At 38.1% G+C, this 72025-nt stretch overlaps 1 protein-coding gene across 2 annotated transcripts; it reads right to left on the bottom strand.

The window, feature by feature from the left end:
• Positions 1 to 11770: 11770 nt before the first annotated feature.
• Positions 11771 to 64549, bottom strand: RNF145 (ring finger protein 145). Of its 2 annotated transcripts, none has more exons than XM_017847619.1 (11): positions 64207 to 64549; positions 58420 to 58631; positions 48518 to 48626; positions 36498 to 36589; positions 31224 to 31459; positions 28629 to 28804; positions 24354 to 24494; positions 23556 to 23738; positions 16988 to 17135; positions 15637 to 15993; positions 11771 to 13395 (listed from the first exon to the last, which is right to left on the bottom strand). In XM_017847619.1, exons 2-11 carry the CDS (start codon positions 58601 to 58603, stop codon positions 13030 to 13032), a joined length of 1992 nt encoding a protein of 663 aa, XP_017703108.1. In that variant the 5' UTR covers positions 58604 to 58631; positions 64207 to 64549; the 3' UTR covers positions 11771 to 13029. The 2 variants fall into 2 exon arrangements, with proteins under 2 accessions (XP_017703108.1, XP_017703109.1); XM_017847620.1 differs by lacking the exon at positions 64207 to 64549 and adding an exon at positions 62862 to 63222.
• Positions 64550 to 72025: the final 7476 nt, after the last annotated feature.

Below are 72025 nucleotides of genomic sequence, written 5' to 3'. Positions count from 1 at the left end.
CGCCTGTTAAAGGGCAGAAGCCTCTGGGCTCCTGCTGAATATTATGGTGGAAATGGGCTGAGACTTTCTAATTTTCCAGAGAATCCAGGAATCCATACTTTTTGTATGAAATCTCACCTTTTTAATTTTTTCAAGACAGGGTCTTGCTGTGTCACCCAGTCTGGAATGCACTGGTGTAATCACTGCTCACTGCAGCCTCCCTCAACCTCGTGGGCTCAAGCAATCCCCTTAGCCTCCCAAGTAGATGGGACCACAGGTGTGCAATACCACACCAGCTAATTTTTGCACTTCTTGCAGAGACCAGGTCTCCCTGTGTTGCCCAGCCTGGTCTTGAACTTCTGGCCTCAAGCAATCCTCCCACCTCACCCTCCCAAAGTGCTGGGATTACAAGCATGAACCACCATACCCAGCCTGATTTTTAAATGTTCAATTTTTTAAGAATCACCATCCAAGCAAAACAAAAGAAGTTTGCCAGTCAAATTCAGCTCACAGATGCCAGTTCGCCAGGTCTGAGCCCCAAAATGAGCCGCGGCATAAAAGTCAATGAACTTGCCTGATGCTGATTTAAGAGAAGATTGGGTGTTGAGAATACTAAGGCTCAGAGTGGAGGAAATCATGCTACAAACCAGGGACACTGTTGGGAGAAGATCTATCTCAGGTGTCAATGGCAACAGAACAGCAAAGTGCTGATCTCTTGGGACACTGTGATTCCCAAGCTTTGGCGCACACTGGAATCACTAAGGGAGCGTCTAAGAATTCCAGTCCCTAGCCCAACAAAATTATAATGTCTGGGTGTAGGACCCCAGGTGATCTCAATGTGCAGCAAAGTTTGAGAACCACTATGCTAAGGGACTCTCTCTTGAGTCTGAGAACCTGTCTCCGCAGTTTTGATAAAGCTGGTTTTGGGGGAGCAGGGGGTATGCCTCACAGAAGACAAGGAAGTATACTCAGTTGTAAAGATTTGAAGTTTTCCCACATCTGGTGAAAAGGAATCTGAGAGCGATAAGCTTAAATCCATCCTTAGTGACTGAACTTATGAACAGCGGACTTTGCCAACAGCCATGGAGAGGTAGAGAAGTTGGTGCTCCCTTAAAAAAATAATCACTCTTTATTGTTATCATTTAACTGTAAGTCTTCCAAGTGCCCCATGAGAGCTCTGTGAGGGCAGGGGTGATGTCTGGTGTTAGTCTGTATCTGGTTCCTAAGGGCTACTTACAAATATGTATTGGTGAGATGCCATGGAGAAGTAGGGAAAGCAAGCTACTAGTTGGGGACAGGGAGGACTTGGGGGTGGGACTCTGGAGAAAATGTCAGGTGTCCATATCAAAGAACAGGGGTGGGAGGTCTTCGGCGGGGGGGGGTCATCTTGTGGCAGCTACTGAATGAATGAAACCGGTAAAGTCCCCAGCACATAAAAGTATCCAGGAATTACTTCCTAAGATGCTTTCCCTACTATCTCCCCCAATTTTAAGTGCAAGAATGAAAAATTTGAAAAATACGTGTCTGTGAATAAACACTGTAATGTATTGGTTAAGTGGACTCTGACGCCAGGCTGCATAGGTGCAAGAACTTACTACTGTGGACTTTGAGCAAGACATCGAACTCATCTCTGCCTCAGCTTCCTCGTCTGGATATGTAGATGATAATGCCTACAGGTGGTTCTAAGGAGTTCATGAGTTATTCATAAAGGGATTAGAAGGCCACAGAGTGTGAGCTATTGTTTTCTTGGAGAATATCAGTAAAAAGGATATAGTTTGCTAATTATCAGATAAACGAAAATCAAAACCACAGTGAGATATCGTCTCACACCTGTTATAACAGAATCTCTATTGTCAAAAAGTCAGAGACTGGGCATGATGGCTCATGTCTGTAATCCCAGCATTTTAGGAGGCCAAGGCAGGCAGATCACCTGAAGTCAAGAGTTCGAGACCAGCCTGGCCAACATGGTGAAACCCCATCTCTACTAAAAATACAAATATTAACTGGGTGTGGTGGCTCGTGCCTGTAATTCCAGCTACTGGGGAAGCTTAGGGGAGAGAATCACTTGAACCTGGAAGGCAGAGGTTGCAGTGAGCCAAGATGGCGCCACTGCACTCCAGCCTACGCAACAAGAGTGAGACTCCATCTCAAAATAAATAAATTAATTAATTAATTAATTAAAAAGTCAGAAGATAACAAGACTTAGCAAGAATGTGGAGAAAACGGAGTTCTTGTAACCCATTGGTGGAAATGTAAACTTGCACAGCCATGAGAAAATCAGTATGGAGATTCCTCAAAAAATTAAAAATAGAACTATCATATGATCCAGCAATCCTATCTGGGTGTATATGCAAAGGAAATGAAATCAGTAGCTCAAAGAGGTATCTGCATTCCTGTGTTTATTGCAGCATCATTCACAATAGCTAAGATATGGAAATAACTTGTCTGTTGATAAATGATTTGATTTTTAAAATGTAGTATGTGTGCACACACATATACACATGACGGAATATTATTCAGCATAAAAAGGAAGGAAATCTTGCCATTTGCAACAACATGGAGGAATCTGAAGGACATTATGCTAAGTGAAATAAGACACATAAAGACAAATACCACATGATCTCACTTATATATAAAATGCAAAAACGTCAAACCCACAGAAACAGAGAGTAGAAGGGATTGGGGCTGCGGAAAATGGGGAGATATTGGTCAAAGGTACAGACTTTCAGTTATGAGATGAATAAATTCTGGAGACCCAATGTACAGCATGGTGACTATAGTTAATAATACTGTATAGTACACTTGATATTTGCTTAGAGTGGACCTTAAGTGTTCTCACCACATAAGGGAAAAAAAGGGAAACTATGTGAGGTGATGGATATGTAAATTAGCTTGATTGTGGTGATATTTTACAATATATATGCATATCAAACATCATGTACACCTTAAATATATACAATTGTCATTCATCAATTATGCCTTAATAAAACTAGAATAAATAACTAAATAAATATAAATATTACGGTTTTAACAAAGAAAGTAAAAGGGACATAGTGTTTCTTTTGGGTGTACATGTCAGATGTTTGGATAACATGGACCATTAGCTCAGTTGACCAGAATGGAGGATAAATAAGGCCTGGGGGTCAAAGCCTAAGGAGGAAAGGAAAGGGAAATAGTTCTCTAGCTTTCAGACTATTTCTCTCTTTAAGTACATGGTAGTAGTCCCAGCAAGAATTGGTTCATTCAGTGAGAATGACTAGGCACACACTGATCTCCTCATCCCCATGCTGGTAGGGGGCAGTTGGTGGGGGATCCTTGATGTGTTACTAATTGTCCTTTTTTTTTTTTTTTTTCCAAGACAGGGTCTCACTCCATCATCCAGTCTGAAGTGCAGTAAAACAATCACGGCTCACTGCAGCCCCAATCTCCAAGGCTCAGGTGATCCTCCTGCCTCAGCCTCCCAAGTAGCTGGGACCATAGCTGGGAGTACAACTGTGCCTCCACACCCAGCTAATTTTTCATATTTTTTTGTAGAGACAGGGTTTCGCCATGTTGCCCAGGCTGGTCTCAAATTCCTCAAGAGATCTGCCCGCCTCCCAAAGTGCTGGGGTTACAGGCGTGAGCCACCGTGCCTGGCCAAATGGTACTTTAATACTAGATTCTGAATGTATCACATTGCATCTGAGTTTATTGAATTCCATCCACCCATCTTTTTATAATTTTTATTTTATTTCAATGGTTTTGGGGATACAGGTGTTTTTTAGTTACATAGATAAGTTCTTTAGTGGTGACTTCTGATATTTCATTGCACCCATCACCTGCGCACTATACACTGTACTCAATATGCAGTCTTTTATTTCTCATCCCCTTCCCCCTTCCACCCTTTCCCCCAAGTCCCCAACATACATTGTATTGTTCTTATGCCTTTGCATGCTCATAGATTTGCCCTCACTTATAAGGGAGAACAAATTATATTTGGTTTTCCATTCCTGAGTTACTTTACTTAGAATAATCACCTCCAGCTCCATGCAAGTTGCTGCAAAGGCCATTATTTTGTTCCATTTTATGGCTGAGTAGTATTCCTTGATATATATATATGCCACACTTGCTTTATCCATTCGTTGGTTAATGGGTTTTTGGGTTGATTCCATATTTTTGGAATTGTGAATTGTGCTGCTATAAACATGAGTGTACATGTGTCATTTTCATATAATGACTTCTTTTCCCTTGGGTAGATACCCAGTAGTGGGATTGCTGGATCTAATGATAGTTCTACCTTTAGTTCTTTAAGGAGTCTCCATAATATTTTCCATAGTGATTGTATTAGTTTACATTCCTTAATAATTTCTCCCATTCTACGGGTTATCTATCTACTCTGCTAATTATTATTATTATTATTATTATTATTATTATTTTGAGATGGAGTCTCACTCTGTCACCCAGGCTGGAGTGCAGTGACACTATCTCTGCTCACTACAAGCTCCACCTCCCAGGTTCACGCCATTCTCCTGCCTCAGCCTCCCAAGTAGCTGGGACTACAGGTGCCCCCCACCACGCCTGGCTAATTTTTTGTATTTTTAGTAGAGACAGGGTTTCACCATGCTAGCCAGGATGGTCTCGATCTCCTGGCAGAAGCTTTTTAGCTTAATTAGGTCCCATTTATTTATTTTGTTTTGTTGAATTTGCTTTTGGGTTCTTGGTCATGAACTCTTCGCCTAGGCCAATGTCTAGAAGAGTTCTTCCAATATTATCTTCTAGAATTTTCATGGTCTCAGGTCTTAGATTTAATCCATCTTGAGTTGATTTTTGTATAAGGTGAGAGATAAGGATCCAGTTTCACTCTTCTACATGTGGTTTGCCAGTTTTTCCAGCACCATTTATTGAATAGGGTGTCCTTTCCCCAGTTGACATTTTTGTATGTTTTGTTGAAAATCAGTTGGCTGTATTCGGCTTTATTTCTGGGTTTTCTATTCTGTTCCACTGGTCTACATGCCTATTTTTATACCAGTACCATGGTTTGGATAATAGTATAATTTGAAGTCGGGTGATGTGATGCCTCCAGATTTGTTCTTTTTGCTTAGTACTGCTTTGGCTATGTGGGCTCTCTTTTGGTTCCACAAGAATTTTAGGATTGTTTTTTCTAGTTCTGTGAAGAATGATATGGCATTTAGATGGGAATTGCATTGAATCCGTAGATTTCTTTGGGTAGTTTGGTCATTTTCACAACACTGATTCTACCCATCCATGAGCATGGGATGTGTTTCCATTTGTTTGTGTTCTCTGATTTCTTTCAGCAGTGTTTGGTAGTTTTCTTTGTAGAGATCTTTCACCTCCTTGGTTATGTATATTCCTAAGTATACATATTTTATTTTTGTAGCTGTTGTAAAAGGGGTTGGATTCTTGATTTGATTCTCAGCTTGGTTGTTGTTGATGTATAGCGGTGCCCCTGATTTTTGTACATTGATTTTGTATCCTGAGACCTTTACTGAATTAATTTATCAGATGTAGGAGCTTTTCCAATGAGTCTTTAGGGTTTTCTAGGTATATGATCATATCATTGGTGAACAGTGACAGTTTGACTTCCTTTTTTCCAATTTTGATGCCCTTTCTTTCTTTCTCTTGCCTGATTGCCTTGGCTGGAAATTACAGTACTATATTGAATAGAAGTGGTAAAAATGGGCATCCTTGTCTTGTTCCATTTCTCAGGGAAAATGCTTTCAACTTTTCCCAATTCGGTAAGATGTTGGCTTTGGGTTTGTCATAGATGGCTTTTATTACTTTGAGGTATATCCTGTCTGTGCCAACTTTGTTGAGGGTTTTTATCATAAAGGGATCCTGGATTTTATAAAATGTTCTTTCTGCGTCTATTGAGATGATCATATGATTTTTGCTTTTAGTTCTGTTTATTTGATGTATCACATTTATTGACTTGCATATGTTAAAGCATCCCTGCATCCCTGGTAATGAAACCTACTTGATCATAATGTGTTATCTTTTTGATATGCTGTTGGATTGGGTTAGCTAGCATTTTGTTGAGGATTTTTGCATCTATGTTTATCAGGGATATTGGGCTACAGTTTTCTTTTTTTGTTGCATCCACACATCTTCTAAGCAGAATGTAATCTATATATGCATACATTTGACTAAGCAAAATGTTTGTTTTTATTTGCATTTGCGATGTAAGGTATGTGTTGGCCCCATATTACATTAAAAATATTCAAGTTCTGGCTGGGCACGGTGGCTCGCCTGCAAGTGAGGTGGGATTACGCCTGTAATCCCAACACTTTGGGAGGCTGAGGTGGGCAGATCAGTCCCAGCTACTAAGGAGGCTGAGGCAGGACAATCGCTTAAACCCACGAGGCAGAGGTTGCAGTGAGCCAAGATCACACCACTGCACTACAGCCTGGGCAACAGAGCAAGACTCCATCTTAAAAATAAATAAATTAAATTAAATTAAATATTCAAGTTCTTTTCCTAAGTAGTTAATATTGCTTCTCATCTTTTTAAAAAGATGTTTTTTCCTTCCCCTTGAAACAACAAGTACACTTTGGTGGCAAGCATTTCTTTTCTTTTTGTTGTTATTATTATTATATTATTATTATTATTTTTTGAGACAGGGTCTTGCTCTGTCACCCTGGCTGGAGTGCGGTGGCATGATCACAGCCACTGCAGCCTTGATCTCCCCAGCTTGGCAATCCTCCCGCCTCAGCCTCCCGAGGAGCTGGAATTACAGGCACATGCCACCATGCCTGGCTAATTTTTAATTTTTTGTAGAGACAGGTTCTCCCTATGTTTCCCAGGCTGATCTCAATCTCCTGGGCTCAAAACACTTCCCTCCTCAGCCTCCCAAAGTGCTGGGATTACAGATGTGAACCACCTCACCCAGCTGAGCATATTCATTTATCGGGTATTATTTGTTCAAGCTATATTTGCTTTTTTTCCTCTTAAATGTAGAAGAAACTACAAAAACCTAAGCCCGTAACAAAAGACAAATGGCAGTGGCATGGAGGCAGGCTGTGAGATACAGGTTGAAAGTCTAAAATGTTATGATACAAGTTAGCTCAGCTAATTGGCTTCCCTCCCTTGTGCACACACTTTTCTAATATACATGGCCTTTCCAATATCAGTCCCCCACCAGCACCAGCACCAAAACACACAGAGGTGACCATATCTCAAGTTTATTCGTTTGAGTTGCACAATATAGCTCATAATAACAAAAATAAACATAATTGCCCCCCTTAAAATTTGGGCTTTATTTATAGGGGTAGGGGAGGAGTTTCAAGGTAATTTTGAGAAGATGACTTCAGAAAAGATTAATCAACTAGAGAAAAAAATGGGAATTTACAGTGTTTATGTCTATCTATCCCCCACATGTGTTTCTTAGGATGATTTAATACTTATCTTTGGAAGGAAGCAGTTTTATATTTTAAAATTCTCTAAACCAAGGCTTGACTCCCCAGTTTTAAACACAGCCCATCTGTTCCTGCAAATAGTGTGATTATATGGTCTGCACAGATCTGTGGCTCTAACTAATATGCAGAAGGTCTTTTGTATTAAATGGTACAAGGGTATTTTGTAGCCAACAGTTTCCAACTCCAAATCTTGATGGATTGTGGCTTGCCATATATTAAGATTTATTCTACATCCCATATTTTTTCACTGCTTTCCCTTTTTACATAATTTGCCAGACATTTGAATCTCAAATTGATAATTTTAAATATTATATCTCAGAAATTGTTTCAGATTTTCACCAAATCTCCCGTGTAACATCTTTAAAATTAATATACGTTTTGTTGAATGCAACAAAATACACATGGGTGTTTGGATCTTTTTTGAGGTGAGAAAGTGTAACAGAAAGAGCATTGGACTGGATTCAGGAGACCCGAGCACCCTTCCCTGCTTTGCCATCAATTGTGTGGCCTTGGGCACATTGATAATTGGCTCTCTTGTAAAGTAGGACCACTGATCTAGATCTCTGAAGGCTGGTTTGCTTCCAAAATTCTGGGATTCTTTAATGTTTTATGCTTGGGAAAGCGGAGGTGGAAGGGGTGCTAACAGCATTTTACCTTCAAATATAAATAGCTTAAGACACTTCTGGGTGGTCAGCCAACCCAAAGGTTGGTAGAGTCAGCCAGATGGCACATGCGCACTTGCATAATGCGTCGGCCAGGCTTTGCTGCTTCACTGTAGAAACCCTATCGGTTGTAATGTTTGCTAAAATCCTTAACCACCAATGTTTCCCACAGGCAAAACTCACGTGTATTTCTTCTCTAAGAATCTTCTTCCATAAAAACGGTAGATTCAAGAACAAAGAGCCCCCTCTCACTGAAGTAGCAGGAATATTTAAATAAAAGGTACTCTCATTTCCATACAATCAGAATCATCTGAAAAATTGGAAAAAGGTAAGATACCAGGCTCCATCCCAAACCTACCCAGTCAGAATCTATGGGACTGGGTCTAGGCGTCGTATTCTTTTTTTTTTTTAGATGGAGTCCCACTCTGTTACCCAGGTTGGAGTGCAGTGGCAGGATCTCGGCTCACTGCAACCTCCGCCTCCCAGGTTCAAGTGATTCTCCTGCCTCAGCCTCCCAAGCAACTGGGATTACAAACATGTGTCACCACGCCTGGCTAATTTTTGTATTTTTAGTAGAGATGGGGTTTCACCATGTTGGTCAGGCTGGTCTTGAACTCCTGACTTCAAGAGATCCACCTGCCTCAGCCTCCCAAAGTGCTGGGATTACAGGCATGAGGCACTGTGCCTGGCTGGCATTGTATTTTTCACAAGCTTCCCAACCTGCTTCCAACACCCATCAAAGGTTGAGAAACACTGGTCAAGAAACAACTTGGTGATATCAAAATGCAAAATTCTAGCACAGATCGAAATTTAAAATGTCTTCGAATGAAACACTTGCTCATTGATTTTTTTTCTTTTACTGCACTCCTGTCATTAAAGAAAAACAAACACGTTCTATACTTCCATAAATGAATGTCAAATTTATACACATTGCTTCTGGTTTTTAATCTCGTTTTTCACTTTAATCAATACCGAATATCTGCACTATACATATTCATATAGGATCTGTTATTAAATGAGATGTTGAACTTGCCCAGTGTTCACTTACAGCATCTTCTAAGCAAACAGAGGAGTCTGATGAGAGCGATCTAATTTGCTACAGTAAGCTGTGGTGGAGAGAACAGGGGTGAATTAGAAACTCAGTCCACCCCAGCCTATGCTGTTGCCAAGCAAGAATGAGTGGCCTATGCAGCCAGCACTTCCAATTTTTCACAAGAAGACAGAAACTGAGTTTGTCATGTACAATCTTGCAGTTCTTAAATGGCTGGCAACTGATTCAAATATTTTTAAAAATATCATTAAAAAATGTACAATTGAGGCCAGGCATGGTGGCTCATGCCTGTAATTCCAGCACTTTGGGAAGCCAAGGCGGGTGGATCACTTGAGACCAGGAGTTCGAGGCCAGTCTGGCCAACCTGGTGAAACCATCTCTATTAAAATACAAAAATTAGCCGGGTGTGGTGGTGCATGTCTGTAATCCCAGCTACTCGGGAGACTGAGGCAGGAGAATCACTTGAACCCGGGAAATGGAGGTTGCAGTGAGCTGAGATTGTGACACTGCACTCCAGCCTGGGTAAGAGCAAGACTCCATCTCAAAAAAATAAATAAAATAAATGTATCATGAGGCCAAACAACAAAGCAAAATTTATCAGCCCAGATTTCTCCAGAAGGCCCCAAATTTGTAATTTCTGCTCTAGAAACTGAGTTCAGATCTGATCAGTTAAGAAGGTCAAAACCCACTCACAGAAATGACTTCATTTAGTTGCCATGCAATATTATGCTCTCTACCTCTGGAAAGAATAGAATTCTCTGCCATTTTTACACTACAGGGTTGATATGAGGAGCCGCCTGCTAAGTTTATTTTCTTCATTCTGTAGATATTTAGAGTGCTCCTGCCATATACCAGAGACTGGGAATATAGTGCTGAACTGAATCTTAGATAAGTTGAATATGTAGCACAGCACATTAAAAAAAAAAAAAAAAAATGAAGCATCTGTCTCTAGTTTAAAACTGTTAAAAAATATGAAGCTCATTACTCAGTCAGTGGTGAGGATTAAAAATACAGATGGGCAAAACCTGAAACAGAATGACACTTTAGTAATTTTTTTTCAGATGAGGCTGATACCCAGAAAAACAAAGGCTAACCAAAGATCATAGAGGACTTAAAATTATAATCCAGAGCTCCTGTCCTTAGTGCAAGCCCCTTTTATCCCTCTGTGCTGCCCATTTCCCTAAATCCAAGAGGACTGATAAAGGATTGTCACAGTACTAATTTTGATGGCAAAGTTCATAAGATGACAGACCTTATTACAAAGTTTTTGAGGGAATATTGATGCGTGAAAATAGGTATGCATATCTGAAAACACTGGAAACCATTAAGTAGACAAGAAAAGTGACCTAAAAAGGACTCATAAGGGAACTATGATTCCATTTGATCAAGCAAAATACAAGGGGAACTGAATCTAATTTTCTCATTTTCTCTTCAGTGGAACAAACCAGGTGGTTAAACCTTGTCTTCTTCCTAAGTCAAAAACTCTGCAGTGAGTTGGAAGCTATTAAAAAATGACTAGATTTTGTTTATGGATGACATTATACAATGCTACTCTCCAGTACGTAAGGACAAAACAAATTAAGTCAGAAGTTCCCAACTGGTACACTTTGAACCATTCACAGGTGTGCTCCCAAATTTTGAATAATCTGTAAAATGAAGTCTTGCTCTACCCGAGTGCTGGTCACTGATATGCTCTCTTTCTAGGACACGGAAGACAGCTTCTGTGCTGTTGTGGCTAGTGGGGCCATACTAGTAGTTCTGGCCAAGGGAGTGAGTGGAAGTGACATGTCCATACCAGGGAGGAGCATGTAATTGCTAGTGTACAGCCTTGCAGTCTTCCCCCTGGCATGACCATCCAGAAAGTTCAATAGTGGCTGTTCCACCAGCCTACATCTCTGAGTGTCTGCACCAAACGGTATTCTTGTAGTGTACGTGCATGACATAAATCTTTGTGGTTTTAAAGCCACTGTAATTTTGAGGTTTTCTGTTACAACCACATAATATATTCCTCCTGAAATACACACAGTGACATTTGTCCAAAAGGCTACCAACAGACTCATCTGATTTGGTATGTACAGCTGGGATCTATTTGCTCTTAAGAAGTAAAAAGTGTATTATAATGTGAAAGTGATTCAGAAGAACTCTATTTTTATTAAAATCCCAGATAATTACTGCTAGGTCTTTGGATAGTAGCCTTCTTACCACGAGAGGGAGCTATCTGCTTTGTCTTCTGCCTAACACCGAGCACCAAAAAGATGATAAACCTTCAGCTACACCTGGGGTGGAATGAATTCTAGCCCAGATACTTTTTTTTCCCCCCCAAAAAGTCATATTGCCTTAGTGCTAGGCTAGCTGGATAGAAGCTCTGAAATGCTCAGGCACCCCAAAAGGTTGATTCAATCTGAATCAGAAGTAAGGTTCAGAAATGTATACTTTTTTAAAATAAAAAGCTCCCCAAACACCTCTGAAGCAGAGCTAGGTTTGCTAACAGTGGGTGTAGAAGATTTCAAAGAAATGGTCCTTTTCAATCAAAGAGTTTTGCCATCTACAGGGCAATTCTAACAAGGATCAACACATAAGTCCAACTAAATTAAAAACAACCTCCTAAGAACAAAATTCAAAAAAAGCATTTTATAATGACAACAAACCACAGAAACAAAACATAATTATCTTCAAATTTAAATTTATTAAGACATTCAGCTATGTCTGTCAGTCTACATCCAAATATGCTACTAAAAATAAAATAAAGTCACATCCCACATTAGGAATACCGAGGTCTGAAAAACACTTTTTGAGCCAAGCCTATTGTATAAATAAATGACTAGTTTCTTTTCATATCAAAATTCCCATAAAAAATTACATTCCCCCCTCCCCAGTTCTACCTGTAGCCATGATGAATGTAAAAATTTAAATATGACACATCCTTGTCAAAGAAAAGGTGCAAAGTCTATTAACAGCTTTAAAAGTGGCATTTGCAGAGTGTGATCATACAGTTATGTACTCATTCCCAAGGTGCAAATATTGCCATAATTTAACACTGTTTTGATTCAGTTGCAAGAATTAAACATCACACAGGATTGAAAAGTACACCCAGGGCCTCTATCAGTGCCCTAAAGCCCTTCCCACTTTGGTCTCCTTCACTAAAGCGGACTCCAAAGTGTTCATTAGAGTTTTAGTTTACTTCACACAGCCAGCGAAGTATACAACATATTAACAAAAGTTTCATATACATCAAAATATTGAAGACTCCGTCATAAAGTTCAAGAGTCTCAGATTACATGAATGCACCCGCAAGGCCCAAGTGCCCACCCACCCCTTCCCTAAAGCACATACAAAGTATGAGCGTGCTTCAATCTTTGAATACAATCAATGCTTCCTCATCTTTGATTTCATTTCAGTGCTGTACAAGACTCAATCATCACCTGACTGAGTTCCAATTAACTGAGGAGAAAGGGGGTAGAGGAGAGGGCTGGTCGCTATTCAGAGTTGATGATGAGATTGATCTGTCCCACAGAGAGTGAAAGTTCAGTTCCACTTCTGCCTGCTTCTTCCCATGCTGTCTTCATGCTCTTTATCCTCACTTCCTTAGTCCTTTCAATACTCAAATCTGATTTTATTTCTCTCTCACACATATCAGGGGCAGTTTCTGAAGTTGCTGAGGTTGAATTTTCTTCACAAACCTCTATAAAACATCAGCATAGAACATAGAAATACATTTTGATTAGCATACATTGCAAAATTTCTCCCACAATGTCAGGGGATGAAAGCAGGTGGTCCCCAGTGAGAGGACTTCCTGGATTAGATCCTTGGAATGTCAGTTTCCTGCCTGATCATCTCATTTTCATTCCTCAAATCAGAGCATGAATTCCATCTTGAGTTAACTTCTCCTCCAGAGTATCAAAGCATCATTCCTGCTTCTTTTCTTCTAGGCTGATTCAACAGGATGTGCTTCATCTTTTGCACTGTGAGGATATTCTCTGGGGTCAAAAACCCCTTCCTGGTTATCTGGTTGTCTGGCGATGCGCTCATTATTGTCCCTAGAACCTTCCTGTATCCTGGTCCCTGGAGTATGCTCTTGGCCTGGGGGTTCAGTACCTTCCTGAAACATGACATTTTGCTCAGCTCCAGCATGAGGCTGCAGAACTGGCTCAGTTCCTAATCCTGGAAGCTGGGAGGAGTTTTTCAGGTGGCAGTGGCACAGAGGGCAGGTCTCCTGGACATACAGCCATTTCTTAAGACACCCTGCATGGAAAAAATGACTGCAAGGCGTGATCACAGCAGATTTCATGTCCTAGAAGAGGGGGAAATAGATACCTTATAAATGTCCGTTTTCTAGAATCTTTGGTGCTATCCCCGAAGTTCTGGTTCTAACATTTCTTTCCCACAATAGAAAATTTGTAACATAGGTCTTAGCATAAAACTTACTTTATGTATCAGTAATAATCCTGCTGCCACCACAGATCCCCCTTATACAAATAATGCAAGAACCACTGGCTAAGTACTTTCTAAAAGTGAAGGAAAAACCAAAAATGAGGAAGAAGCTACCTTTATAACTGGGTTTTGCCTTAATATGAAATGCAAGTGTTACACAACTGTTGCAGTATGATTACTGGGTCTCCACTGGTATGACAAGAGTATAATTACAACCTCAGAAAATCTGATGAAGACAGGACTTTTTCTACAGTTTTGCTTCAACACAGCTGAACACATTACTCTATGATGAAATTATTGGCAAGGAGACAAAATCAGCCATATAATACCAGGGTACTGGCAAGGAAGTGGCAATCTCTCATTAGGGACAATGTATATACCCAGTTTCCAAGATCTGGTCTATATAAGCCAGTGTTTCTCAACTTGCATTAAGAATCACTTGTTAACACATAGTCTTGGGCCACCCAAGACCTACTGAATATATCATGATGTACAACAAGTCACCTATGTGACTTTTATACACTCACATTTGATAACCACTAGAACAAGGAGTGGTGTACTTTGCATTGATATTTCTTGCATAAGATATATATGAAGAGGGAAGCCTGGAGACATGAAGTTATAAAGACATACATTTGGCAAATCAATCATTAATTTTGTTTAAAGTCCCAAAACAAGGAGGTGTGGATATCCCAGAAATTCCTTGCCAAGAACTGGTAACACCTGGGAGTCAACTTTTAAGCAGAAAGCCATCCAAGGAAAAGCAGCCAGCTGGGAAGCTAAGCAGTTGTACTCTCATTTTCCATATGATATCAGCAGGTAGTTCTAGCACCTCAAAAAAAGTGATGTGACAACAGGAAATACAAACAGGACTCTTGAATCCCCGAGATGGAATATTCAGACATCAGCTGCTGAAGCTGAGGTGCTCCGACTCTGTTTTGATGTGCTTTGTCCTGAGTACAATGAGGCTACCTAGCACAAAAGAGCTAGGGTTCACTTTAATAATAAACACAACTAAGAGAATGGCTACTCTGAAGGGAGGCAGGAACCCTATATTACTCCTCAGTCCCCTCAAATGCAAAAACAACCTGGAAACCATTGTTTAGCTAGGATCAAAAAGTATGTTCTAATCACAGTAAAAAATTGGTAGTTGTATTTTACTATTAGAAAAAAATTCTTAAATACGCACAAATTTAAATATGCACAAATACATACATCCCCCACCTAAACTACAAAAGCAATCCTGAAGTAAGAATATCCCCTGTATACTGATGACACTGTCTATAGTCTACCAGCCTACATTCCTAGAGAGTGATTTTAAAAATGGGACATAGTTTCTGCTGCCGGTCATCATCTCACATAGTTTCTGCTGTTGGCCATTATCTCTGTCCATATTTCCAACAGTGCAGCCTCTTGCACAGGTGACTGATGATTAAACTCTAGATCTTTTTGTTATTGTTTTATTTCCGAAGTGATTTAAGTACTACCTTTAATTTGTAATAGAAGGCAATCATCAGGCTCTTTATGGTGCATGTGCCAAAGACTGTAAGTAGGCCAACTTCAATTGTACATCAATTGGCACTTTGCCACATCCACCCACTTCCACCAAATGTTTGTACCCTCGGATACTCAGCAACCCACAGGTGGGCACATATTCTCTCTACCTATGTTAGATACATGAATAGTTCTTCCCCACTCTGGGAATACTAGAGGGAAAAGAGTCAGAATTTTGGCACACCACTTTTCAGGAGTTGCTGACCCCTCGTTGATAGTCTATTTGATAGTCCGTGTGAGTGTGTATTCAGGAGTAAATATAAAATGCACCTAACCTGTTTTTCCTTTATTTATGGGTGAGCAATAATGTTGAAAACAACAATACATTAGAACCCAAGGGACTAAATTTAAAACTTAATTTAGAAATAAAATGGAAATATTTTATCAGGTCTTTAATACTTGAGGTCCACTTTTTTTTTAATCCAGAAGATAATTCTGCCTAGAAATTTAAGTTGAATTTGGTTAATATGGTTACAGTCCCTATGGTTACAGTCCCAAGGGATACACTATATGACTTACCCAAACAGATTCTTATTGAAGGAGTTACCTGATAACAGATGGCACAAATATCATTGTGTTTCTCAAGCTGCTCTTTCGTAGCAATGGGTAATGATTTAATCTTATTCACAGCATCCCTGCGGAGAAGAAAGCTCTTCCACCCCAGCTGGGCCCGAAGCCACACGTTATAGTAGGAATGAATGAAGATGATCATTGAGCCCATCACTGTCCATTCTCCAAAGATGGTCTCTGAGACGCCATAGGCCACCACACAGAGGGCCACAAGAAACTCCAGCAGGCGGTAAGTGCCATTCACATAGTAAATGACATCATCCATGTTTTCCACTGGCTCTTTTCTGAATTCCTCAACCATAAATAAGACATAAATAAAAAGTGTTCCCAGAACCTGAAAAAAACAATGTACGTATCTTGAAATATGATAAGAGACTTTTTTCATAGGCTTTAAACAATAACACATTCCTGGTGTTTTTAGGATGCAATATTTCAAATCTACAGAAGAGTATCCAGGTAAAAAAACATTTTAAATAAATAAAAAATCAACTCTGAAGAGAAGACACTGATGTAACTAAAATGTGGGTGATCTTAGTAATCCAGGCATAGATAACAAAAAGCCACACCGTCAGACATGACTTTCCTAAAATGATTCTGATGAGTAATCAATTTTCTGATTCATCTTTTTCCCTTATTCCTTAGGTCACCAAAACTCATCAACTCCATCTTAATTTTCCTCATACCATAGTCATTCCTGTTCACAACTCTCAAAGAACTTTTACTTCTACAAAAAACAATGAATAACTCTTCACTGTCAGTGTTACATTTTCTTTTACTTCTTAACTTAGGTAGCAAAGATCTTCCTTTAAGTTACAATAAGCTTATTATTTCTAGGGCAATATTTTGTGTGTGCCTGTCTGCGAAACATGTATCATGTCTGTATATGTGTAATACACACACATCAGATATATATATATTTATATACATCATGAAACTATTGGTATTTTTTAGTGGAATTTAATTTAAAAAAACACACTCCAAATAAGCTCTGACAGAAGCTCTAAAAATGTTTATTGTTTTAGTTACTTATCAATTTCAGATTTATGTGACATCTCTGTATCATACCATTTTGAAAAAGAGAAACTGAAAGGCTTAATTACCTTCATAAAAAATACAGTGACATCAATAGGTTTATCTAATATTTTAATAACCTGCCATCTACCTCCTGTGCTCAAATAAATATAATGTGTTCTAGTAAAGAGAGAGAGAGAAGTTATCACCTCAATAGTACACTTATAATCATTCATCTTGAAAAAATGTAATTCCTTTTCTGGGAGCAAAAATAACAAAATCAGTTATTATACAGAGTCAATTAATCATAGGCTTACCTGAAGAGAGGTAAGGATGCTGCTGGAAATAATGATAAGAAGCCAAAAATCCATGTGGAAAAACTGGCAAATCATATAAGCCATATAAGCAGGGAATACCAATAAAAACAAACAAAGGCTTACAGCACGGAAGTGTTTCCACAAGCTCCTGGAGAAAGAAAAAATTATTCTTTTTAAGTGCCTGCCACCTAGTAGCACAACCACTCACATCAGCAGCTAACATCTCTGGTGCCATGATTAAATTTCACAAATTCCTCACTGAACACCCTTCTCCATGCCAGTCACTGCACTAGAGTTCAGGCCATGTCACACAGGCTTGGCATGTCAAAGTCACCACATTCAGTCAACTGCAAAGTACCACTGATTTTCTTTTGTTCCTCAATAGTTTGCTTTCAATTGCTACTCCTAGCAATTTCAAATTACTTCAGGCTTTTGTAGCCTTAAACCTTAACAATTTCAATAATTTGTCCTGGTTAAGACAGGGAGGGAGTATTAGAATAATTTGTGGTCTTTTTCATAACATATGTTATTTTTCAAATAACAAATCTTATGACACCCTCTCCCCACTCATTCCACTTGTGATGAGAATCTCTGCTATAGTGAGTGCAGTGTCACTAATAGGAATGACTCTCCAATGAGCAAGTACATTCATCCTCACATCTGTTGTGGTCAGGGGAAGTGGGAGACGTGACTGAGAGCAACTGTATTGTAAGATCTTCTAGCTGGTTTTCCTCCCTCCTCCAGTCCTGATCTATCCAGGACACTGTCAGCCAGACTAATCTTCCTAAAGCTCTACTATCATAATATTTTCAACACTGTCTCTAAATTTTTGAGTCTGGCATTTGAGGTCCTCCACTCCTAATTTTTCCATCCAAGCTTGTCAAATTTGTTCCTCATAAACCGAGCTGGTTAACTAACTGCCCTCTCAGCAAAACACAAGCACTCGTACATCCCACTAGAAATTCCTCCATCCTGCTCTCCATTTCTTTAAACCCTTTAGGCTAGTTCAAGCTAAACAAATTTGGCTTTCAAGTGAAATAGTTTAAAGTTCATGGCTACAAAAAAAATTAAGCTGTTTTAATTAAATATCAACATCTGTGATATGTTCTCAAATCCAGGTAAAGCATCTCAAAGAGACACAAATAACAGAAATCATCTTTCCTACCTTTAATTATAATATAGGCAGGAAGTAAAAATTACCACACAAGGTCAAATGCTATACGGTGTGGTCCTAACATAATCAGTAGTTCAGAGAAGACAGTTAATTATTATGGTGAAAATTAAAGCTGCATACTTTGGATAGTGTTTTACATTTTTTCTTGCCAAAAACTAACAACAATAATAATAATAATCAGAAATTAAGGAACAAATGTAAACTTGTCAGTAGCTTTACTTTCAGATTCAGCAATTTTAACTTTTTAAAGAAAGGCAGGCAAGAAGGAATTACCATCATAGTAGCTGTACTGTGTTAGATGATGAATTATAGTTCTAATAGGGCAATCTGCCTTAAAATCTTAAATATATTTTTTTAAAATCAATGAAATATGTACATATTTATAAACACACATACATATATTTAAGCACACACACAGAAATGTATATACAACGTTACATCAAGAGTTTTACATTTATGTCTAATTTTAATACAGGTGGATATATACACACAAACATATACATAGACACACATATATGTCCTTATCTAAATAGTTAAAATAAAATCAAATTTCAAATAAAATATAAAAAGAATAAGGGAAAATTACATTGAAACCTTGAGAAATTAATAGGTTAAGCGCTATAAAATGACAACCCATTTCCTAAAATGTTTGCCTTTTGAAAATTTGCTATATAATTTGAATAAGTAGACTATAGTTCTAATATTCCTTATTAAAAACAATAAAATTTACAGATAAATTAACCAATTGTTTCTATGGCTAAAGCTAACTCACACACCCTCCCCTAAGCTAAACATGGAAATTACCTATAGTTCAAGCAACTCCAAAGATATATTTATGAAGATTTTCCCCTTAATATTTCATTAATAATAATAATAATTGTTTCATAGACTATCAGTATCATCTCTTAATTGTCCTCTAACTTGAGAATTAGGATGCTTTTCCTTTCCTTTTTTAATCCCCAGTACACGGAATTGAATTCATCACAATCCTTGACTGACGATGTACTATGATCATTGGTCTCTGCATGTCCCTCTTTTTATTTAGTCAGTAATCTAATTAACTATTGTAAATAATGTAACAAGCATTTATGAACCCACTTCCCACATACAGGTGAAAGCCTGGACAATAAGCCACATCTAACGACAGGGGCAGGCCTGACTGTATGTACCATGTCCTCGCTCGCCCCTCCGCCCCACGAAACCACTATCTTGAATCCTGTGTGCTTCATGCTCTTGCCTGCTTCCCTTTTTATAGTTTGGTTTTATCTATACGTATTCCTAAGTATTACACATTTTAAAGTTTTGTTTTTAATATAAAAATAATATTCCACATTGTCATTTTTTTGGATTTACTTTTTTACCTCGTGCTGCTATGATCATTCATACTGTTTTGTGGGTCACTATTTTTAACATAGCACTGTCACTATTATCACATGTTATCATCTACTTTCTTGTTGCATTGGCGTCTGGGTTGTTTCCAGGCTTCTGGTGAGGTGAACTGTTCTACGAACATTCTTCTACATGTCTCCTACTGTATACGTGCAACAGTCTTTGAATATATACCTATAAGGAGATCATGCCAAACTCTCTTCCAAAGTGACTACACCACTTTACACTCTCATCAGTACCTGGGATATCCTGTAGAGCTGCAACTTCCCCCATCATAGGTACTGGTAGATTTTTCCCTCCCCTTTCTCTCTCCTTCTTCCATTTGACTGCGTGTAAGACAGTATCTCGCTGTGGCCTTCACAATTCCTTTGTCATGAATGATGCTGAACTTCTCTTCATGTTTGCCTGTCTTCTCTTTTCCTAAATGCCTCATCATGTTTTGTGTCCATTTCTCTTACTGATGTGTAGGAGCGATTCTTGATAAGGAGTACATACTAGAAATATTTTATTCCAGTTTGTAATGACCATTTCTAACTTATCTGTAGGTTTAAAAACTGCTATTAATTCGAATATTAATAGTTAAATGTATTAATCTTTTCTTTCACAGTTATAGTCAATCTCGGTCTTCCATAGTCAGTTCTGTCAGTTTAAGAAATCTTTTCCTACTCAAACATCCAAAATACACTAATCTCAGTGGAATTTTAACTTTGTTTTTGACATTTAAGTCCCTAACATACTGGAGTTATTTTGTTTGTAGTGCGAGATAGGAATCCAGTGTTTTTCTAGCTTCATTATAGACTAGCACCTGTCTCCACTCATCTGGCATGCCATTTCTGTCATATACCAGAGTTCCACCCATATATGGGTCAGTCTGGGGTCTCTATTCCACTAGTCTACCTTAAGCCAACATTACAAATGCCTCGTAATATCTCCTGCTATGAGTGAAATACTTTATTTTTCTCAAATTGCCTGATTTATTTCAATACTGGGATTGCAATGGCTTCACGGAGTGAACTGGGAGGTATTTCTCTTATAGTTTGAAAGTATTTGTTTTAAATAATCTGCCAAGTGTGGTGGTGTGCACATGTGTCCCAGCTCCACAGAAGGCTGAGGCAGGAGCACTGCTTGAGCCCAGGAGTCCAGCCTGGGCAACACAGCGAGATTCCATCTCTAAAAATAAATAAATAAATAAAATAGGGATAACTGTTCCTTGAAATTTGGTAGAACTTGCCTGTAATATCATCTGGCTCAAGAAGTTTGCCAACTGCTTTAATTTATTTAACTGTTATAGAACTATTCAACTTTTTATTTATTATTTTTTTTAATTCCTTTTTTTTTTTTTTTTCCTTTAAGCATTTCTAGGGTACATGTGCATAACGTGCCCAGTTTGCTTATCAGTGATGTATACTTGTCCACCGTTGGTGTGCGCCCACCATCAACCTGCGTCAGCCACCCATCAACTCGGGGTCAGTGTTACACAGTATAAACTCCCAATGCAATCCTTTCCCCCTCCCCCCTCCCCGCTATAGGCCCCGGTGCTGCTGAATGTTTCCCCTTCCCGGTCCAAGTGATCTCATTGTTCAGCTGTCCCAACCTATGAGTGAGAACATGCCCGGTGTTTGCTGTTTTCTGCTTCTTGTGATCAGTTTGCTGAGTATGATGTGTTTCCAGTGCATCAATGTCCCTAACAAAGGACACAAACTCATCCTTTTTTATTGTGGCTGCATAGTATTCCATGGTGGTATATGTGCCACATTTTCTTAATCCCAGTCTGGTCCACTGATGGACATGACATCTTGGGTTCGATGTCCAAGTCTTTGCCTAATTGTAGAATGAGTGCTGTCGCGAATAAACCGGCATATGTGTTGCATGTGTCTTTATAGCAGCATGATTTATAATCCTATTGCGGGTATAGTATACCCAGTAATGCGCGCATGCTGGCGTCAGTATGGTACTTATAGTTCTAGATCCTGAGGAATTGCCATACTGTTTTCCATAATGGCGGTTGGGAACTTAGTGTTACAATCCCACCAACAGTGTAAAAGTGTTCCTATTTCTTCGCGACATCCTTCTCCAACATCTGTGGTGTTTCCTGACTTTTAATGATTGCCATGTGCGTGAGAAGCGTGGGTGGGTGAGGATGTATCTCATTGTGGTTGTTGGATTTGCCGATTTCTCTGATGGCAGAGTGGGATTTGAGTGTAGCATTTGTTTCGATGTGTCTGTTGGCTGCTGTATGAATGTCTTCTTTTGAGAAATGTCTGTTCATATTCTTGAGGCAGTTGTGGTAAGTGGCATTTTTCTCTTAACTTTATTTCATTTGTTTTAAAAAGTACTAGCATGTAGCTGGCGGTTATTCTCTTATTACTGTAGGCAATGGTGGGAGGGAAGAACAGAACAGAACAGTTCATGTCTGCTTTTCCTCCCACAGCCAAGGGGGCAGCCTCTCCTGCCTCAGGTTAATGCAGCTGCAGCCAGAAGGAATAGCACAGACACCAATTCGAAGTACCCCAAATCCACATACAACACTTCTCAGGTTGCTCCTTTCTCTCTACATCTCCTCTGCATCTAATTTTGGAGAAAGCCAGTAGTGAGGATAGTTCAGTATCCTGGGAAGACCCACAACAGCATCTACTGATACTTACAGTAGTGGAAAACATAATTTTCTCTTTTCCAAACATTAGTTTTATCAATATATACTAATTAGTGTGATTAATAACAAATGATATTGACAGAGATGACAAAATACTAATTACACTTAGGTCAAAGAAATCTACTTTTCAGATCTACTAAGTGGCTATTTAATTGCACTCACCCTTGAGTTCAACATTTTAAATGCCTCAGTTGAGAAACCTTAAACCTCATAAACAAATGTGAAATAACTACAATCAATTATGATGATTAAGAAGATCTAAAACATGTCTAAGAGTCTGAGCTTATTTAAATTGATTTTTCAGCCATCCTACCACTTGAGAAAATTTTATTGAATGTTTGGCAGTGTGTGTTATGGGGATACAAAGATGAATCGGATGTACTATAATTCAAATGCTAATTTGGAATGTTTTAGAAACCAGCTGATACAATTCTACCTCCCAAGATATTAGCAGTTCCCTCACTCATAAAAGGCTACGAAAGAAGCAATAAATTCAGATGTATTTCTATAATCAATAATCAGAATGTGGATAGAGCACTAGAAAAAAACAGTGACACTGAATTTTCAGAAATTCCTTACAGAATTTCCTTGTATAAACTACAATAAAAAGACTGTATCTTTAAGGAACTAAATAACAGTTTGGCTTTTATCCCTCACAAAAATTTCTGGATACCTCAATTATCCTGATTTAATCGTTATACAATGTATACAGCTCTCAAAACATCACATGTACCTCTATGTATCAATAAAATATACAGAGTTTAAAATTTTACTGTAATGCAAGATGTACATGAATCCAACTATTAATTTCATTTGGTCCTATAAGTTGTCAAGAATCCCTATAATCCAGTCAGTTGAAACTGTCTAAAACTATCAAATGAGGCTGTTTTTCCATAAATGTCTATTTTATGATTACCTGAGAGCCTCTATTTTCCTCTCCTTCATTTGCATTTCACTTGATGCTTTCTCTCCTTTAATTTACACAGAATAAAATTACATATTATTTGTTACATTGATTATGCTAGACTAAATTTTATGCTCTATATTCTTAATTTTAAAACTGGACAAATATAAAAGTATTAAATTCATCTGAAGCAGAAAAGTTAACTTATAATTACATGGCCTTTGATGTGATTTTAACTAAAAAATCTTGAGAGAAGAAACAACAGTCAAATAAGTCAAACATCTCATACAGGAAAAATAAAAACATCAACTTGTTGAATTAACCTAAGCTAATACCAATTACCCATATCCATTTTTCTGTCTCTAAATATTCCCTAAATATTTAGACAACAAATGCATGTAAAAAATATTACATGAGTTAATTTAAAGAATATTAAGAGGCCTCTTACTTGTCTCTAGATGCTCCCAGTGCCAAAACAATAGGATCTGCAATTTCTAACATGGACTGTAGGATAGAAGCTACAACAATGAAAAGGATAATACTGAGCAGGAATGCCCGATGAACAACCTGTAGTTCTATCAGCCCAGTTTGCACTGCCAGGATTAACAGCGTTACGCCTTCTGTCATACCCCTAAAAAAAGCATACATTTTCAGAAAACATAAAATAATCTGAATCTCATTTAATTCAAAGAGAAAATAATCCAAAGTCTTAGACTCTTGTTACATATTTTAAATCTATTCTGACTTAATTCAGACTAAAAACCTGATCAGTATATTAACTTTATAACATTAATGAACTAGTCATATATATCACTACACGTGCAAAGGCATAATAGCTATTATTTTACCACACAATGAGGGCAAAAATAATAACTTCTAAGACAAATAGAAGTTTTCCAACCCGAGTTTGTTAATAAGCCAGATATTAATATCAAAACTGTATAGAAATCAGATTTTAACAGGGTTAAACTTCAAATGGGAGAAAGCAAGCTTCTGAAAATCTCTTAAAGAAATCTAGGAAAGGAAGGTGTCCAACATTCATAATGTATTAATACATACAATAAAAATACATCTTTCTTTAACATGGAAATGTATTTTTTCATAGTACTTTAACCCAAATGTTGCAACCATTAAAAACAAACTCTCCAATTCCATTTCTTCTAAAATTCATCAGCCAAAGAAATTCATCATTACTTCCTTATCTATAGTATTTACATTTCTAGATGTATTCAAGGAAAGAACTTACCGATTCATGGCAGGATCATTCATGAAAGCTCGATAACCCTGCAAGTAAAACTTGCAGAGTGTGAGAACACCCAAGGCAACAAAAGAAACTGTGAAGACTAAACCCAAAAGAGAGTAAGGAGTGCTGCAGCATTCCGCAATACTGGAAAAAAAGAGGGGGATATTAACAGACATAAACTTTCCATTTGGAGTAAAAACATCTGAGGCCTTTAAATAACCACCAAGCTTGATCTGATCCTCATTAACTAAAACATCCTAAACCAAAAGTTGAGGTGAAATCACCCAATTACTCCACTAATAATTTAACCATCTTATTCATCTTCAAACCCACATTTTTCTATCTCATTGGCAAACATGCAGTACATAGCACCAGATCTGAAACAAAGTCTTATTTTTAATAATCTATCATCTTCAAATACAGTAAAATTCAAAGAGCCTAAATCTTCACATCTAAGAAATATATAATTAGCATGCTGACAAGTATTCGAAAGAAGTTTGTACAGTTGCCCACTGTTCTTCCTGAAAAATATTGGCTATTCAAATTGTTCACTGTGCTACATTATAATATGAATACCTGCTGCAACTCCTTATTTGACCAAACTGCTATGGAGCAGGGTGTATCACTCCTTCTAATCCATCAGTATCTTACATATGACTGGCATTTTAAAATTTAGGTTGAGACAAACGCATTTTTTAAAAAGGGGTTACTTCAAAAGCATGCCCAAGAATTCACTCCAAGACTATCTAAAATAATTTTAATATTAATTTTTAACATAAAAGTTTGCTATGATACTACTAGAGCCCGCAAATATTTTCATTGAACTTAGATATTAACTTATGTGTATTTTATAAATACATGTACTATTATGTACTAATGAGATGGATTCAGCATTCACACCATATCTTTCATATATACATATATATATATGTATGTATATATTTGAGACAGGGTCTTGCTCTGTCGCTAGGCTGGAGAGCGTGGTACAATCATAGCTAACTGCAGCCTTGCACTTTGGGGCAAAAGCGATCCACTTACTTCAGCCTCCCAAGTAGCTAAGACTATAGGAGCGTGCCACCGCGCCTGGTTAATTTATTCTTTATACAGACAAGGTCTTGCTATGTTGCCCAAACTGGGCTAAAACTCCTGGCCTCAAGTGATCCTCCCACCTCGGCCTCTCAAAGTATTGGGATTACAGGCTTGAGCTAATGCTCCCAGCCCTTATATAGTACCTACATCTTAAGTTTTAAATTTCAAAGAATAATTTTACTTATATAGATGAGGAATTCATTCAGGCAATCAGTGCTTGCCTTTTACTACGCAGCTCCATGCTTCTATATAAGTTACCTTTCCTACACAATTGCTTATAAGTTGGTTTTTACGTGAAAGCATCTAATTTACATGGTACAAACGTACACTATGATGAGAAAAAAAGTCTTTCTGTTAGGAGCCAAAATATCCACCAATCATGGTGGCTAATAACTAGAAAAAATCATTACTTTTATGACATTCCTACAAATTAAATTTCTGAATTGTTTTGCATTTTCACACTGAAATCATTATATAGTAACAATTTTAAACAAATTGTGTGTAATTTTACAATATAAGAACCATGACTGAAAACAAACTAAAATTTTACTTCTCATTGAAAAGGCTGAAAATTTAACCAAAGGTCCATACTACTTCTCTATTTTATGGACCTTTCTCCATATTTAGAGAAAATTTTACACCCACACAAATGATTTAATTACGTATTCAAATATAGCACTTTCCTTTTATCTTATTTTAGAAAAGACAGCATACTAAATACCAAAGGTTTCGACCTAGCTTTGGGGAAGTGAAAGAGCTTAGGAAATTTATAAAACTTTTCTTTGCCCTCTCTTCATTCAGTAACTCATTTTTATGACATCTTAATTTCTACTTTCTGGCTGCAAAAAAAGCTTTTTTTTTTTTTTGTTTTTGTTTTTTGCAGTTTGATCTTGTGTGCTTTTTTGTTGGTTGGTGTGTTTGTTTAGTCAGGGTATTCTGGTAAGCTTCCAATCCTTTTTTCTAAATATGTTGTTTTTCGACTAAGTAACATAAACATTACCCAGCACACAAAAGCATAGGTAAGAACAGAGAACAACTCTTACAGAGATATAAATTAACAAAAGAACCAATATGGGAACTTCTCAAAGCAAATTACAACATTCTTATCATGAAAAAAGGCAATCTATCCTGGCTATGCATAGAAAAAGAAGAAAAAAAAATTACGTTAGCAAGATATCTAAACTTCACAAAATATCCCAGTATTATTTTCTTACTTTGTAAATAAGTCCAAATTCATTCATGGCTTAGTGAATTGTTAAGCCTATTGCACTATGCTATACCTCATCTTACTGTGCTTTGCAGCGGGTAACAATCTGGTTTAAAGCACCACCAATTCAGTCCCACGCTGAGGTTATTATCCTAACCACAGAACTGTCTTTCTCTTTCTCTTTAAATTCAATTACGTTTTGGGTCATTTTAAAAGTCTGCAGGCCGGGCATGGTGGTTCACACCTGTAATCCCAGGGCTTTGAGAGGCCACGGTGGGTGTATCACCTGAGGTCAGGAGCGCCTCAAGACCAGCCTGATGAACATGGTCTCTACTAATAATACAAAAATTAGCCAGGTGTGGTGGTGTGTGCCCATAATCCCAATTACTTGGGAGGCTAAGGCAGAAGAATTGCTGGAACCTGGGAGGCGGAGGTTGCAGTGAGCCGAGATTGTGCCACTGTACTCCGGCCTGGGCAACAGAGCAAGACTCCATCTCGAAAAAAAAAGTCTTGCACAAAATACTTATATCAAAAACAAATAGCAAATTTACTTAATACTAAATTAATCCTTAAAATGTATTTGACTTTGACATCAACTTACTGCATGTTTATAGAAACTACTTATGATTGTTACTCATTTTTAGAAAGTTCAAAATCTGATTCAGTACCAATATAAGTTTATCCTACTTATTTGTTAAAACAGGTTTTGTCCCGTATATTTTAATGTTATTTACATTTGTGTTAATGCTTTCCTTGTAACATTTTCCTTAAGGATAGTAAACTTGTCTTAAATTTCTCATAGCCTACACCACTTAGTACACAGTCTTCCATCATATTGGATGGCTGAGAAACAATGACTATTAACTAGAACTTAAAACTGTTATCTACCTACATTTACTTTATAGGAGGACAGATTTTCATCCCTACTTTTTGAAGTGACAATGAGTGAGGGAACCAAGATGTATATTCATGTACTAGATTCTGAGAAAGTGAGATTCAAACTCAAGAGTAGAAAAAATAACAAATGTGGATCTAGCATTAAGTTCACAATAAAGTGGGAAAAGGACTCACATGACATGAGATTTTAAAAAACAAAACAAAAAACCCCTAAATATTAAAAACTGAGTCTTAGAATTATTTTGGGTTAGAACAAGCCTGACTCACCTGCAGCCCAGGACAGTTTTGAATGCAGCCCAACACAAATTTGTAAACTTTCTTAACATACTATGAGATTTGTTTTGCGATTTTTTTTTTTTTTAAAGCTCATCAGCTATCATTAGTGCCAGTGTATTTTATGTACGGCCCAAGACAATTCCTCTTCCAATGTGGCCCAGGAAAGCCAAAAGACTGAACACCCCTGGGTTAGACAGTAAAGTACTATTATTGACCCATTTCACCAATTATCTGACTCTATCTTGATACCGAAGGCAACAGTGGCATAGGCAAAGTATACAGACTAAGTCACAGGGTTTGAACTCAGGTGGGTCTGAGTGCCAGTTCTGCTTCTTTTGGCAGTGTTACCTGGAGCAAGTTATTCCTGGTACAGTTTCTTCAGCTATAAAATGGTAATTATAATAAAGGCACCTATTTCTCAGGGTTGCTGTAAAGATTAATGTGAGGCAAAGTGTTTAATGGTATGGCTACATTTTAAATACTCGATAAATGTTATTTTTATAATATACTTTTTTCTGATTGACCCAATAATTTTAACTTGGAAGTGAAAAAATACTTTTACAATTTGCTATGTACCTTTCCACAAATCATTTGCTACACTCTGGTCCACAGTGCAGTCAAATAAACCACATTATTATATCAGCACCTCCCTGCATTGCCAAACCTAGGAATCCAGTGAATGAAAATCCTATCTTAACAAAATATGAAGTTCTATAACATGAATAAAAGTAATCTGAAAAACTTACTATTCCTAGATCAGTTTTCTCTTTCTAAGGTTATACATAGTATCATAGGCTCTTATTAATTACCTTGTCAGAAAAAGGAAAAGAAGCCTCTCACGTGATGCAGGCTGATCTCGAGTACTGAAATAGGAGTAAATTTGAAGAGCAAATAAGACGAGCCAGAAAACCATGAAAAGAACAGGGACTACCAGTTGATTCCACAGGGACATTCCCAGGGCGAGAAGGCCATACACCTCCACTACCTAAATAAAAATATAAGACAGGAAAACTTCTTGTATCACCACCAATAAACACTGTAGAAACACTTAAGAGTCGAATCAGAAGTAAAATATTAGTTTTTCTTTTATTGTAAGACTGTTTCAGCTAAATTCCTTTAAAGTTAGCCTAGTTAACAAATAGTATGTTTTTTAAAACTTACTGATTTTGCATTATTATTAACACTTGACACACACTTATTTGATAGCAACAAATTGCCCTAATAGTTCAGGGATAAGGTCAAAATAAGGTCATACTCAGTACAAAATAACCTTAAAAGGCAGTTTGAGAAGACTTGGTAAATACTCATGTCTAATCAAAATAATCAGGACTAGAATGAATTGATACAACACTGCTTGAGGCAGTAGGGTAAAAAAAGTAAAAGTAAAAACTTTCCGGGTTTATTCAGAAATGTCACAAATGAGAAATAGTTCAATGAAGAAGAGTACTTAATCACTGGAAAAATTTTTTGCAGAGCAAAGATAGTTAGCAAGTCTTTTCTCCCATACACATCAATTCCCCTTCCTCCTACTGTGTTTTATCAAGCTATGTTTTCCATTTGGTTTGCCAAATGTAGTAACACTAGGAAAAGGATATATCTTACAAAAAAAAAAAAAAGGCTTAATAATCTGCAACTCACTAAATTAGTTTTCCAGTTTATAAAACACTCTTCTTATGAAACTGACTAGGAAAAATCAATCACAGAATCTGATTCAATCTAAGAGCATAGGTGTTACCAAGTTTCTAGAGCTTCTATGTCAGGGACCAGACCCTGGTAACACAGCAGGAATTCTGCCTGGCAGCTTACAAAACCAAAATCTAGCAGTCAACCGGTTTTGCTGGAATCTCTCAATGTGATACCAGAATGTTTCAATAAGGTATAAAGATCTTTAAGTATTAAGTTAAAATAAATTGACTTGCAGATTATTCTAAATTTAAAATTCTTTCATCAGTAAATCAAAGGCTTTTTCTACAACCCAGTCTATTAACTTCTATTTTCCCCAGTGAGAAAAGATTAAAAGAAAAAGGAAACTGCCCAACTAACTGCAAAATTATTATCAGGCAGACTGATCATTAAGACGCAGAGAATACTTTTCTTCCTTTCCATTCAAGAAACAGACCACTATTTCTTGCTTATCTAATTCTTTCCTGGTCACACATTTTATAACCTGTATTTCCAACAGCTACATCTAGTTGATGTAAGAATCTTATGGCAACCAACCAAATATGACATTAAAAAATGAAGGCTGAGGTTATTCAATAAATATTTAATATTCAATATTTACTGAATATTCATTATTTATTACAAACTAAGATAACCCTCGTAAGATTGAATTGAAAGAAAAAATATATATCTTAAATTTGTCATTCTTACCCTGAATACAACTATAACCTTTCCTGTCCTGCTTCCCCATGAAGCCGCTCTTCACTGACAGCAGAAATAATCTCGTTTCTGGAAGATCTACTCCTGGGAAAACTGCCCAAGTTAATCACTGTGTAAGACGAAGATAGAATCAGGCTAAGGCCAAAAGCTTAGAGAAAGTATTCTCAAAGATCTGCCCCTGGGGCCATAAGAGAATACCTCACTTTGCTGTATCAGTTTGTTCTATCTGAGAGTTTCCTGTACCTTAAGGACACAGTCAAGAGGTGGAAGACAGTGACATTTTAACACTCTCTTTTTATACCAAGTCAGGTTAAAATCTATTTTATAGACTACAAACTATCAATTAAACCAAAGAGAAACATTTATTTCCCAAATGTGTATTATTTGTATCTGCGAGTAATTTACCTTAAAGACTGAAAAAAGTAGGGGAGAAACTTTTATAAAAAGCATGTTATGTTGGCAAACATAGTTCAAGTACTATATCTAAATGAAATCTATCATATTATAACCCCGAACTACTTAACTTTTCTGTTTCAATTAGGCACACAAAGGGAAGAAACTGTAGTCACAGTAGGACTATAATCAGAAGGAAAAAGCAGGATTTGACTTATAGGTATTCAATTCTTTATTATTTTTGTCATTACAATAGCTAACACATATGGAGCATTGTCTGGTACAAAACTCATTTAAATCTCACAGAACCCTATGAGGAAAGCACAGCTTTCATTATTAGCTCCATTTTACAGAAAGTAAGGCAATTATCACAAGGTTACGCAGCTAGTGAACAGCAGCATCAGGGTATGATCTCAGATAAATCTGCTTTAAGAGAACCACTTCACTTTACTGCCTTCTCAACAGAACATAATCAACAATCTTTCAGATGCTCCTAATTGAGCTGAAAATAGCTGCTGTTTTGAAACTGTAAAAATGAATGGTACCATAACTGTGAACTAAAAATGAACTACAATGTACTGAACATTTATGTAGAATTTTATCTACGTGTTCGTGGTTGTCATTCTTACCTGAACCAATTCTCTGTATGCAGATTTAGCAAGGTTATAAGGTACCAAAAGATTAGACCCAAGAAAATAGAGAACTTCCAATCCAGTAAAAATCATAGCAAATTTATTGATGATAACAATTGTCTCCAAAGGAACAAGGCAGAGTCGTGCTAGCAGAGGAAGCATGTGAGCTGAAAAGAGCCAAATCTGCTTTGTTTTCATGACACAGGAGCATAAAGTACACACCACCAACTGACCTAAAATGGGGAATAGAATACATTTAATTTTGAGCATTCGGCATCCACAAAATAAAAACAACCAAAAAACACTGTTGATAAGGATAATAACACAACTTTTGAAGAAGTCTAACTGAAATCTCGTAGATAATATTTTAAATCAAACTTTAACTCCATCTGACTATAATTACATATTCACAAGTTCTGTGAACTTTGAACGCTAATTCCTTAGGGCTGATCTGGAAAGAGCAACATAAATCTCCACTGGTTGTCTGTGATGGCATGTATAATATGAAGAAAACTTTAAACAATGTCTAGTTCAGTATTGTGACAATTCAGTTGCTACTGTTTATACACAGCTTCTTTTCCAAAGGTACTCAATATGTAACTGTTCTGGTCTATAGGTGAAAGCATAAAATCCAACATACAATCACTTGTTCAAGATCATACTGCAACAATATTTGTTCTGAGAATTTTTTAATCTTTGTTTTTGGAGGACCATGTAAACCTCCCCAAATAACTAAATCATAAGTTAAAACTAAAAACTAAATAAATTCTTCTCACTGGGGATTACACATGGTCATTATATTAAACCCAGAAACACAGAGAAACAGAATGGGAAAGAAAACTCTCAGTCTCTTACAATCCCACAACCCAAAGGCAGCCCCTAAGAACACCCTGGGTTACACTGAAAGTATGTGACATGATATTCGCATTTAGCCTTTTCCAAATATTCCAGAATTATAAAATGCTTTATATGAATAAGCTTTTACATTATGACATCCTTGTATATACAAACTACCTGGAACACATTTCCTAATATTCTCTTAGGCTAGGAATTACTGAATCCAAAAAAAAAATTTTTAAAGACTTTGACACACTGTCAGACTGCCCTCCAGCAACAATTTACCAGTGTATAATGTGGCCATTCTTCTATTAACTTGCCATAGTGAGTATAATTTAGAGAGGGGAAGAACAGGGAATATTTCCTAAATTTTTTAATTGGCATTTTGTTGGTTACTAGCAGCACTGAACATTATCAATAAGTATATAAAAACATGTGCAATCATTTGGTGAAATGTTCACATTCTTTGACCATTTTTCTACTAGAATACATATCCTACTGCTTGATCGAAATATTAATCCTTAGTCACATTGCATTTTCTAATATGCCCCTTGTCTTAATATTTTAATAACTTTATTCTCTTATAAAAGTATGTATTGAAAAGAGTCAAACCATTTTTTTTCTTAATGGTACCCACCTTTAGTGCCATGGTTTATTACATGGCTACCCCACTCAAGATTATACAAATAGCTGTATTTTCTTTTAGTAATTTTAATTTTTAGCTAATTTTAATTTTAACTTAAAATTAATACATTTGACTTATTGTGGAATAAGAAAATAAAGATCTAAGTTTGTTTTTTGTACATGTTTAGTTGGTTATCTCAAAACTGGCTACTGGAATCATCCACTCCTTTCTCATTAATTTGAAATGTCACTGTAGTATACTCCAAAATCTTTTACATATTTAGGTCTGTATAAGAACTTGTTACTTTTTGTTTTCAGTGATCTATTCTAATGATGGTACCACCCTGTTTCATCATACTGATTGGACAAATCCTCTCTCATTGCTTCTTTCAGAATTTCTTGGAGATTACTGAATTTTCCAGATTAATTTAGAATCATTAGTCATATTTTCTCACTTCTTGTCAATGAAAACCAAAACGAAAAATTGGGACTTGTTTGTATTCTATCCACACACATGTTGAATATTCCTAATCCCAAAATCTAAAATCCATAATGCCCTAAAATCTAACATGATGCTCCAAGAAAATGCTCATTGGAGCATTTTGGATTTCAGATTTTGGGATTAAGGGTTTCCAAACAGTAGTATAAAGCAGACATTCCAAAATCTAAAAAAATCAGAAATCCAAAACATTTCTGGTCCCAAGCATTTTGAATAAGGAAAATTCAATCTGTATTAGAAAAATACAAAAATGTCAACCATTTTTACATAAGACCAAACACAACAATCTACTATGTCATAAAACACATACGGTATTTTATCTCACAAAGCATTAATTTTGGCCTTTAAAAAACTGATACTAAAGTAATGTGAAAAACAATCATAAAGGCATAAAGAAGAGAAAAACTCCTAATTATATAGAAAACAAGAGGCCACCAAATGATCTGGCTTCCACTGTGTTTATAGCTATGAAACTTAAATGTCCTTGTTGAGCACAATGTAAACTTCCTCTAAGCTCTGAAAATTCCCTTAAGTCTATGCCAGCACATGTGGCGCCCCGTGCTGGGGTTACAGGCTTCCTTTATCTTCTTTCACAGAAGAATATGACTCATATGGTATATTTAAGAGAAGACTACTCCTGCTGAGGCAGAAGAAGGAAGGAGTCATATGTTGTTAGTGGAATCTCCCCTGAAGTTCCAAAAGAACAAGTTGTTTGTCTTCTGATTTGCCTATTTCAACTTTTAACTCTGAATAAACCAAAATCCCAATGTACTCTTTAGATTTCAGGATTCCACTATTAGAAATATCTCCAAGAAGTTTGCAACCCTAAGAAATCATGGCATATTAAAATTACCTAGTTTTTCAAAAAAGTTTGTTATTAAAATGAAGAAAAACACCAGAAAATTATTTTAAAATCAAAGTTGGAAGAAAACATGCTCCTTAATAGTTTATGGACTTCGGAAAGTTGAATCTTAGCTAAGTAAACAGAAGACCATGGCCACCAATAAGAAGAGTTTTAAGAAATATGTTTCATATTTATAATACAAGTATATCCACCATAAAATAAAACGTTGCAAGCTTTCTAACTTAGCAAATATGTTCATTATTGAATGTCACCATTAATAAATATGCCAACTCATAACGATATAGTTATAAAGCAACATTATTTTTGTCCTCTGCTGTCTTTTAAAATCCACTCTGTGAAGATTAGTGGTTTTCCTGCCCCTAGATAAAATCCAAGGCAAGTCCCATAACTTTTCTACTCTAGCTTAGGTTACTGTCTCAATTTAATAATAACCGAAACTTTCAAACACATTTAAAATTGGGACTTATCCCTTACTCTAGAGTTCAGGCATTCTAGGGAAAGCATTAATTTTGACCTTTATGCTTTAAGATAGAAAACCTGCAATTCGGAGAGGAAGTGGAGAGCCTGTAGCTGGCTTCTGTCTCTTTTTTGACCTAGCACTTCTTCCTCTGACTCACCCAGGACTGAAGCGGGTAGGGAAGAAGGAGAAGGAGGGAAGTAGGCAGGTTCCTACTTAACGGGACTCTTAAAACGATGTGGCCGGTACTGGTACTGGTGCTTCCTAGACTTGAGGTATCTAAAACTGATTCACTTTCCCCTGGACAATTTTATGGGTTGCTCTGAAACTGTTCCTATCACTGTGGCTCTCTCACCTGCAGCAGTACCCTTGGTGCTTGGTGTATACCCTCCACTGGCCATTTTTGGCTCTTTTCTCAGCTCCTGGGAATCTGGAAGGTCAATCTCTGTTGAGGACTTCTCATCTCCCTAAAAGGCCTGCTTGAACAGGACCTAAGAAAATCCTACACAGACTTTCGGGGCCCTTGTCTAGTTTACAAGAAACTTACATTGTTTGCTCCACAGTTTCCGGTACCAGAAGATACAGGAAAACCCTATAAGGCATTTTCACTCCACAATCAAAACACTCAACAAGCAACTGGCCTACTGCTAGTCCTTTATATCAGATTAGAATTATAATGTGAGCCTCATACATAATTTAAAATTTTCTATTAGTGTCATTTCAAAAAGTAAAAAGAAACAAGTGAAATCAACAATATATTTTATATAACCTAGCATATCCTAAACATCATCATATAGACATTCAATCTATATTAAAAGTTAACAAGACATATTAAAAGTTAACCTGGCTTGTGCCAAGTCTTCAAAACTGAGTATATGCTTTACACATACAGCACACCTTAATCTCAATTCACCACATGGCAAGTGCTTACCAGCCACATGTGGCTAGTTTTGGACAATGTAGTTTTAGATTTTGCAGGCTGAAAAGGCACAAGAATGATACAGTGGACTTCTGGCCTCCTGGAAAGGTGAGAGGTGGGTGAAGGATAAAAGACTGTACATTGGGTACAGTATACACTGCTCAGGTGATGGATACACCAAAATCTCAGAAATTACTGCTAAAGAACGTATCCATGTAACCAAACACCACGTGTTCCCCAGAAATCTATTTAAAAATGTTTTTTTAATGTAAGAAAATAAAAATAGAAGTGTAACACACAAAAAAAAGATGTTCCAGTGTGAGTCGGACACCAGTCCACAGCATTCCTGTCTTAACTACACAAGACATATAACTCCCCAAATGGTCCCCCACTGAATCCTCTAGTGTAAAGGGCTGGGGAAGTATTTCAGAAAAAAAGAGTTCTCTCTGAAGAAACCCTCCTCTAATCTCTAATATTAGGCCATGTAACACCTTCTACATGGGTGAGTTTCAAAGTCAGAAAACAGGTTTGCTCTCACTTCCTTTTTTGCATTTTGGCATGGTACACTCTGGTAGCGGGGCTCCGGTACTTCACTTTAAATTGTATCTATATTGTTTTCAGACCTTAGCCAACACTTCTATTTTTAACATTCTGCTATCTGAATATTTCAATCACATCTCAAGTTCTTGATGTTTCCAGACGTTTATTTTTGACAATAAGGTCATGGCTTTCAACAGCAATAAGTACATTTAAGGTATTACAAGTTTCATTTTAAACTTTCAAAGTAATAATGATCTCTATTTAAAAATTAATCTTCTCAAATACTTAAAAAAAACCCTTAAAAGCACAAGCAACTATGTGCTATGTACAATATGACTATAAATACATAACTTATACATGGGGAAAAGAAGAACTAAAAAAACCACTAAACAATGGTTATATGTGGAAAAAGTCACCATGAATCACTTTTGAGAATTCCATTTTTTTAAAAAAAAGAGTATGCATGAATTTTATAAGTTAGTAGGACTGGCCGGTTCCTACCTACACTTTAATTCTTTTATAATACTTACCTATTAAGGCTGTGGTAAACCGATTCATAGACAGAGGTTCTAAATACATTGGTCCCTCATAGGCAAACTCCAGTTCACTCCGAACATAGTCCCTAAATAAGAAAATTGATAAGAATGTATATATGAAATACATTCCAAGCAGAATCACAATATGCTTATAAAAGCATATTATGTTACTGATACCCCTTTTCCATATCTAAGGAAAAATTTAGGTATGAAGTATTACACATAAATGGCCTTCATCTCTGTTTTCTGTGCATTAGAAACCGACACAACTTATGAAATGGAATTTTACCATGCAGAGAAAGCTGCCAAAGTTCCACATTATGAAATTTTCTTTCTTCTCATGACCTTATTAAATACTTTATGCTCAGTAAAAACCCAATTGAGAGGTGATCTCTCTCAACTCTGCTACACTAACCAATGATATCTAGTGATATGACACTAAACATCTCCTCTTCTGGCTATCTTCCACCACCAACACCCCACCCTCATCTTATTTCCCTCAAAGTTTTGGCCCCAATTATATTTTATTAGTCCCAAGTAGAACCACAAACTAGTTAGAAAACTGGGGGATAGCAGTATAATCCTTAAAAATTATCAACTCTATATGAAATCTAAGATGATAATTATAATATTTAATTAGGCTACATATTTACTTTGAAGCAAATTTTAGATCAAATAAAATATTCCTTTTAAAATTCAACTAATTTAACGTGTGACTACTGAGAAATAGTAAGCTTTAAGTAATAACCAAAGAGCCTTTACACATTCAGAAAATAGGCGGGAAGCACAACCAGGGAGAATTTAATTTATTATCAGTAAGTTAAATGGTACTACTGGAAGACAGTTTGTCTAAAGTATTTTTGGCATCAAAGAAGGGAAGTTTGTGTAAAAACAGTCTTCCCTCTTTTTTTCAACTTTTAGTGTTTTATTCATTGTATTTAAAAGAGAACATTTCAAGTATTTCCAAACAAACTCATATGGCTATATTTACTTTTTCCATGAAATGACTTCCCATTAGGCAATCAAGTGGAATTCCTTTAGCACTGCATAGCCAAACAAGGAAAGACCCTTACACAATCAGCCAGAAGGGTATTCCCAAAAAAGAATCAAAACTTAAAACTAAAATTTTAAAAAGAATTAAAACAGTTTCTGAGATTATAAAAATGTATGACTAAGTTATATAAGTGATCTAGCAATTCTCCTTGATCACTCTTAGATGACAGTTTCTAACACATAATGTATTAATTGTCTCTTTCTACTGAAAGAGAAAACCAAATTTTCAAGAATTATTTTAATGCAGTGGTTGTCAACCAAGGGGCAATTTTGCTCCTGAGGGGATATTCTACATCTGGAAACATTTTTGGTTGTCACAATGGGGGAGAGGTATTACTAGCCCTTAGTGGGTAAAGGCCAAAGATGCTGCTAAATATTCCTCAGTGAAAAGGCTAGCCCGTAGAACAAAACATCCAGTCCAAAATGTCAACTGTGCAATATTGAGTAACTTTGTTTTCATGCAGAAAGGCACTAATACAAATAACACATAAATATCTGATTATTATAGGTAACCATCAATGGAATTACATAGTTAGAATAGAAAACTAAAAAATTAAAAGAATTATGAAATTAGAATAAAATGCAAATATAAACACTATTAATACAAAGTATTTTAAAATGCTATTTGAAAAACAAATTTATACCTAAAAGAGATTTTAACTTTGAGTATCAGTACTAGCCAGACCTTTAAAGTCCAATAATTTCTTTTTGGTCATAGCATATCTCTCTCCAATGGATACAGTTTAAACAGGGGCCAGGAAAATCCATATAGACAAAACACAGATTGGTGGTTGCCAGGGGCTGGGGAGAAGGGGAGATGAGAGTAATTGCTTAACGAGTACTGAGTCTTGTTTGGGGGTGACGAAAATGTTTTAGAATTAGATAAAGGTGACAGCTGCACAACATTATGAATGTACTATATGCCACTGAACTGCTCACTTTAAAATGATTAAATTTATGTTATATGAATTTTACATTAGAAAAGGGAGATAAATCAGCTCCAAGTGCACTATCCCCAAAGAGAAAGCCACAAAGTCCCCCAGAAGGGCCTTAGTCCCAAGTATCTCTGTGTGAGGGACAAGAAAAGAGACAAATTGAGGTCCCTACTATGTTTTCTTTCCACTGTTTGGTTTTGTCACATATTATTAATATTTTATAATAAAGCTCAGCAAACAAAACATCGTGCTAGAATTTCTGATTGCTGAGACATTTGTTAACTGTTCTGCATTATTTCATAGCCTACGCTAGTTTATCCTCTTTTTAAAAACTTCTTTGTCTTTCTTTAGTTTCTTATCTTAAATTCTAATTTCACACAACAAAATTTCTAGGGATAACTAACATTCTCTGTTTCTTTTAACTCAAAAGAAATTACTGAATACGTAAGTGCTGGTACTCTGCTAGACTCTGCTAATACTGCACAGTCCATACTAGCATGCAACTTACAAACAGGGAGGGGAGATAAATACTTAGTCCTATAATTATTTAATTATGATGATAATCAGTGCTGTAAGAAAAATATAGAATGCTATGATGATTTTAAAGTCTTTTTTATTGATACATAAAAAGATTTTAAGTTCACAGCATATTTAAAATTACATATTTTATTCTCTATTTCTAGGTTCTAACTTTTTCAATAAACTAATAATATTTCTATGTGACTTTTACTTTTTTATTTTAAATACTACTTATTTTACCTCTCCTATTTCATATGGTTATTATACAAGTTTTTAATGTAACTATTTCCTTATCTTTTATCCAACCCTATATTTCATTCCTTTGTTTTTTAAGCCTTCTCTCAACTTTCTAATCCTTTCCATTACTTTCTTTTTAATTCTTTTTACTTTCTCCATACTCATTACTTTGCGATTTGCTGTGATTCTAGGACACTAAGGGAGGTCTGCATTCCAGAAGAATAAATAATCAACCTTTAGGCCACAGTGACAGCCCTGATGTTAAGCAGTTTCCTCCCACTTGCTCTCTTACTTTGTCCTTCTCTAGGATCCTAGGATTAGCTCTCCAATACTGTACTGCCCCCCACATTCCTGTTCCACTTGAGTCTTTGTATCATTCATCATAGCCTCAAAATTAATATCGTCCCTAGGCCCCTTAGAACCTTTCCCCGTTGCTCAATTCCTCTCTTTCAATACAGTCCTCCAAAATCCTCCATTTGCCTGACGCACCAAAAAGCCCCACCTCAGCAAAAACAGCCAGGCCTAGAAAGCCTGCAGGCTCTCTCTTCAGGCCAGCTCAGCTTAGCATGCCAGAGTCAAGGCAATGGTTTTGGTGACAGCTAAACTATCTAGTATGCCACACAACCACCACGGAGCTGTCACTTCTAAAAGGAGGATCTGGGCATCCCATCCCAAACTGTAGAGAAGAACTGAAATAAGAATCAGTGTTAACAAAAATCTCTACATCTAACTTATGCACAACTTCCAGGTATCTCATGCTGGCATTGAGAATTCTTGGTGACTCAGTCCCAACAGGGATGGTCATTCACAACGTAAGAAAAACAAGACAGTAAGCCTAAATACAAAGGATCCAAAGTGGGAATTATCCAAAATTCCATGAGTCATTTTAGGTGAAAAATTAGTTCAAGGCAAGAGTCATAAAATTCTAACTTTTAACAACATCTTATGATTCTCTTAAGACTCAGGTGAGCTATTCAAGAGAAGCATTACAATTTTTCATTTCAGAAGACTTAAATGGTAGGATGTTTTAAGATCTTCGGAAACAAGAATTCTTGCCAATCTACTTATAACAGAATAAAATATTTCCCTTCTTAAATGTTTTTTCATTTGTGGAAGGCTGATAATCACCCCAACGCAGTAATACTAAAAAATCTCTGAAAAATCTACTTCCCTAGTCCTGTATAATAGCCTCCTCTCCTTTAACTCAAATTGGGGCCACAAGGAATGTACAAGATCTATGAAAAGGGCCTCCAGGCACGGTAGCTCAAGCCTGTAATTCCAGCACTTTGGGAGGCCAAGGCAGGCAGCTCACTTGAGCCCAGAAGTTCGAGAGCAGCCTGGACAACATGATGAAACTCCGTCTCTACAAAAAAAAAAGCAAAACTTAGCCGGGCGTGGTGGTGCCTATAGTCCCGGCTACTTGGGAGGCTGAGGTGGGACAGTTGTGTGGGCCTGGCGGGGGCAAGGGTTGCAGTGAGCCAAGACTGCACAACTGCACTCCAGCCTGGGTCAGAGTGAGACACTGTCTCAAAAAAAAAAGAAAAAAAAAGAAAAGGGCCTCAGAGCTTGCAATTAGAAAAATTCTTGCTTATACAGAGAAGTATACATGTTACAAAAAATAAATGGGTACCAACAACAAAACCTAGTAGCTTACCACTTCAGCTAATTAAAGACCTTTTCACAACAGTTTATTCAGCAATCTGACTCACACACTGGACAACCTAGGAACAACTTGTACATTCTGGCTATTTACTTAAAGCTTTCAAACAACGTTAATTCCAAAGAAACCTAATCTATTTTCACATAAAACAAAGGTGTGCCAAGTTATCGTTTGCAATACCGGCAACAAGAAGCACCACTTGATACAAGAAATCTCAGATGTTCAAATACCTGTATTTCCTTATATGCCTACTAAACACACATACACGCACACAAACACACTTACTATATCCTCAGCACTGCGCTAGCAGTTGAATAATTCATTTACCCAGAGTTAATTTAAACTGTTGACACCCTTTCTTTAGCTTCTTTCTAGCCTCCAAGATATTTAGTGCCTGCATCTGATAATGTTCAAAAGAAGAAAACATGTCAAACAGTGAAACTGGTCACTTTTATTCCTGTCAAAATTAAGTTTAGAATATAAATGGTAATACTCATTTTAACATTCCAAGCTACTTGGGAGGCTGAGGCAGGAGAATCACTTGAACCTGGGAGGTGGAGGCTGCAGTGAGCCGAGATCACACCATTGCATTCCAGCCTGGGCAACAAGAGCGAAACTCCGTCTCAAAAAACAAACATAAAACAATTTACCTAGTTTTTGTTTGTTTGTTTTTTTTTTGAGACAGTCTCACACTGTCACCCGGGCTGGAGTGCAATGGCATGATCTCAGCTCACTGCAACCTCTGCCTCCCAGGTTCAAGCGATTCTCCTGCCTCAGCCTCCCGATTAGCTGGGACTACAGGTGCCACGCCTGGCTAACTTTTTGTAATTTTAGTAGAGACAGGGTTTCACTATGTTGGCCAGGCTGGTGTCGAATGCCTGACCTTGTGATCCACCCGCCTTAGCCTCCCAAAGTGCTGGGATTACAGGCGTGTGCCACCGTGCCCGGCCTATCTATAGTAGTTTTTTTTTTTTTTTTTTTTTTTTGAGGCGGAGTTTCACTCTTGTTGCCCAGGCTGGAGTGCAATGGCACGATCTCGGCTCACCGCAACCTCCACCTCCCAGATTCAAGTAATTCTTCTGCCTCAGCCTCCCTAGTAGCTGGGATTATAGGCATGTGCCACCAGGCCCAGCTAATTTTGTATTTTCAGTAGAGATGGGGTTTCTCCATGTTGGTCAGGCTGGTCTTGAACCCCCAACCTCAGGTGATCCACCCGCCTCGGCCTCCCAAAGTGCTGGGATTACAGGCGTGAGCCACTGCGCCCGGCCTCTATAGTAGTTTTTAACTGAGGACAGTTTTGTTCCTCAGAGGCAGCATGTAACAAAGTCTAGGGACACTTTTTGGTTGTCATATTTGCTGGGAAGAGGGTGTTACTGGGATCTAGTGGGTAGAGAGTGTTGTCAACAACCTATAATGCACAGGACAGCCTCCACAGCAATGCACACCCTGCCCAAAATTCTGATGTCCCTGAGAAACAGCAGCCCCGATCTACAATTTTGAATTATGCAAGTCATCATAAAATGGAGAGCTAATTATCCATATTTTACACATAAGTCACTCTTGGGGAAATTTTTACATTTGAAACCATACTTACACACCCAAGAGCCAGAATAAAAACAGTATTACTTTCTTCTTTTGAAAGCCAGTTCTACTGGGCTCTTAACTCAAGTCATAGACACACAAATCCAACATGTTGGTTCATAAATCTAACAATAAAACAAGGAATTTAAGAATACTGGGCCGGGTATGATGGCTCATGCCTGTAATCCCAGCACTTTGGAAGGCCAAGGTGGGCGGATCACGAGGTCAGGAGACAGAGACCATCCTGGTCAACACAGTGAAACCCCGTCTCTACTAAAAAAAATATATAAAAAATTAGCCAGGCGTGGTGGCAGGCGCCTGTAATCCCAGCTACTTGGGAGGCTGAGGCAGAAGAATGGTGTGAACCCAGGAGGCAGAGCTTGCAGTGAGCCGTGAGCCGAGACTGTGCCACTGCACTCCAGCCTGGGTGACAGAGCAAGACTCCTTCTAAAAAAAAAAAAAGGCCGGGCGCAGTAGCTCAAGCCTGTAATCCCAGCACTTTGGGAGGCCGAGACGGGCGGATCACAAGGAGATCGAGACCATCCTGGCTAACCCAGTGAAACCCCGTCTCTACTAAAAAATACAAAAAACTAGCCGGGCGAGGTGGCGGGCGCCTGAGGCAGGAGAATGGCATGAACTCGAAAGGTGGAGCTTGCAGTGAGCTGAGATCTGGCCACTGCACTCCAGTTTGGGCAACAAAGCGAGACTCCATCTCAAAAAAAAAAAAAAAAAGAATATTGAAGTTTAGAAAAAACATCCATCTGTAGATGTGACCACACCCACACAGGAATGACCACACTCTCACAGGAGTGGTAATATCAATGTATGGTTTTTCTTTTTTCCCCCTTAGTTCTGGATAGTCTCAATTTTCTACTGGGATTAGTACTAGAAAAATACATTCGCTACATCCCTCAAAATGCAAGGCAGAGTTTAGTAATTTTTAAAAATTTAAACTGACATTTACCAAATTCTAGTAAGTTCAATTAGAATATTAATATTAAATATTCATATGACATTGACTGAGCCAATGAATCTTCTGACATTTAATTCTTCCGAACTGCAAGCTATATCCATTCTATAGACATATTCTACACAAGTTTTTAGTCATTTCCAGATAATCAGTTTCATTATGTAAATACACATGTGAGGGAAAACAGAAACCCAACTTTTCAAAAGTTTATGAAATTTGAAAATTTCAAGAAAATTAATATTTGCAAATGTCTTTTTCTATAAGCTAGTTTTAAAATTTTTTTTTCTTGTTTCCAATGAGGCTGGATATAGCCAGTTTTTTAAGTACCAAATTAATTGTTAAAATTATTATAAGTGCTGATTCTCCTGCGTAATAAACTATGCCTTGATATAACTAGATTGCAGTAAATGGAAGAATATATTTGCAAATCATAGATCTGATAAGGGACTTGCATATATTTGCAAATCATAGATCTGATAAGGGACTTGTATATATTTGCAAATCACAGATCTGATAAGGGACTTATATCTAGAATATCTAAAGAACTCCTACAACTTAGTAAGAAAAAGACAACCCAATTAAATACTGAACAAAGGATGTGAATAAACATTTTTCCAATATTTACACATGGTCAATGAACACATGTAAAGATGTTCAACTTCATTAGCCATTAGGGAAATGCAAATCTAAAGCACACTGAAATACCTCTTCACACTCACTGTAATGGCTCCACTAAAAAGGACAACAATGGGTGCTGGCAAGAATGTAGAGAAATGGGAAGCCTCATACACCACTGGTAGAAATGTGAAACACTGCAGCCATTTTAACAGTCCGGCAGTTTCTCAAAAGGTTAAATATAGGCACCACATGATTCAGCGATTCCGCTCCGAGGTATTTGTACAAAGAAAATAAAAACATTTGTCTACACAAAAACCTGTACATGAATGGTCATAACATTATTCATAATAGCTAAAACATAGAAACAATCCAAGTGTCCATCAATGGATAACTGGATGTATAAACAAAATGTGGCATGTATCTGTACAACGGAATATGAACAGAAAAAGAAAATAAGTACCAACACATGATACAACATGGATGAACCTTGAAGACATGCTAAGTGAAATTCAGTGCATATAAAATATCCAGAATAGGTCAATAAAAAAAAAGACGATAGACTTGACAGTTGCCAAGGGCTGGGGGCAGGGAGGGTGGTGGGAAATAGAGAATGACTGCTAATGGGTATGACATTTCTTTCTGGGGTGATGAAAATCTAAAATCAATTTTGATGATGTTTTGCACAACTCTGTGAATGTACTACAAACCACTGAGCTGTATACATATGTATTCTCTGAAACAGGGTTCTTGTTCAGAGATATGATTGCAAATAATGCAAGTCCCTTATCAGATCATCTTGTTCTGTCACCAGGACCTGGAAGTGCAATGGGCACAATCCCAGCTCACTGAGCCTCAACCTCCCAGGCTCAATCGATCCTCCACCTCAGCCTCCACCAAGTACTGGGGCTAAAAGTGCGTGCCACCACACCCAGCTAATTTTTGTAGAGAAGGGGTTTACCATGTTGGTCAAAACTGGTCTCCAATACCTTTCGAGCATCAAAAATCCCGCTGCCTTGGCTCACCAAAAGTGCTGGGATTACAGGTGTGAGCCACCATACAAGGCCCTTTGAGCTATACACTTTAATCCAGGTATAGTAATATCTCAATAAAGTTTATTTAAAAAAAAAATACCTGGGGCCAGGCAACCTAATGACTCATACCTATAATCTCAAATATTTGGGAGCTGAGGCAGGAGGATATGTGACGGCAGGAGTTCAAGACCAGCCTGGCAACATAGCAAGAAACCTATCTCTACAAAAAATATTTTTTTTTAATACTAGACTGTGGCATACACGTTGTAGTCCCAGCTATTCAAGAGGCTGCAGTGGGAGAAGTGCTGGAGTTTCAACGCTACAGTGAACAATGACGCACCACTTCACTAATGACCTTGGGACACAGTGGAGAATCATCTCAAAAAAAAAAAATAAAAAGATACTTGCTTATGAAGCTCCACAGAAATCTGAACCATTATTTTTTCAAAACTAAAACCTTCAACCTCAATGTCTTACAAATGTTACATGTTCAAACCTTGGTATTTATTAACTGTGATATGTTATGAATAATTCAAGGATAGCACATCTTTGCTAGCCTTTTGTGAGATACTATCATACAGTATAAATTATACTAAGAGGAAAATACTAAAATATGCCATATCTTGAAATTCATTCATTTAACACCAAAACAAACTCTCTAAGATGGCATTGTCTACAAAAGGGTTATCCAATCTTTCAGTTTCCCTGGGCCTAATTGGAAGAACAACTGTCTTGGGCCACACATAAAACACACGATGATAGCTGATGAAAAAAAAAAAAAAAGAAAAAAGGCAAAAAAAATCTCATAATGTTTTAAAAAAGTTCACAAATTTGTGTTGCGCTGCATTCAAAGCCATCCTGGGCCACATGCAGCCCAGGAGTTGGACAAGCTTAGTCTACAATTTCAAAGAAGTAACTTACTGAGGTAACATATTTACTAGGTAAGGAAACATTTTGTATCAAGTCTGATTCTAAAATCTATTTTCCTTTCCACTAACCATGTTGCCTACGGAAGTGCAATGAACTAGATTGTGAAACATGGATTCAAGTTAAAGTCTGGGATTGTCCCTTTCTAGCTGGTTGCCTACCTCCTTTTTTCATCTGTAAATCCCAAAGGAATATTTTAAAAAAAATCAAAATGAAATAAGAATAGGAAGTATTTTTGCCTACTATAAAATTTTATTAAAACTTAATAAAATCCCATTATTGAGGCTGGACACAATGGTTCATGCCTGTAATCCCAGCACTTTGGAAGGCCAAGGTGGGGAGATCACAAGGTCAGGAGTTTGAGACCAGCCTGGCCAACATGGTGAAACCCCATCGCTACTAAAAATACAAAAAATTAGCTGGGCGTGGTGGCACATGCCTGTAGTCCCAGCTACTCAAGAGGCTGAGGAAGGAGAACCACTTGAACCTGGGAGGCAGAGGTTGTAGTGAGCCCAGATAAAATAAAAATAAAAATAAATAAAATAAAATTCCATTATTTAAAATAAGCTTTAATTTCCTAGTAATGAAAATAAACTTGAAACATTAGAAACGGTCATTTTCATAAACTGAAACTAAAAAGCTAAAAAAGCCACAAGGATGGTCAGGAAAAATCCTTTCTTTACCTCTGAAACTCCCACCTTGTAAAAAGATGGGAAAATGTCTCCATCCTCAGCCTGAGCTGAGACTCAAGAGGTATCGGCGTAAGGTCACATGAACAGACTGTGTGAGGTGTGGGGGATGGTGGTACTAGGATGAGAAACACATCATGTCTGTGTCAGTATTGGTGCTTGGACTCCTAGTTTGGCTCTATGGAAAGGGATGCTATAGGACAAGGTCTAAGTTGTTTTCATGAAGGAGTCTAAGACACAGTGACATACTTGTGTGACGCAAAATGGGGAATCTCACTGTCTCTATTCTTGAAGGGAACACAGCTTGATTTAAACATTGTGAGGATTGCAAGAAATGCAACACTACTCTGCCAGCTCTAGATTTTGCAACTTTGACATCAGAGGACCTACCCTGGGCAGGATGGTGGCAGAAGTTCAAGAGTAAGACACCATCCTCCAGGCACCATTTTGAGCAGAGAAAGGAATAAAGGAGGAAAATGCAAGAAGAGTAAGCTTCCGGGAAACACCCTGGGACTTTGAGAAATAATTAGACAAAACATTAAAGAGAACTGGAGGTCCTGTTTCAACAAGAGGGACAAAAAACCCAGTGATTTTAGTTATTCTCATCCTCTCATATCCACAGAAGTGGTAAGAATTGAGCAATGTTTTAAAAACTGAAAGAAAGTACCAGAATATTAACACATCTATCTCTGGGTGGTATAATTTCAGACAAGTATTAAATGCCTTAACATTTTCTGTATTTTCCAAAAATTGTCTAGAGTGAGCGCCATAATTTTATAATCAGAAAAGTTAATGTTTTTAAAAACTCAACAATGTAATTCTAACTAATGTAAAAATGCTACTTCTAAGATTAAATTTCAACTACCCCAAAATCTGTTTCAGACTCTTATTATGGCTTGTACTCTTATTATATGCAAGGTGGCCACTTCTCTTAGAATTGGGAATATATTTTAATATGGTAAATATCTTTCTACCAAAAATTATAAAATCTAAGTTTCAAAAGAAATTATACCTCCAAAATATATTCCAACCCACTACTTTATAGTGTCACTTTTGGTCCACCTATATTTTAACATTCTGTTCCAAAGTAGGAAGCTCATATTCATTGGGAGACCCAAGTCTTAAAATTTAGATCTAGCAGACTTAGGTGCACAGACAATATGGCTAAAGAGACAGAAGTTTAGCTATACAATCAACCTCACAAGATAATGTATATCAATCATTCACTCCACATGGCTGCATCTTATGCTGATTCTTATACATCATAAATTGATTTCCTAAAGTAATGAAGTGTATAATTGTTAAAATGCTCCTACAGCCTACCTTTAGAAATTCTTTTATCAGGCAATACAGGAAAGTTAAAGGATATCCTCCCAAGTAGCTGGGATTATAGACGACCGCCACCACGCCTGGCTAATTTTTGTATTTTTAGTAGAGATGAGGTTTCACCATGTTGGCCAGGCTGGTCCCAAATTCTTGACCTCAGGTGATCCACCCGCCTCCCAAAGTGCTGGGATTACAGGCATGAACCACTGCGCCCAGCCAGTTCAAGAATATATTTATAAACATAACCTTAAAGCTTGTTTCATGTTAAGCTTGTTTTTAAAAGCAGAAATAAAATGTCAGCATAAACCAGCTGTTAATCCTGTTTAAGATCTAGAAAATGAGCATCAAACCAGTTTTGGACCTAGCAAAGCCTTAGCTTTACTTAATAGTGTTCATGAAAAGTATTTTATTGGTGAAAGAAAACTTTAAATTCAGTCATACATTTCAAAAATGGGGTCATATTCTTACCTGGAAATTTGATGTCCAGCATAGAGGAGCAGAGCAGTCAAAAAATATAGATAAAGCTGAACCAGATGCTGCCTGGGCAATGTTAGCAGCACCACACTTAAGATATAACCTGTAGCAGAAAGACAGATAAATAAAATACAGTTTTAATTTAGTTTCCCAATTAATTACAATAAAAGAAAGAGCTTGAGATAAATAATTTTCCAAACAGGTTTCAGTACTTTCTGAGGTTTCTGATTATACTTACCAAAGTGTTTAGTATAGTGACACCACTATGGATTTTTTGTTGTTGAAAATATATTGTATTTTTCACTTCTTTTGTAGATTTCTCTACCTAATAATCAAATACATCACACAAATGTGTAACACAACTCCTTTCATCATCTACCTTTCCTTGATGTCAACTTACTTGTTTTATGCCAATTCTCTCTTTCTAGTCCCAGAGGAAAAACTGGGTGTCTTAATGTCTCTTTCCAAGGCTGCTCCTTCCATGTGATTCAAGACCTTATTTCTCCAACCCCTGAAAACCCTCTATCTCCTATACTTTCAGTCATTCCCCCTTACATCACTCCTTACCTTTGTTTCAAAAGAATATGCAGGGCTTTTACCCATCTTGAGAAAAAAAAATAAACTTCTTTTCATAGCGATTTTTTTCCTACGAACTATTTTTCTCATTCCACTGTCAAATGTTTGAAAAGATCTATATCCAATGCCTCTATTTTCTAAGCATCTATTTTTCCCTTTACCATCTACAATCCCTTTACAAACCCCCTTAACTCCTTTGCTCTAAAGAAAGTTGGAAGTCAACAATTGCCCACTTGTCACATCTAAGACATCCTGCTTATTTTTGATTCCCAATATTCAGGCAACTACCATCAAAACGTTGTTACTCTTTGGCTCTGTGATATGGATTTCCTCTTACCCTCTAACTTCTCTCCTTCATTTATTTTCACTCTTTCCAATAAACACTGGAAATTTGGTTCCTAAACAACTGTTTTCCTCTATATACAAAGTACCTAGTGCAAACAACATATTGTAACTTAAAATATCAGCATCTCTTCTAGAAATGTTATCAATAAAGTTACTGACAACTTACTATATATGCAAAAACATATCCTCATTTCTTAGTCTAAGTAGACATCCCATCTCATGACACCTGAGATATATTCCACTTAAATGTTCTCATATTCAATAAGCACAAACTGTGTTCCCCATCTCCTCCCTCAACAAAATAACTCAAAGTGACTCAAAATCTGAGTTATCTTTTCTTTCTTATCATCAAGTCCTGCTGAGCCTTCCTTGATAAATTCCTCTCATGTGTTACCCTTCCATTACAATCTCTATGTCCCATATCCTAATCTGTTATGCAATGCACAGTATACTACCATCCTTCTTTCAGTCTCTTTCTATTTTCATATACCCTATACTTCAAGCTTGTCCAACCCACAGCCCATGGGCTGCATGTGGCCCAGGATGGCTTTGAATGTAGCCCAATACAAATTCATAAACATTCTCAAAATATTATGATTTTTTTTTTTTTTTTTTGCAATTTTAAGCTCATCAGCTATCATTAGTGTTAGCATATTTTACATGTGACCCAAGACAATTCTTTTTCTAATGTGGTCTGGGAAGCCAAAAGATTGGACACCCCGATACACTTAATTACCAGGGTAATAATCCTAACACCACATCACTTTTACTTGACAATTCTCCTGCTCTAAAAGTTATGAACCTGACATTCTAGGTCTTACACAATCTGGACCCAGTCTACTTTTCTATAACCATCTTCCACTTAATTTACAAATCTTTATTAAGGCACAGGTACTCCTACTTATCCGCTATTGCCTCTCTCATGCTGAATCAATCATGCCAAAAGCTAAGGAAACATGAGCATGCTTGGCACTAAAGAGAGAGAACTGAGGATTTCCTACACGTACTAACTGTAAGGACAATCCATCAAAAGCCAGAGATAATTATTTCTTAAAATAATTTCTCCAATTTTGTTAACCCCTATCTCAAATGACTTTAGAGGTATTTTAAAGGATATGTATTATAGTTACTAAGCATTTCCACTGATTGTAGCTGAAGGATTTTCTAACGTCTATTACATGAAACTTCTTAAACTCTCTTTTAACAAAACTGTCATTTTCCTTTCCAGAATGGTCTTGTCTTTTCTTTCTCCTATGTATCTCATATAAAATCAGTTGCCAAATCTTCTAGATCAAACATATTCATTTCATCCATTCCTTCAATTATCCAGTCATTCAATCAACATTATTATGCGTAAAGTATATGACCCACTTGCATTCCTAGACATGGAAGATCCAAAATTAATGTGAATAACAATCTAGTGAAAAGATAAGAATGGAAAAAAGTAATTATTAGACAAAATTGGTGCTATAATAAATGAACATTAGAAGAGCTATGGTTAAGCGATTAAGCTTGAATTAGATCTCAAAAGGTGAGTGGTTCTTTACCAGGCTAAGAACAAAGGGAAACATTCTAGGAAAAGGGAACAGCAAGCACAAAAACCATAAAAGCATAATTTTCAGAGGACAGTAAATTCTGTAGGTTAGACTAGCATTTGATATTAACAGAAAGATTGGCAGACGATGCTGAAAGAACTGAGAGCTAAAGCCTCAATATAAAGCCTAAATACAATAATCAAGAGTTTAGACATAGCTAATGGTTCTCAAATTCTTCAATACCTATTTAGGTGAGGTAAGAGAACAGAAATCAAAACAACAAAAGCACCATTGCTCACCTATACCCCATTTTCATATTCCAGTGGAAAAATAAGTCTGTGATAAAATATTTGTGTAAGAAAATTTTGAGAGATGATGAATGCTAACTATAAGAGCAGTATGAATGAACCATCTGAACTAATGTATATATAATCTAACAATTTAAAAAACACAAGCCAAAAATACTACTGACACAAATACTGATCACAACTCATTCTACAGCATTAACCGAACAATCCATAACAAACTAAGTTGATAATGACAGAGCTGTTAGTTTTTAAACTATACACAGTAATTTGTAATTAAAAAGCAAGACTAATAGCATTTAAAAATGATGACCTCTATAGACCGGGTATAGTGGTGCACACCTATAATCCCAGCTACTCGGGAGGCTGGGGTGGGAGGATCACTTGAGCCCAGGAATTCAAGGTTACAATGAGGTATGACTGCACCACTGCACGCCAGTCTGGGTGACAGAGCATGACCCTGTCTCTATAAAAAATAAGGGTTGGATGTGTTGGCTCACATCTGTAATCCTAGCACTTTGGGAGGCCAAAGCTGGAGGATCACTTGAGCTTAGGAGTTCGAGACCAGCCTGGGTTAACACGGCAAACTCCTGTCTCTACAAAAAATACAAAAAATTAGCCAGGTGCAGTGGCACACACCTATGGTCCCACCTACTCAGGAGGCTGAGGTGGGAGGATCACATGAGCCCAAAAGGTTGATGCTACAGTGAGCCGAGATGGCACCACTGCACTCCAATCTGGGTGACAGTGAGACCCTATTTCTAAATAAATAAATAAATAAAAGAAATGACGACCTATGGGAACAGACCGTGAGAACAGAATAAAAAATAAAGATGATGATCTGCTTAAAACAACACTGATGAATCTAATAATTTCTGCTATTTAAACATTATGGTAGTTGTAGGGTAAACACACCTGATAGCAGTAACTTAAGCATACACTGAGACTGACCCTGTAGGGAAAATGCACCTAAATGTGTGGGCCAAGCTAGCGAATCCATGAGTGGCCAATCCAGAGATTCTTTCCTTGTCTATGAGGAACATCCGAGCCTCTGGTCCATCCTGTGGAACACTGGCCATATAGGGTATTGGGCTCTGAGTTTTGGGTTGAATGAAGGTTGTCAGGTGGAGGCTGTTAGGGAAAAGGTGCTAAGTGAAAATGCTATATACACTACATGCCTTTTTCAAGAGGTTGCAGTTCTTCTGTTCAGCCCACTGCCACTGGATTCTCTTCCCTATGTGTAAGCCTGCAAAAAAAAAAACCCATGTCTGTTTTGCTGGCTCTGGGTGTCTTCTTCAGTCTCTTTAACCTGGTGTCATCCCAGTGGAGTCCACAGGGGTTCAGCATAACAGCAGGACTGGAGGGAAGATGAGAGCCTGGATTATAACAGTAGCTTTGAGTATGGAGCTGCCAGTCAGCTATGAGATACATATCTAAATAGGTCTTAGTGGTTATCTACGGGTGAGTGGCTGAGAACAAGGAAGTGAAGATCTGATGTTTCTAGCTTGGGTAAAATCAAGAAGACAGCTTTGCTATTACAACAGGAAACACAGGAGGATGAAGACATCTGAGGTGGGAAAAAAGTGATGAGTTTGGCTGGGCGCGGTGGCTCAAGCCTGTAATCCCAGCACTTTGGGAGGCCGAGACGGGCGGATCACGAGGTCAGGAGATCGAGACCATCCTGGCTAACACGGCGAAACCCCGTCTCTACTAAAATACAAAACTAGCCGGGTGAGGTGGCGGGCGCCTGTAGTCCCAGCTACTTGGGAGGCTGAGGCAGGAGAATGGCGTAAACCCGGGAGGCAGAGCTTGCAGTGAGCTGAGATCCGGCCACTGCACTCCAGTCCGGGTGACAGAGCGAGACTCCGTCTGAAAAAAAAAAAAAAAAAAAAAAAAAAAAAAAAAGTGATGAGTTCAGTGACTGACAAGCTGAAATGTCCATAGGCTATTTAGGTGGAAATGTCTAACAAGTAATTCAAAACTCATTCATTCAGGGCTGGGCACAGTGGCTAATATCTGTAATCCTAGCACTCTGGGAGGCTGAGGCAGGAGGATCACTTTAGAACAGGAGTTGGAGACCAGTCTGGGTAATGAGACCTCGGTATATGCCTGTAGTACCAGCTACTCCAGCAGCTAAGGGTTACTTGAGCCCAGGAGTCTGAGACTGCAGTGAGCCATGATCACACCACTGCACTCCAACCTGGGCAAGAGTGAGACCCTGTCACGTACATACATACATACATATACATAAAATTCATTCATTATTGGGCACCAGGTAGGTGCTGTGAATACTGAGATAATAAACAACCCCCTTCTTACCTTAAAGGAGCTCACAATCTATTAACAGTTGGGAAAACAGATAAGCATATGGACCCTCAGAATGTAGCATAGTAATTGCTATGGTAGACATGTGAACTGGTTCCATGGAATCAGAGAGGAAGAACATCAACTCCAGACTACAGCGGTCAAAAAGTAGTGAAGTGGAGACAGAGATTTGCAGCCCAAACTACGTAAGGTCACCCAAACAACAAAAGATTAAAATTAAACACAAATTGTGGGCAATATCAACACTTAAGAAGTCTAAAGAAAACAAATTAAAAGAATCAGAAGCAATGGTCAGAGAGTTGCGAGAAGAATCAGGAAAAAAACAAAAACAACAACACTTTCAAGAAAGAGGAAGTGGTAAACAGATCCGTAAACAAAGTCTGTAGAATGAGAACATAAACGAGGCTTGAATTTTACATTTTAAGTCACTAATGATTTTAGTGATTGTAGATCCAACAGGATTTTCACATCCATTTCTTCCTTTCTAATTTCTGCCTTGCCAGTTCTGGCTCTCATTACCTCTTACTTAAAATCCTAACTGATCTTCTTACCTCCAGTTTCTCCCCTCCCCAATCCATCATCCTATAACACGCAGCCTAATCAATCTTAAAATGCAGCTCACCTGCTCTAAAATCCCCACTGACCCACCCCGACCTATAGAATTAAGCACAATATCTACGATATGTATTCAGGACTCTTCACAAAAGTCCTATTCTACCTTACCAATATTACTTCTATTCCTCTTTTCATATCCTACACTCCAAAAAACAGTGGACAGTCACTTCTATTTCAGCAGAACCCACCCTGGAAAGCTTCTAAGTTTGAAGACACAATTACATTCCATTAAATACAAACTTTATTGCTCCCTACCTTAATTTTTAAGCTCCTTAATTACAAACAATTAGAAGATATAGGGGGAAAAACTCCCACTTACAATAGCAATAAAAAAGATAAAATACCTAGAAACAATAAATGCTAAGACGTATATGAAAAATCTTTAAAACACTCCAGAAGTACTCAAAAGAAATCTTAAACATAGTAAGGCTTTCTGTGTTCTTGCATAGAAAAGACTTAGAATCCCTAAGCTATCTCTTCACCCTAATGTAAAAATTTAATAATAATGCAGCCAGGTGCAGTGCCACACAGCTGTAGTCACAGCTACTCAGGAGGCTGTGGCAAGAGGATCACTTGAGCCCAGGAGTTCCAGGCCAGCCTGGGCAACACAGCAAGAGCCCATCCTCCCCACCTGCCCCCCAAATTAGTAATAATGCAATCTCAATAAAAAAAAATCAAATGGGTTGCTTTGTTTTTGGAATGAGACCTAGACAATTTTGAGACTAGACAATTGACATAGAAAACTAACCGTGAAAAAAAAGCTCAGAGGAGGAACTGAAGGGACTAACCCTAACAGACAGTAAAATACAATCTAAACCCTCAACAAATAAGACAGCATGTTAATGGTTCACAGACAGACTAAAGGAAGAGAAGTTCAAAAATGAAACAAAATATATAGGAGAATTCAGTATATAATAAAAAAATGGACTAAACAAATAGGTGAAGACTACTGTGTGGTTATCTAGAAAAAATAAAATTATACCTATAACACACTGTTCATACAGATAAATGAAGCAAAGATTTAAGTGTAAACATAAAACCACAAAAATAGTAAGATAAAACACAACAGAACTCGTTATAAAACTCAAGAATAAAGAAGGCTTTTCTAACTGACTCAAAACACTAAAGTTTAAGGAAAACATGATAAATTCAGTCACAATAAAACCTTCTAAATGTCAAAAAAATAAGCAAAATCACTGAGTTGAAACTGGAAAAACTATTTTCAACTTATCACAAAGGATTAATTTCCCTAATGTATACCAAATTCCCACAAATTGGTAAAAAAAAAAAAAGAATCTCACAGAAAAGTGGGCAGGGGATATACACTGACAATTCTCAGAAGAAAAAATACAGGCTTTTCTTAAATATGTGTATGTTCAATTCATTTATAATAGAAATGCAAACTAAAACCACATTAAGTTAAAAAAATCAATTTTTCTACCTATTGCAGTAGCCAAAGTATGTGTGGTAACGGGCTGTTTTGATAAGAATATAGGATTGTAGGAACTCTCAACCACTGTTTTTAGAGGTACAAAACAGTAAAACCCTATGGAAAGTACTATCTGTCAACACTACAAATACATATGTTAACCCTTGAACAACACAGGTTGGAACCGTGAGGGTTCACTTAAATGTAGATTTTTTTCAATCAAACTCTTATGGAAAATACAGTATTTGCAACATGCAAAACTCACATATACAGAGGGCCAAGCTTCTGCATACATAGTTTTACCGGGTCAATCGAGGGACCTGAGTATGCGCAGATTTTGGTATACGTGGGCATCCTGGACTCAATCTCCGGCATATACCGAGGGACCACTGTACTCTTTAACCCAGCAACTTCACTTCTAGTAACTTAGCCCCAGGTTATATTTGTACTTGTTGAAATTATAGTTAAACAAAGTTATTTAGCACAACACTGTACAAAATAGCAGAAGGCAGGCTATCTAAAATGTCCACCAATGGAGTAATTAGTTCAATAAATTATGGTATATCCATATGAGGATACTATGCCAATGTAAAACGCAATTGGGAAGAGGAGAAATGAGGCCTCAACATTTACTCAGAGTCTTTAAGATCCGACAGACTGTCATAAGAAAAGAGCACAAGACTCTATTTCATAAATATCTAAAAGCAGTAGTTATGGCTCCACATACATCACAAACAAAAAAAAACCACGATTCAAAACCAGGTATACCATGCTAACAACTGTATAAAAAGGGAGGAAATATATATTTTTTATATTTACTTATATATACATAAAAATATCTCTAGAATTATACAGAAGGAAATAAAAGCTACGTGGTGTTCAGAGAAATCAATGAATGAGTAACACAGATGGAAGGGAGATACTTTTCATTAAATACTTTTATGCTTTTGATTTCTGAATATAAATACATTATCTATTTTATTAAGGTGAAATTTGATTTGTATTTGAGGGTGAAATTCTGTAAACAGCAACATTACATAAACACTATGTAATATTTTGACAAAGGTAACTCCAACCAAAAAATTGTTTAAGCTGAAAATATCTGTTCATGCAACCACTGAGCTCACTCTACTTTGGCATGGAGTAAGTGTATTTAAGATGGCTCAACTGAGTTTCCAAAATTATAAACCAGATTATGAACTTCAACTGTACTAGAACATATTCAATTTCTAAAATTAATATTTCTGGTTATCAGACAGCTGTTTTTATAATAAATATTTCAACCTATTCAGAAATAACATATAAGCACATTTTTAAAACCACGGTATGTATGACTTTGCTGATTAAGCTAAAAATCTAAGCCAAGTACCCAATTGTTCTACAACTGACCGGAATTACTTTTCATAAGTTGGCTAACATTCAAAGCCTTTCATAAAAGGCTGAGAATTACAGTGTTTTGCAACATAAAGGAAATTTCTCATTTCAGAGACTTTCCCAAGGTAGTGCCATCCACAAAAGATGAGTTTACTGAACAGAAATGTTTTGTTTCTAGTGCACCATCTTTTCTACTACATCATCCGTCTTTCCACAACAGCTTATCTCTCAAGGATGTAAGGGCAACATTCTCAGGGCTAAGTTTTAGAACCCAGAAAGTCCTTTTACAGATAAAAATAAATCTCAGAGCCGGGCGCGGTGTCTCACACCTGTAATCCCAGTGATGAGGCGGGCGGATCACGAGGTCAGGAGATCAAGACCATCCTGGATAACACACGTGAACCGCCCCCCCCCCCCCTTCTCTAGTAAAATACAAAAAATTAGCAGGCGTGGTGGCGGACGCCTGTACTAGTCCCAGCTACTTGGGAGGCTGAGGCCGCAGATGGCGTGAACCCGGGAGCTGGGAGCTTGCAGTGAGCCAAAATCGTGCCACTGCACTCCAGCCTAGGCGACACAGCAAGGACTCCGTCTCAAAAATAATAACACAAAAATAATAAATCTCAGAGAGACAGGACAACTCTTCATGATTTTATAAAAGATATATGTTGTGATGGGCAACTCTAATAATAAAATATTAGCAAAACTACTATAGTACCATTCAAACCATGTCTGGAACTCTGCAATCACAACATTAATAAACTACATTGCTATACACATTACAAATAAACCAAAACTTAACCTAAAAAGGAAGGATCATGACTTTTATTCTAGACAAATTTTATCTGTTTCATGCTTGTATTTCTTGACTTTAATTTCTTTAATCTCTCATAATTATTTTTACCACTAACCCCATAGCGTATCAATGATAGTTCCATTTTTTTGAAAGCGGATTCAAGCCAAAAAAAAAAAAAATTACAGTTCCAGAAGGATTTTTTTATGGAACAAAATATTATTGTATCATTTCCCATATTTCATTTAACTGAACACTGAATTACTACCAAACTCCAAAACAAGGACAAATTAGAAGGGTCCAAATGTCTCTAAAAGTACTTCTCATTGTTTATATTTCATCACATTCAAATCAAAAATGTTTTCTTCTGCCTTCCAGTTTTATCCAGTAAAATAAATCCAATACTGCCTACTTAAGTAGCCTTAATAATTCATGTGCAATGGTAAGGCAAAACTATCAACAAGATTCATAAACACTCATCAATAACTACATCACTATCATCTTAATCAAAATGTACTACATTTTACCCAAATTCAAAAATATACTAAGACATAAATCAGAATGCTCACTATAAGATCAGAAAACGTGATGTAGACACTCACCTACATAATGCATATTAAGAGCCAAATACTTATACTGGAAAAGAGGGTTATTACTAAGGCTACTTCTTTGGATCTGCTGGAAAAAGGAGCTGACATCCCATCTGTACAGGACATCCAACAGCATGATGCTTGGCACCCTCAGGGCCACATTTAACACTGCCTCCAGTTTCTCCTTTGCAGCCATGTTTTCTTTTTTTCTTCTTGGAGAAGACCTAAAATTCAGAAGACACAACATATAAAAATAAAAAGTCAACACAAATAGCTGTTAGATATCCTTTTATGAATATAATAGGTTGTCACATACTGTACAAAACTATGTGAGAATGCATAATACTACTTCTCAGCCACATCTACTATTTTTAGATATTCATGAAATAACCTCTGTATTGTGTTTTCACATTGACCCATTCAGTTCTGCCCAATCTTATAATTCTGATTAAATGTACTGGCCTCAAAACCAATTTTTTAAAAGGCCACTAACTCCAAGTCTAGGAACAAAACACTCTGTAAGACTACTGTAACTTGTATACAATTAACTTGAAAAATTCACTCACTCCAATAAAATTGCGATTTATGTAGCTCATAAAAGGGTGAATTTTGAATATTTCCTCTATGAAAAAGCCTAAGAAACGCAAAAAAAACTTGGTAACTGCACGTTTAGTTTGCAGCATCTTGTACTCTATGCTTTTCCTTATTCACCTGCAATCAAAATTGAAGTGATAAATTTACAATCCAGACAACTCATGATGTAGATACAGGTAGAGGAAACATTATTTACAGTGTCATTTCCTTGAATCTTTAAAGTTAAATATGGTCTAAAATTATAAATATGGCCTTTAAAGTGTTCATCAAAATCTTCCCTTGATATACAGATAACCAGGCACATGGAAGAAGTCAGGCATTGAGTCTGCAGCCCCTGTCTCTGCATACACCTTGATAAATAGTGAGAGGGGGAAAAAAAAAGGAGGAAATGAAAGGCAGTTATCAGGACAATTTACTATTTAAAGGGACAATTCAATGCCACACTGCTTATTATGGTAGAGCTTCAAATTAATCCAAAAAAATACAATAGGGCAGACAAGGCGGGGCACAGTGGCTCACGCCTGTAATCCCAGCACTTTGGGAAGCCGAAGCAGGCGGATCACGAGGTCAGGAGTTCGAGACCAGCCTGGTCAATATGGTGAAACTCCGTCTCTACTAAAAATACAAAAATTAGCCAGGGATGGTGGCGCACACCTGTAGTCCCAGCTACTCAGGAGGCTGGGGCAGAAGAGTTGCTTGAACTCGCGATGCGGAGGTTGCAGTGAGCAGAGATCATGATACTGCACTCCAGCCTAGGCGACTGAGCTAGACTCTGTCTCAAAAAAAAAAAAAAAACAAAAACAGGGCAAACAAAAGTGGGTAAAGAACAATTTAAAGAGTAAAGATAATTCTGGATTGTTGGCTCTGACAATATCCTTTTAAGAATTATGCTGAGAAAGCTAAACACATTTCCAGCTTTGGCAGTAATTTCAGACATTACAGGACAAATGAAAACATTTATTTCTGCAGAAAATTATAGTGACAGATTGCTATGCTATGGTTAAATATTTGTCAGTATTTCCATCTTACCCTCCAATTTTCATAGTTTCCTAGTTCAGATAGTTAAAAAGCTAAAGGCAACCTAACTTGGCACACTATTAATGAAAGCTTTTCAATAATCATATGTCAACCATTCCCATAACCCAAATATTTTATATATATAGCTACCAATAGTAGAGACTTAACATTTTTATAGATGAGTACTGCAATTCTGATTATTTCACATGAACAAGATCATTTTCATAATTTTCCTACATAAGAAAAAATATTATTGTGAAAATCAAAAGTAAATATCATGTCCTAAGGGGGAAAAATGCACTGAAAAATAAAATCTCTAATCTTTACCACTGAGGAATCTAAATTTCTCAAAGTCCGTGATATTATTATTATTTTTTAATCCCAGGAAAAAATACACGAAAATATTCACAGAAATTGTTGGTAAAGAGTTTAATGCATTTTAATGTGTATAAGCCATCTAGATAACTTCAGGAATCACACTGGAAATACTTACTTTAGTGAGCAAACTGATAACCCAATACTCTCTTGGGAATTTATTTCAAAGTAACATGAATAGATTTTCTCACAAACCACCAGCCACCATGTGAAAATCACCACGTACTGAGATGACAGTATTACTGACAGTCTTTATACTGCAATCGAAAAGTAACTATTTTTCTATATTCTGGAATCCAATATAAATCATTACCTCTGTTTTTATAAGTAACAAGGGGGGAGGAGCTATTACTGATTTAACACTCGTAGCCCATATTTATTTCATTTGATTTGGAACCTTTCTCTTTTTTCAATGCTTTGCTATTTTAAAATGTGCCCATTTTCACCATTTATTGTGGCTCCTAAACAGGTAAGAAGAAAATTTAAACTAAACAAATAACTAATCCTGCTTTAGAAATCAAGGTCTGCTAGGGAAAAAAACCTCTCTAATCCGCACAGAGGATCATCTCTATTACAAAAGTCCATTAGCAGAATGGTACAACTGTTCCCTCTTTATTTCCACCCACCACTCCTGCCTAACAAATATAGTAAGTAACAGAAAACAGGACATATTTCTATTTCCATAAAGAGAAAATACTAGGTTCTGAAAGCTGTCAATAAAGAACAATATCCAAGATCCCCAAGTCTACCACATAGTCAACTCGAGACTGAAATGTTTTTAACAAGGACTTTGGATAGAATTAAGTATGTCCATTTAATAATGAATCTATTGCTTACTAAATGTTTCGTTTATTTCTATACGTGAATGTTATTTTAGCAAGTCAGTGGCAAGCTGGTCATGTATAAGGGCACTGAAGAAACAAATTTAATACATGGAAAATCAAAGAAAAAAATTCCAAAACCTTATCACTTTGAACCTTTGTAAAGTAAAAGTGTGCATGATAGTTACCATCACAAATAGGTACTTTACACACTTTAGCACCACACACTAAACCAACATCAAAATAAAACTGTAAAATATTCGTCTTCTTTGCAAGTACTTGCAATTACTCATATCAATGTATCATACAAACACGAAGTAAAATGGAGCCTTCTCTCCTGATCTGGAGAATACCTTTATAATGTTACCTAATTTATCCTGTTCCAGATTTACTGTCAGACAGGACTAATCAGCACATTCTGAAGTAAAGGGGAGCTCAATATTTTCTTAAAAACAAAATAATACCAAATAATCCTAGAAAATAAGCAGGAGAGTTGAAAACAGAAAAAACCGAAAGGTTTCATTAACACACCCAAAGCCAAATATATAAACTTCCTATACTGTTTTATCTTCCATGCAAGATTTTAAAATTTCCTCCTTGAACTGAAGGCCGTTATACTCCCATGATGTCTCCGCGGTACTAAATTAATGTGACTCACTTAAGTGTTTTTACACAGTAACGCCAAACCACCAAAAAAAAAAAAAAAAGGCATTTTCTTTCCAAAAACCACAAGAGAGGTTCAACAAATGCTAACCAAAAAGGGAACCTCAACGAGTTCATTCAATGACTTTCTCAGGCTTCGAAGCAGCAATCGGTACTTAGGAAAACAGTAATGTCTTGTAGAAGTATAATGTTGTACGGTTTACCATTCAAATCTGTGGGTTAGAAAACACAGGGGGCTTCACTCCACACTTTCCTGAAAATATGGGATTTTAGTTTTGAATACGAAGACAACATACAAATCGTCCTGAATAAGAAAATGTAGGTTTTAAAGTCACAGCTAATCTCTAAAGAACTATGTCAAATAAGAGAAATGAAAACTCATTTTCATTTCTCTTATTTGACACAGTTCTTCAAAAAAAAACAAAACAAAACAAAACAAAAAAACTCACACCTCCGAAACTCTTTTTTTAAAAGACAAAGAAAAAACAAGAATGACACGTGACCCAACTTAAAACTATTCAGTACAATACTTCTACACCTTCCCCAAAACAGAAAACAAAATCATCATTCACCATTATCTCCTTTCTTTCTCCCAACCAGTTAAAAAAAAAATTCTACCATCAACTAAAACTGATCTTAACAAAAGCAAATTTTCGGGCTGTCCATCTGTTAGGATGGTAGGCCTCATTGAAAACGTTAAGAGCACAGAGCTAGAGCCTAAAATTCTAAGTAAAAGCCCAGAACTGAGATACCAGGAAACAGAACGCATTTCTTACATAAGCAATGGCACATGTTTTAAATATAGCTGGTCCTCCCCACTCCCACTCGTTGCTAGCTAACTTTGTATGTACCTGATCTCCACATAAACTACTAGCAATTCTGTGGTTTCTAATCATCTCCAAAACCGCAAAGACAGGGAGTCCATCCTGAATACAAAGGCCATCTTTCAACTTAAGGAACAGAGAGAGGAAATAAAACTGCTACCTCTGCCATCGGGCGCTCAGCCTGGGTCACGGCTGCAGCATCGACAGCTCATTCTTTTGGGCATGATTCAAGATTCAGTAAAACTGCACACTCCGTATTTTAAAAAATAAAAAGACATACAGCCCTCTCCTTCCCTTTCAGACTAGTTTCCTGTTTACTGCAGACTGCGACGCAAAGCCATCCATTAATCTTTGATGCCTGCTCACTGCACAGGCCCCTTCCTCTCTCCCCGCACCTCCTCCCACCACGCCTGCTGATCTCAGACGCGTTTGAACTACAGTAACCCCAACCCAGCTCGCGGCAAGCAGGCAGCGCAGCAGCAGCAGCAGCAGCAACCGGGCCGCCGCCGCGGGGCTAAGAGATTACGTTCAGCAAAAACTCTGCCAGGAAAGAGGCTCGGGAGCTCCCCTCCTATCTCGCCAAGGGTGCTGACTGTGTCGCGCCACGCCACGTACCAAAAGGCTCGCGAAGAAAAACGCGGGCGAAGTTCAGCATCCCCGAACAGAAAGCGAACTCATTCCAGAAGGGGGGTTAACGGGTCTGAGGGTCCTTGGGTAGGAAAAGCAGAACTGGAGGGAGAGGACAGAAGGGATGGCAGCGAGAGAGGAAACCACGGGGACAAAAAAGAAGGGATGAGCAGCCCTCTTACTATAAAAAGGGACTGATGGACGGGATGCAGAGCAATGGGTCCCCCCTCGAAGAATGGACTGACAGGCCCTTCCGCACCCCCAAACAACCTCGCACCACCTGAAAGCGGGGAGCTTGAGTTTGGGGCTGCGTAGATCAAAGAAGGGTAAGAAGAAGAGAAAGAGGGAGGGGAAGCTGGAAGCAAAGTGAACAAAGAGGCAAAAGAGGCAAAGTTGGAAATGGAAACGAGAAAGGGAGCTGGAAAGGGGCCACTCTGGAAGGGTCTTGAAAAAGGCCTAGAAATGGGATGCTGGGGAAGCAAAGGGGTAGAGCCCCGAGGAAGGGCATCTCAGGAATGTAAGGGACCTCTCCAGGCCTGGAAAGAGGAAGGGATGGGAGGGCGGGGAGGCGGCGGCCGAGGCCCAGGAGCTGGAGCAGAGGGGGCTTTGCGCGGGGCCCGGTAGGGGAGAGCAGGGTCGGAGGGAGGCGAGGATGGCGCAAGAGGCTGGAGGATGGGAGGGAAAGGTGCCACAGGTGAAGAGGGGATGTGGACTCCTCCGAGGCTAGGGAGAAGAGGGAGGTGAAGCGAGATAAAAAGAAAGGAGCGAACAGGGAGAAGAGGAAGGAGCCTGCGACGCGATGGGGGAGGGGAGGGAGGCCGTGGGAAGCGGCCAGGGGGCGCGGGGATGGGAAGGGGCCGGGCGGGCGGCGTGGTCACCTCAGGCTGCGGACTCCCTCCCTGGGGAGCGGTGCTGCCGGCGAGCGGGCTTCGCAACTCCCCGGCTCTCTCGCCCGCCCTCCCGTTCTCCTCGGGCGGCGGCGGCGGGGGCCGGGACGGCGCGGCTCACAGCGGCGGCTCTTCTGCGCCGGGCCTCGGATGCTGCTTCTGGGGAGGCGGAGGCAGCGGCAGCGGCAGCGGCCCAGCTCGTACGGTCACCATCGTCCGCGGCAGCAGGCGCTCGCGGGCCGAGCCCCTCAGCAGCCGGCGGCAGGGCGGCCCATGGTCTCCTGCGTTCGCTCTCCCGCCGCCGGCGCTCGCGGCGGCCGCGGCCCGGCTTCCGCACTCTGCGCCTGCGCGCGGCCCCGCCAGCGCGGCGCGCCCTCCCACCGCCCGCCCGCCGCCCGCCCGCCCGCGTCTCACTCACAATCGCGCCCGCAGAGTGCTTTCCGCACCGCCTCCGGTGCGTGGGCGGGAGACATAAGCCTTGCCAAATCGGTACAGCCCGGCTCCGGCGGCTATGGAGAGGCGTACCGCGGCGACACCTGTACGCGCACTGTGACACGCGCCATTCTGACACACGTGCTCTCTCACTCCCAAACACCACGGGCCGCACGCGCTCACACCCACACTCACCTGCAGGGACCACGTGGGAGAATTTGAAGGCCTGATCCCGATGCGAAAATTCGTTTTAACCCCGTCACTGACTGGACTGACTAGACTGTCAACTCCTTGGCGTCTGGTATGGCTCAGCGGTGCTCAGCACCGAGTGCAGGCGCTCAAACCCCTGTGGAGTCAGTGAGTGGATGAATGAATGTATTGGAACTGTTCACTGAGTATCTGTAACAATTTTGATCCCATGGTTTGATACAAAGAATTTTATTGCGGTATGAAACCCGGTCTTGGCCTAAGGCTCAAAACAGGTTAATGTATATTTTCCCCTCCCCAAAGTAGAGGAATTCCACTTTTTCTGTCTCTGTGCCAGTCTCTATCACAGATGCACAATCCTAGCCCAATTTAAATGCCAACACCTTTTCGGGCAGGAACTGCTCCCCACAGTACATAGCCTGAAGCATATTGTGTGTTTACACAATGACAGTCTTCTGGGCTTAACAAAACTTATCATACCCCTGGGCTTGACAAGACTTCTCATTCCCCGTTTGTCTGCCACTGCCTCACCACGACCTTCTGCAACCCCCACTTCTATTTCCCCTGTCTTCTACCACCACCAAAACCCCTCCACTGTTTTTCACTTTCTCTTTTCGTTAGTTCCTGGGGAGCCAGTTGCTATGAGAACCTAGCCTGGACTTAGATGTTGAAAGAGCCAGTGGAAGATACACACCCAGTGATGGGTAAGATGTTGCAACTATACAGGGTCATGCTGAAATTGTGAAGCCTCAACTTCTTCATGTGCAAGAGAAATTAATGTACTGTAATCTCGATGTCTGTGTTGAGGACCCTCCTTGAAAATTCAAGTCTCTGGCCTCTGCTCTTTGAATGGTAAACCCCCAATTCTGAACACTCTTGTATCTTGCTAAAATTGTGAAAGCTAGCTTTGTATTTAGAAAATGCAACCCCTGGAGGTATCAGTCAACCAAACTCAGAATAACGTGCTTTCCATTAGTTTGAAAGCTCTGTAGGAATCAAGTGTTTAAAATGTGTGGGAATTGTGTACATAACTCACTATAACCACCTTTCATCCAGGTGCCTCAGACTACTTCACCATAGTCATTAAGCCTGTCACATACCAGGGAGGCAGTTCGTGAGTCTCTTCTTTATCTAGCCTAGTAAGTAAAAAAAGTACAGAGGCCACATGAATAATGACTGGAATAGGAAATGGACCAAGATAGCAAGACCTTATCCCTTGGTCCCCTCCCTGTTTTAAAAACTTTGGATCTGACTGAGTCAAGAAAACCTAAGGCCAGAAACAGATTACAAAGAAGTAAAAATGAACGTAACACTAAATTCTAACTTGATTTGTTATTCTTGTATAAATGGCAGAATCCTGAAAATGTGATTCTTACAAGAAGTATGGTTGCTAGATTTGCGGGTTTTTTTTTTTTCTTTTTTTTTTTTTTTTTTTTTTGAGATGGAAGTTTCACTCTTGTTGCCCAGGCTGGAAAGCAGTGGTGTGATCTTGGCTTATCACAACCTCCGCCTCCCGGGTTCAAGCAGTTCTCCTGCCTCAGCCTCCCGAGTAGCTGGGATTGCAGCCATGCGCCACCACACCGGGCTAATTTTGTATTTTTAGTAGAGATGGGGTTTCTCCATGTTGGTCAGGCTGGTCTCTAATTGGATTTGTGTTTTAAATGGAGGAGAGGCCTACTTCAGCTCTTACCTTTCCTTTTTTTAAAGTGGGGGAAATGGCTTCAAAGCCCTGTAACCCTCACTATGAGTATTCTGGACTTGTAAAAGCAAGAAAAGTCACATGTCTTTTACCTTTTAACTTAATAGCAGCTGCCTGTAAATGCTGAAGTTCAAAACAAGTAAAGAAAATTACTCTGGTAATGAAAGGGTTACTGCTATTATTATGCTGCTAATCCAGTTATGGGAAAGCTTCACATTGCCAGAAGCAGGTAATCAAACAGAACTAAAAAGAAACGCAAAAGAAAAAAGAAGTGGGGGTGGGCCGGGTGAAGAGAGGGCAGCTCAAATAAAAGAGCTCAATCAAGTGTAGAGGAAGTACTTTCTAGAGGCACCCGAACCCACCCGAATCAGGAAAAGCCAGGAGGTAAATTTGTCATTAAGCACCTGGAAGAAAATGTCTAAATGCCACAGCTTGGTCATAAAAGCAACTTGCCCAGGGTGCTAGAAGGAAAGATGTGGTATATTTATAACTGCCCAATGGCAGACCATTCAGGAATCGAAAGGTTATCTTCCTTCCTGTCTAAACGCATCCAACATTGAGGTTCGGAAGTCAGCACAAAGTTTGAAAGAATGCATATATGTTTCAGTTCTAGCCATTCCAAAAGGCTCGCTCCTGAATTCCTGATACAGCCAACTATTGCTAATAGTCACATAGAAATAGTCTTCTGTTGCAAATCTGCAGACGACTGATGGCCAGTTTATTATGCACTGCCTTCTAAATCTAGAGAATGTCATATAACAGATTTCACATGATGGGGCCAAAATCCAAAGAACCATGGATAGCCAACACTGGGAATATGAGGGAGAATTTTCATGTCTTCATTTATTCACACACTTTTTTGTTCCTAATATTTTCTGGGCACTTTGAGGTTTTCTTTATCCAATTCAAACAACTAGATATTCAAAGATATCCAATTCAATAATCAACTTCCTAATTAGAAGAGTCTAGATAATATATAGAAGCCATTCAACCTGGCTACCCTCCTGGTTTGATTCTGAGAGCCAACTCTACAAAGAAAACTATAGTTTTGTTAGGCAACATTATGCAGTAAAGGGAGGTTCACTCTATTTTTCATGCATATGTGTGTGTGTGTGTGTGTGTGTATATACACACACACAGCTTATTTGACATATAATCCACCTGTTTAAAAGTGTACAACTCAGTGGTTTTTAGTATATTTACAGAGTTGTATAACCATCACCACAATCAATTTCAGAACATTTCATCATAACCTCCCGCTGGGGAAAAGAAAACCCATATCCATTAGCAGTTACTTACCTTCTTGTCCCAGCCCTAAGCAATCATTAATCGTTCTGCAATCACTAATCTTTCTGTCAGATTTGCATGTTCTGGACATGTCATATAAAGGGGATTATACAATATGTAGTATTTTGTGTCTGGTTTATTTTACTTAACATAATCTCTGAGGTCCATGCATGTGTAGCATGTATTGGTACTTTTTTCTTTTCTTGCCAGATAAAATTCCATTGTATAGATAGATATATCATGTTTTGTTTATTCATTCATGAGCTGATGGACACTTGAGTTATTTCCACTTTTTGACGTTTATGAGTAGTGCTGTTACGAACATTCACGTACAAGTTGTTGTGTGGACACATTTTCATTTGTCCTGGTAGAATTGCTGGGTCATATGGTAACTCTATGGTTTCACTTTTTGAGGAACTGCCAAATAGTCTTCCAAAGCAGCTGCATCATTTTACATTCCCACCAGCCGTATATGAGGAGAGATTTACTCTTCGATTCAGATGCCTCCTATCTGTTAACTATGGGACCCTGTGCCAAGTGTATGTAACTTAAGAACACCTCCATTTATTGTCTGTAAAATAGGGATGGTAATAGTATCTACTTCGCAGGGTTGTTGTGAAAAATAAATGAAATGATGTGTGCTAATATTCTTTGTACCTCAATATTATGTATGCAATATTCAGATAAGGCTTACAGCTCTTACACTGTGACCAGGTCCTGGATTCTTTTTATGTCTCACGTTTTCTTTCTTGTATTGGCTAATTCTTCCATTGGTTCTTTCTTTTTGTATCCCAGATAGCTGCCAGTAAATCCCTGGGATTACAGGTTTCCTTTTTTAGGTCTAGCAGGAAAGAAAAACTTTGCTCTTCCCATGGTTCAATCAAAACCTCTGGTGTTTAGTCTTACCCCTGATTGGCCCAGTGTGGCTCAATCAAAACCTCTGGTGTTTAATCTTACCTTTTGTACTATGAGGTACAAAGTCCTCAAGAGTTTCCCCTCCCTTTTTTTTTTTTTTTTTTTTTTTTTCCGAGACAGAGTCAAGCAGTCCTCCCACCTCAGCCTCCTGAGCAGCTAGGACTACAGGCATATGCCACCACACCAGCTAATTTTCATGTTGAGACAAGGTATTGCCATGTTGCCCAGGCTGGTCTGGGCTCAAGTGATCCACCCACCTCAGCCTCCCAAAGTGCTGAGATTACAGGCATGAACCATAGCACCTGGCCTAGTTCCCTTCCTTCTGTCTGTAGTACTTGGTTGTCAACTTTTATTTTCTAATAGGGTGATAAAGATTAAATTGTAACTTTATATTAACACTAAGTGATTCATACGCATAGCTGGTGCTGAATAAACAATTTTCGTGGATAATTGAAAACAGCAATAGAACTTATATTGTTTTAACACCAAAATAAATTTCTTTCTTTCTCCCTGGTATGGAACTAATACCTGAGACTATAAGAAGAGAAAGCATAGTAATAAGTCAGCTTTTTTGTTTGTTTGAAATTTTCAGATTTTTCTGAAAACACTTTTTATTTCCCCAACATTTTAAGAGTTTCGAATATAAAGAATTATAAGAATATTTTAATGATCACTCGTATGCATACAATCTAGATGCAACAATTGGTAATTTTTGCATGTTTTCTTTACCTATGTGTGTGTATCTTTTGCTACTAAGCTATTTTAGAGAGCTACAGACATCAACACAATTCACTCCTAAATACTCCAACCTGCTGCTTTTAAAACTTTTACCAATTACCATTACCGTACCTAAGAAAATGGAGTATAGTTCTCTAAATCCTCTACTGCCCAGTCAATACACAGATTTTCTCAGTTCACCTCAAAGTATCTCTAAAGAAGATCCAATCTGACAAGCCAGCTTTGCTTTTCATCAATCTGAGCACCTGTGATTGTTTAGAATCACTAACATTGGCAGAAAAAAATTGCATTTTTGCTGCTGTTCTCAGATTTTAGCTCAACTGGTACCTCTGTTCTACCCAGCTACTTTCTTTGCCTTGGTTCTGATTAAGCCTGAGGTAGGAAGTAGTGCAAAATTGTGTGTTGTTGTTTATGTGTGATGATATTCAATTAAATAAAATGGACATTGATTGTCATAGACATTTGTTAGCTACCTCCTCACTATTCTTCTTCTCCTGTTCTTCTTTCAAATACCAACTTGAACCTTGAATAAACAGGTGGTCTGTTGGCCATTGACCAGGAATGGGATCCACCAGTTTATCCTTTCTCCCTTAGTGCTTAGTCCAGGGAAGGACCTGTGAGCCACACTGGGCCAATCAGGGGTAAGACTAAACACCAGAGGTTTTGATTGAACCATGGGAAGAGCAAAGTTTTTCTTTCCTGCTAGACCTAAAAAAGGAAACCTGTAATCCTAGGGATTTACTGGCAGTTATCTGGGATACAAAAGGAAAGAACCAACGGAAGATTTAGCCAACACAAGAAAGAGAACCTGAGACATAAAAAGAACCCAGCACCTGGTCACATTGTATGAGCTCTAAGCCTTATCTGAAGCCAGTATGCCCACCCCCTCACTCTTTAATTTATATTACCCAATAGGTTACCTTTTGTGGCCTAAGCCAATTTGGGTTGTGTTTTCTATTATTTACAGTTAAGGGTCACAAGGCATTCAATCCTTATAATTTGCTTGTCACCCATCCCTGGGTATAACATGCTGCTATGAACATAAGGAGGTAACTAATAATAATAATGTTAAGTACATAAAAACACAATTGTACAGCTCCACGTACTATTATGAAATACCACCATTTAACCACTATCCAGAAATATAAGCTTGTCCACACCCCAGAAGACCCTCACGTGCTGTTTCATTCACAGCTGTCTCACTAGCCCCAAAGGTAATCATTTTCCTGACTTTAATTTAGTCACTTTCTTTTCTTTCTTTGACCACCTAACTATGAATTCCTAAAAACTGTAGTCTAGTTGTGCCTGTTCTTGATTTTTTTTCCTTCTTCTTCTTCTTTTTTTTTTTTTTTTTTTTTTTTTTTGAGGCAGAGCCTCTCTCTGTTGCCCAGGCATGATCTCGGTTCACTGCAACCTCTGCCTACTGGGTTCATATGATTCTTCTGCTTCAGCTTCCTGAGTAGCTGGGATTCTTCCTGGGATACTTCCTGAGTAGCAGGCGTGCACCACCATGCCCAGCTAATTTTTGTGTTTTTAGTGGAGACAGGGTTTCACCATGTTGGCCAGGCTGGCCTCGGACTCCTCACCTCAAATGACCCATCCACCTTGGCCTCCCAAAGTGCTGGGATTACAGGCATGAGCCACCATGCCCAGCCTAGATATTCTTTTGTGACTAACATTCTTTTCTGCTTAACATTGTGAGATTCAATTATGTTCTCGTGAGGCTCAAGTTATTTCATTTTCATTGTAGTATCTCGTGAGGCTAAAGTTATTTCATTTTCATTGCAGTATAGAATTCTGTCATATGAATAGAACATGATGTAATCATCCCAGTACTTATGAACATTGAATTTATGAACATTAAAGTTTCAGTCTGGAGCTACAGGTATGGTGAATCATGCTGCTATCAACATTTCTGCACTTGCCTTCCTGGTGACCACATGTACACATTTCTCTTGAATTGCTGGGCCACAGGGCTACCTATCTTCAACTTTCTTAGGTAACTCCAAACTGTTTTCCAAGGTGATTGCAGCACTTTACTTGCCTAACAGCGATCTGGTTCCTGTTGCTCTGTCTCCCAGCCCATGATTGGTATTGTCAGACCTTTTAATTTTAACCATTCTAATGGGGTTTTTAACTTGCATTTTCCTAATTGCCAATAAGGTTGAGTACTTTTTCGTATTTTGGGGCCTTTTAAGATTTCCTTTTTGATGAATTGCTCAAGTCTTTTACCCAGTTTTCCCTTGGGTTGTCCTTTGCTTGTTGTTTTCTTTTGTAATTCTTTTCGTATTATGAATGCAAGTCTTTTGTCAATTATGTGTCAAGCAAAATGTTCTGTTATATAGCTTCCCTTTTTAGTCTCAAAATGATGTCTTTTGAGGAAGATAAATGTTTAGTTTAAATTTAATATTTTTTATATGTAATGCTTGTTTTAAACCTGTTTTTTCTGTGCTCTACAGCACCATCTCTGTCATAAAGTGAGTGTGCATATTTGAATAGATAGAACTTTCTATTCTATCCCACTGGTTTCTT

The sequence above is a fragment of the Rhinopithecus bieti genome, unplaced genomic scaffold, assembly GCF_001698545.2.
Source record: "Rhinopithecus bieti isolate Rb0 unplaced genomic scaffold, ASM169854v2 scaffold_30481, whole genome shotgun sequence".
Lineage (NCBI taxonomy): Eukaryota > Metazoa > Chordata > Mammalia > Primates > Cercopithecidae > Rhinopithecus > Rhinopithecus bieti.
The sequence above is the reverse complement of the archived record's forward strand: the minus strand, read 5'-3'. Positions and strand labels throughout refer to the sequence as shown.

Excerpts from the sequence above, each read along its gene's own strand:
- RNF145 (XM_017847619.1), bottom strand. The coding sequence starts at position 58,603 with ATGGCTGCAAAGGAGAAACTGGAGGCAGTGTTAAATGTGGCCCTGAGG. Across the intron at positions 48,627-58,419 it reads TCTTAATATGCATTATGTAG|GTTATATCTTAAGTGTGGTG; the intron begins GTGAGTGTCTAC and ends TTTCTGCTACAG. Across the intron at positions 23,739-24,353 it reads AATGATCCTGCCATGAATCG|GGGTATGACAGAAGGCGTAA; the intron begins GTAAGTTCTTTC and ends TGCTTTTTTTAG.